Source organism: Argentina silus (assembly GCF_951799395.1).
Source record: "Argentina silus genome assembly, chromosome: 4".
Lineage (NCBI taxonomy): Eukaryota > Metazoa > Chordata > Actinopteri > Argentiniformes > Argentinidae > Argentina > Argentina silus.
Window position 1 is genome coordinate 1540970 of NC_139658.1, and position 72089 is coordinate 1613058.

General features: G+C 40.9%; 4 protein-coding genes across 4 annotated transcripts in view; 1 reads left to right on the plus strand and 3 right to left on the minus strand.

Annotated features, from left to right (window-relative positions):
- Nucleotides 1-31723: 31723 nt before the first annotated feature.
- On the minus strand, nt 31724-48059 carry mst1rb (macrophage stimulating 1 receptor b). The gene is made up of 21 exons (XM_083667514.1): nt 47896-48059; nt 44386-45694; nt 39855-40031; nt 39561-39683; nt 39135-39305; nt 38867-39027; nt 38421-38556; nt 38077-38213; nt 37370-37549; nt 37119-37218; nt 36739-36957; nt 36295-36441; nt 35888-36041; nt 35615-35704; nt 35169-35384; nt 34767-34847; nt 34298-34479; nt 34022-34131; nt 33597-33762; nt 33356-33492; nt 31724-32459 (listed from the first exon to the last, which is right to left on the minus strand). Exons 2-21 carry the CDS (start codon nt 45592-45594, stop codon nt 32228-32230), a joined length of 4128 nt encoding a protein of 1375 aa, XP_083523640.1. The 5' UTR covers nt 45595-45694; nt 47896-48059; the 3' UTR covers nt 31724-32227.
- A 545-nt stretch (nt 48060-48604) lies between these two features.
- mon1a (MON1 secretory trafficking family member A) lies at nt 48605-54963 on the minus strand. Its single transcript, XM_083669147.1, has 6 exons — nt 54827-54963; nt 54161-54318; nt 51799-52206; nt 50586-51351; nt 50347-50494; nt 48605-50080 (listed from the first exon to the last, which is right to left on the minus strand). Exons 2-6 carry the CDS (start codon nt 54312-54314, stop codon nt 49940-49942), a joined length of 1617 nt encoding a protein of 538 aa, XP_083525273.1. The 5' UTR covers nt 54315-54318; nt 54827-54963; the 3' UTR covers nt 48605-49939.
- A 393-nt stretch (nt 54964-55356) lies between these two features.
- Nucleotides 55357-60359, plus strand: traip (TRAF-interacting protein). The gene is made up of 16 exons (XM_083669196.1): nt 55357-55408; nt 55657-55769; nt 55911-55968; nt 56087-56173; nt 56353-56392; nt 56505-56632; nt 56818-56912; nt 57059-57172; nt 57744-57831; nt 58031-58120; nt 58210-58298; nt 58437-58592; nt 58699-58744; nt 58901-59008; nt 59374-59424; nt 59672-60359. The coding sequence occupies exons 2-16, from the start codon at nt 55672-55674 to the stop codon at nt 59780-59782; spliced, it is 1359 nt and encodes a 452-aa protein (XP_083525322.1). The 5' UTR covers nt 55357-55408; nt 55657-55671; the 3' UTR covers nt 59783-60359.
- A 2611-nt stretch (nt 60360-62970) lies between these two features.
- The window catches only part of grm6b (glutamate receptor, metabotropic 6b), a gene marked incomplete at both ends in the record, with an annotated part of 10764 nt that continues 1645 nt past the window's right edge, over nt 62971-72089 (minus strand). The window contains 9 exons of the mRNA XM_083667615.1: nt 62971-63189; nt 65441-65752; nt 65933-66556; nt 66838-66977; nt 67925-68125; nt 68249-68389; nt 68568-68722; nt 68920-69055; nt 69407-69623. Of these exons, the coding sequence (XP_083523741.1) occupies nt 62971-63189; nt 65441-65752; nt 65933-66556; nt 66838-66977; nt 67925-68125; nt 68249-68389; nt 68568-68722; nt 68920-69055; nt 69407-69623 (2145 nt within the window). The remainder of the gene's footprint in view (nt 63190-65440; nt 65753-65932; nt 66557-66837; nt 66978-67924; nt 68126-68248; nt 68390-68567; nt 68723-68919; nt 69056-69406; nt 69624-72089) is intronic.

A 72089-nucleotide genomic window follows, 5' to 3' on the forward strand; every position in this document is an offset into this window, starting at 1 on the left:
TGACACAAATGGTTAGAGATATTGTGCTGTATGACTTGTGTAGTGTGTTTGTCACAAAGCCAGTGACATCACAAGTGGCCTTGTAGCATCACAACGGTGCTCCAGCCTGGGTTACTATGGCAACGAGTGATCACAGGGTTATTTTTCTGCATTTGTGAACATTATTGGGAGATGACAGGGGAAAGCTATCATGATGATTATATAATCAGTTACCACCAAAAGTCATTGATCAAACATGCCTCCAACCTCAAGTTTTTTGTTTCAAACTAAATTGAATGAATTCCATCAAATCATTTTATGTTGACACAACTCTTCATAAACTGGAAAGAAAACCTCATTTTAAGAAAAAGGAGAAAGTACATTTGCTTTATTTCAATCACATACACATGTGCATGTATTTAAAAGCATGTCAGTGGATAGGATGAAATACAGCCTTATCCTGAGAAACCCCACTGGGGTGTCAAATGAGGGACACATTGCTGATCTGATATCCTTCATATTCGGGGTGTGCAGGTGACACTTTATTGCCTTTTAAAGGTCAGACCTGGAGGCACTTGCAGCAATATAAGCATCAGATTATATGCCGTCCTAGTAGAACAAAACCTGTTTGAATATAGTCACAATCATTAACTGTGTGATTTACAGTTAATGTACATACAAGAGAGAGGGGAGAATAGAGAGCAATGTGCAGGAAGAGACTGTACCTAATGGATGATTCTCTCTCTCTCTCTCTCTCTCTCTCTCTCTCTCTCTCTCTCTCTCTCTCTCTTCCAATTCTGTCTTTCTTTCAGACATTCTGTACCAAACATTTGTTTGTGATGGCGACAGCATTGTAAATATCTCTCAGGCTCACTCAATTCCTCAGCTTTGAAGGAGAAATTCTTTATCTCTTTGGTCGAGGCTCGGTAAACGATTTTTCCTTTGAGTGGCTTTTCCTTGGGGAAATAAAACCACATGAAATGATATGATTCCATGACATGGGCAGTCATTACCTAGCATTAGCCTCTTCACTTATATCTAGGAAGAAGATTAATGTTGCTATCCAAAGTCAGCATAGCACTGAGAGGCCTGTTAACCTTGAGGTGCGATGTTTTTGCATCCAGTACACATCATACCCTACAGCGCAATTGAAATAAGGCTGAACAAAAGACATTCCACGTATGAAGGAACTGGCCAGTTTGAATTTAAGATATACATGAGATTAACAGAGCAAGAGAGAGGTTTCAATGTTGGTAATTATTAAAAACAATGGTATTGTAGCAAATTTACTTATGAAACAATCTGACAGAGGTTGTTTCTTTATGCCGCAGCTCAGCATTAGGTTAACATGAAAGAAGAGGGCAAACTCCAAAGTCACTCCAATCTAATCACACACATACTGTACCTATAGCATCCTCACTCTGCTGGGTTAACCTACAAATGTCACCTATGGAGTCAAATGTCACCTATGGAGCCCCCCCATGGCTACTGTTATGAAATAGTATAATCAGAAGCTGTATGTTTCTGTCTCTTGGGCGAAGGTGATCTTGGCTAAAGGGGTCAACAGTTTACAGATGTAAGTCACTAGCCTTAGAGTGAGAGCAGGTATTCACCTCCTGTTACACGCATGGGAGAAGTAACAGGCTTGCATAATGTTGTGGCCATTAGAATTCAAACTAAAGTATAACAACACATGACTCATATTAATTTACCACATTACAATAGTTTACTAGAATTCAAGGTCAAGAAATAATTAACTCCCTGATGAGGACTGTCTGTCACTATGACACAGATGCCAGTCCACAATGCCTTATTTGAGAGTGGTTTAATCTTTTAAAGTGGGCACTCCATCTGCCCACTAAATTCAATAACAACAATGCAGTACTTTATATCATACAAATCTAATTTTACAGGCATTCATCAATGATTAAAGCAAAAAGAGATTGCAGCCAAACGCCCACTATCCATTTTTTGCTATTGTGTTTTACTGTTATGTACAATGTCATGTTTCTTCGTGTCATGTGGACCCCAGGAAGAGTGGACCCCAGGAATATATATATATATATATATATATATATATATGTGAATCAATAAATAAATAAATATGTCTGTTTTAAGTTTCTGTCTTTAGAGGAGCGGCTTTGGGTTTTGGTGGATGTTGCATCAAATAAGTTGAATCAAGGTGGACATGGCCATTCCTCTCTGCTCAGTAAAGTAAATTACTTTCTGCTAGATAAGCATGTTTGTATCGAACCTAAAAAATGATGGAGCTCCCAGGCCTGTACAATGACAGGCATACAGCCAAGTGGCAGAGCTTTCATACTATTCATTGAAATCTCTCCCAGTCTATTTACATATCGCAGGTATATTGATACTTGCCAGGATCCTCTGTGCTATTTTTGGCTCCTCAGATATACTGCAGTAAGCTCATTTTTGTCTGCAGCTTTGAGGGTTTTATACAGCATACTGTATGGGGGTGAATACAGTATCCATGTATGCATCCGTGTGTGCAATGAAGAGCTACTGGTTCTCTCTATGAAAATCATAGAAATGACGAGGATGTTGATTGTGATTCCATTGATGAAAACCACAACTACACAGACAACATAAAAACATAATGCATGTTCATATTTTATATTGTACATGTCAAAGGATATTTACTGTAGCAACGCTCCACCCATTGCTTTTAAGGCTAATTGACCAAGGTAATAGCTGGTAAATCCTAAAGCTATGCGCAATAACAGAGATTTAAAAGGACACTGTTATTGAGAGCCTCTAATTATATGGAATGATATCCTTGTAGTGCATAAAGCAATGTATATTTCCCGTCTTGCTAAGATTGGCTAATACCTCCAGTGAAATAGACATTTCTTTTAAAAATCTGTGAAGAACTTCCGAACATAACAATCACATTTCAAAGTTGGGCTTATTTATTTGAACTTAGCTGTGGTACTTTTCTGACACTTAGCCGGCAATAATCAGAAAACTATTAGATTAGATATGCACCTGCCAGAGGCCCTGTTGTGACATACGTCATTCAGGGTGGGCCCCAGACTGTGTCAGCTATGCTAATAGCCTGTCTCCTGGGGAGGCAAGCCAAAGAGCCAGCTGTGGTCAGGTCTGCATGGACAGGGAACCTGAAGCTGCCTTAATGTTTAACATTCACCTCCGACAGGTCTCAGGCCCCCTGTGTTTAACAGCCGTCAGTGTGTGGGTACTGACAGCCTGCATCAAGGGCACAGGGAACACGTCCCCTCTTAGCTACCTTACTGGAGATGACTGGGCCAGAGGGAGGAGGAGAAAGGAGAGATCCAGTGACAGATTGAAATCTGAAGAAAAAGAGTGCCTTTGTGTCGAAAACATCAGTTTATGTTTTTATTTTTATACTTGCCAGTGCAGGGGAACAAAAACTCCCATAAACATTTTTATTTGAATCTGAATATGTGGAGATGAAATGTGTGTGTATCAAATGATCCTTTTCCATACTGAAAAAAGGCTTTAAACAATGCATTCGCTGAGGAATGTGGCCTTTGAGCAGTGACCCATTATGGCAGTCAAAGTTGTGTTCCTGCCAGGGATGCTGCCCTAGAGGCCTCCACCTCCACACAGTGAACCAGAGGCTCGTCCCTTATGGGACGCCCATCCCAACATCAGCGTCTAGACTACCAAATGTGCCTGACAGTGAAATAAAGTAACCTGTGAGTGCCACTGACGAAACTGGGCCATGAAGTGCTGCCTGATGCTCGCTGGCGACCATCTGTAGTCTCCAGGGCGTGGGACAGATCAGCCATGCAGTAATGAGTGCACCGCCACCACACCGACACAGCTCTGGGCTGGCAAACACGTAAGAATCTCAATCATGCTCTGGCACCACAGACGAGAACCGAATGTGTTGTTGTTTACTGCAAAAGGTGAAGAGGGACTAACTACAATTGTGGATGACAGGTTTAACACTAGTCATCCCAACGGAGGTCCACTGGTGCGATGTGACATTTTATAATAAAATAACTCTGCCGTTGTGAAACCAATGTCTCCCTCCTTCCCTGACATTTCCTTAAAATCACACACAGAAAAAAATCAGGAAGCATTTTCATGACAACCACTTTTTTTTTTTTCTAAGTCACAGAGGCGCTATTAACACCTGCCCTCAAAACTCAACTGTAATGGTGATATCAGCATCATAGCAGACAGATAATAACAGTGATTACATCTGAATAGAAGCCCGCACAGCACACACCAAGCCTGCGAAGACCAGACACGTAGCCTTCATCACACCGTATGTCGAAACTTAGGCTTCTATGTTGTTTTACAACATAGTTTTGCTCTCAGTCTCTCCATCTGTGTGTATGTAGGCTACAGTAGAATATGTGTGTCTGATTGATAAAGGCACAAGATCCACACACAGGGAGACGGACGAATTGCCCCGATTACAGACATTTGGAACACTTTTTTGCTTAACTTGATTGCTTGTTAGAGGACAGGACGCAACATAAATATATATATATTTTTTTTTTCTGATTTGTGTTCTGTTTCACTTGTTATCAAGCATTGACACTTCACATTTGACCGCACGTTTTTTTTATAGTAGGCTATGTGAAGTTACACCAATTATGAGTGTCAATATGTTATATTCAATATGTACGCTCTTTAAAATACAAAATGAGGTATTCTAAGTACTCTTTAGTCTTGACTAAACACAACCAGTGCATTATGTTTTGCATGGTAGCCTATTGATCTAATTCAATGATTACACTGCAGCACTAACGTCAACAAATAGACATCTCCGGACCTCACTCTGGGTACTTTCGTTAGTAATGAGGGCCCAGGGGGTCTAATGTTAAAGGACTTGCATTGCAGTTGTTGTAAATACTTATGTCTCCTATATCGCAAATGGACCTCACCCTACATCCTATTCAGACGTTTCACTTGACTCACATGAATGTTCTTATGAATCAATTCCTATCTGTTTTAATACTGTATATGTGCTGTAAATCAGGTAGATGCAAGGTCATATTTAAATTGAACAATCATGAATAGTTGGATGAGATCTTTAACAAGTGTGAACAAGTTCCCATCACGACGGCACCTACAATAGAGGATGTTCAAGACAGATGGTTTCCTTGACAACGTATTTGATAAGTCCTCTCAAAGCATCACCATCAAAAGGATAGAAAAAGGCACATGTTTTATAAGTTATGGGCTGGTGAGAGCCGACCTTGTCAATTTTCTAAGCAATCCCAAAGTCAGTTTCACACAATGACAGAGTTACATTCAGAGAGAGGATGATGATGTCATTGTGTATTATGTACTCACAGGCTACAAACTCTACCATGAATAGCAAAGGATTTAAACAAGTGAATGCTGTCTGAGATGAATGTTGAATTGTCTAGCAGATACTGTAGCCATCTAATTGTCAACAAAAGAGAGGTTCATTGAGCTCTTCAGCCACAGGATAAAAAGAAAATGTGTTCACAATAATTTAAGAGTAGATAGATTCATAGCAAAACAAGCGGAAGGTGTACCCACATGCTCTAACACTTAAATATTTAGAGGTAATGTTTTGTCAGTTTCAATACATTTAAATGCCAAGGAGTTCATATGATTTATGGTGAACTTAACCATTGAGGGGTACACTAAATAAAAATCCATACAGTATTGCATAAGATAAAATGAGTAATTTATGACATTTTGCAAGGCTTGACATTTAACATTTTGTTTCAGTGGTGAAATGCCTTAGATGTTACTATTACATTATCAAAGATAATCTCTCTCTCTCTCTCTCTCTCTCTCTCTCTCTCTCTCTCTCTCTCTCTCTCTCTCTCTTGTGTCTCCTATTACTTACATAATGCCTTACAAGCATTCATTACAGATCAGTATTTATCTAGGGTTACGTTGTTTTTTCTGTACATAGTTCACACAGCTAACTATAAGTTAAACAACCTCTGTACTGTACAGACTTAAAGAGATTTAATCAGCTTTAAACTTTTGTAAATGATCTCCAGCTGACCCATCTGAGGAAAAGAGTTTAAATTTTTCTGGTCAAGGGCATTTGAATCCTGCTTTGAAACGGTGTGTCTGAACTCTTTATCACACTTCTAAACTCATCTCTCTACAGTATATCTCCAATCCGGCGTACTGGAAAAGGGAATAAGCTCAGGGAATAAGCCACATTGAGAGAGAGGGAAAGGGAGAGAGAGATAGTGAGGTTGAGCAAAGAGGAGAGGGAGGATGCAGAGAGAGAATGTATGTCACAGTGCTGTAAAATGCCATGCCTGTTCGCACATGACCGTTACTTCACCCCTCTGGAATCTGATTATCATTTCATTCTTAATTAGAAACACACCGTAACATCGGAAGAGCATGGCTTTTCATTACTGGATGTTACCAATTCTAATACTATGCTCCATTGGTCTTAGTATACCAATACCAATGTATTGTAGATGCAGGGATATGATTAGTCTGACGAAATACATACGTTTTGCAGGATTTTAGTGGTTAAGGATCATGCATAATTTATTCTAAGATAAGCGCATTAGAATTGCTATAGATGGGTAAGAATTTAACCACTCCAAATCCTATTTAGTGTGAGTTGAAGGTATTCCATTTAGCACCTGTCCTCTAACCCAATTTTGGATTATGGAACGTATGAATGCTAATCTGTCTACTCCTTCTCATGTTTAGTCACATGCACATCTTTACTCTCTTTGCTTCCTTTTTGTGATGATTTTGTTATCTGTGGAGCTGGAGTACTGCATATATGTTGAGGAGTTTTTTCAGTAGGATGCTATAATTGCTATCGCAATTAAGTCTTCAATCCCCAGGGTCTTTGACATCTTTTCCAACCCAGGCTGGTATAGTAGCTGGGGGCTGGAGCCTGGGGAGTGGAGAAGAGGTGGAGGGCAGAGTAACTGACCTCAGGAGAGGCTACTCTTTACTCTCTCCTGTTAATTACCAGTCGTCCCAGAGGGGAAGTGGTTCTGTACACCGCCGGCGCAGTGACTCTCTCTCTCTCTCTCTCTCTCTCTCTCTCTCTCTCTCTCTCTCTCTCTTCCCTCCCTCTTTCTCCCACTATCCCTCTCTCTTTGTCACCAGCTTTTTTAATGAAGCAGCAGTGGAAAACGGGAATGTTCAGCTTTTCTAACTTCAAGAGGGAGGCATGAATATTTTAGTATGGTGAGGTGATTACCGACAGGTAGGTATCTCCTGGGCTCAGCCGGCCCAGCGTAGTGTATGTAACGGTGACAGGAGCTGGGAGACAAGCAGCTGGATCAGCACTAGCATCATTCTCATCATCATCCACCACACACACACACCCCTAAGTGTTACAGTAGCACCCAGCCACTTCTCTCACTCATTCCACATGTCAACACATTCAATGATGAGTAGAGGTGAGGAATTTATTTCACTCACACATGCTGATAATAAGAGTGCTTGGCACAATTATCCAGCTGTTATTATGACATACAGTGGGCTTACATTGGTTTGGAGGAGTAACATCCTATATAGACTTGCAGGATCACACCTCAAAGGTATTAACAATTTGTCTTGTATGAAGCAACATATGTGTACTGCAATGCATGCCAAATATGAATTTCCATTAGAAATCAGAGAGGAAAAACATATGAATGTGTAAACTACTGTGGATTGTTAAACTGTGGTCATTAAATATGTATAAATACAGAGGTACAACTTCATCTGACCCCATAATATAACAGGGGATTGGTACATTTGGTCTTTGGTAACACTTTATAATAACTCTCATATATACAGTGCCTTCGGAAAGTATTCAGACCCCTTCACTTTTTCTACATTTTGTTATGTTATAGACAAATTCTTTTAATTTAATCCATTTTAAATTGAGTCTATAACACAACAAAATGTGGAAAAAGTGAAAGGCTAAAAAAAAAGTGAAAGGCTTTCCGAAGGCACTATATTGCAGCCTCTCAATACATCCATTATGTTACTCCTACCTTGACCTTGACTTCAATAAATTAATTTAAATTTAAGAAATCAGAAACCTTGGTAAACTGTTAAAAAGGCTGACTAAAATATCTTTGCAAAAGCTTTGCAAATATCTTTGGCATAAGCCTAATTAACATCAATATGCATACTTTGGATATTCTCAACTCCCAAGCACTTGATAATAATTGAACCCTTAGATACCTAGACCCAGTTTTCCTGACATGAAAATTAAGCAGTGATTATGACTGCCCAAGGAGACCCCAAATAATGTGAAAATTCATAATCGATAGTTATGCAATGTTGCATTTATTCATGTCTCTATAGCTTTTTTTTTTATGCAATAAAGCATGAAAGTGTGTATAGTTCTTAACTGTAACGGAATTGAAACTGACTACATATCTTTGCATAAGTGGTTAAAAGTAGTTTATTCTTTAATACGACAAACATTCTACATCGAGCATCCCTCCAGCATTATGTCATATACGATGGAATGAATGATGATCAAAATGTTTTTGCATGAATATAGTTATGTTGTTATGAATATAGTTACTAATAATTTACTAAGTATTTAGAACTACTTATAACTGTTAGAATTGTAACAGTGAGTTCATTATTTATTAATGGTTTATAAATGGCTTACGTATGTACCAAATTTGACTATAGCTCAAACAAGACAGGAGATATGCTTGCTCAAAGTCTTGAATGTCTTGAAAAATTGTTCAAAGTCTGGAATGTCAGTTGTAACTATAGCATCCCCTTGGGCCAATCAGTATACTTTCAGAATTTGAGTTGTTTACTACAGCAGCCATTTTACAAATGTTGTAAATGGCGGATCTCTATGGCAAGACGCATCATTCACCCATGTTTCGTCAAAATTGTCCCAGTGGTGTCTGAGATATTGCGTATGACATACAAACATACAAACATACAAACATACAAACATACGAACGGACGGAGAAAGATTCACATTCCCCTCCCCGATTTCATTGTGGGGATAACTATAATTTTGATCTCCTGGATGGTCAATACTTGCAACCATAGCTTAGTCTATACATTTGAGAGTGATTACATGTATCCAGCCTTATCCCTCAGCCCCACAAAAAGTGGCAGGGTGACCGCTTTGTTGTTGTTTGAATCCCAGATTCCCCCTTTAATATTTCAACAAATGCAATGGAAACGTAGATGAATCAATGTGTAACCAAATAGTATTGAAGATAATGTATCACATAACTGTCCAGATTAAATTTCACCGAATGCACACAGGCATACTGTGTCCACCTGGGGAAAGATAGCCAGGCTTCAGAGGCAACAAAAGCTTAAGGACACACACACACACACACACACACACACACACACACACACACACACACACACACACACACACATACACACACACACACACACACACACACAGACAGATAAATAAGGCAATGCTAGTAAACCTACATATCTAGGAAATTGAATTTAAAATGAACAGGCATCTTTCTGTTTGTCCATTATTCATGAGTGTACAGCTACACAGAGTGGATTTTGAATCTGTAATGTTATCTGCACATGCCAATCAAATGGGCCTACTATACTATGATACTGTATATCAATACACCTACGTTGGCTGGCTAATCCCAACCTCATGGTGGTGGGATGTTAGAGATTACATCCCACAGGTCTTCCAGGACAAGGTGCCAATCTGCTTTCACAAAAAGTAGATATACCTGTCCCAGAGAGACCCACTGACCCACTCATCTGAACTATAGCGGAGATACAGTATTATTGTGATATATAGCAATGGATCAGAGAAATTGCAACAGAGTTAGAGTCACACACACACACACACACACACACACACACACACACACACACACACAAAGGTAAATGAGGGTTATTATGCTGATTATACCTCTGCCCATAGCCAATAGAATGAGCTGTATAAGTTTCCACTAACCCCAGTGTAATTCTAAGCAGGCATACAGTCAATGTCTCCCTGACTGCCACTGATTTCTACAACTCCATATTCACAACAACACTCACCCATCTCTGCCTCTCTCTCTACAGCACTAGTTTACACTAGATACTGATGGATTGAAACTCCAGGCAGGACCCTGGCGGTGAGATCCACCCAAAAAGCCCTCAATCAAATACATTCACCCACCAGAGTATGTTCAAACTCTTTCCAGAGTTCTCTGGCCAGTCAAAACTGCTTCCAGCCAAATATCTGCATTTTTCCAGAAAAACAGCAGCTTCGCCAGGGGTATCTGAGGCTACGCCAAGGTGTGTATAGGGTTACAAGCAGTACGCTACCAAATCCATTGGGTAAGAAAGTGTAAAGTGCTTTTACCCTGGTACGAAAGATGACAGGAAAACTAATCAACTACAGTGTAAACTTGCACCTTTCTCTGGGATGATTCAGCATGCCTTTGAATAATGTGTCTATAGGGGTTTAATGAGAAAAAATAAATGTTTCTTCATTTGACAAGATTCAGACAAATTAAATGAATGGCGCTCCAGTGTGTAATCTCAACACTCTGACATAAAGCAGTCAGCATGACTTAATCACTCGTGATTACATAAGATCCAACTCTAGCTAACAGTTGCTCTGCATTCATGCAGGAGTGCCTGCCAAATCATTTTCATCTATATTTCAATAGCTTTGTGTCCCATTGATTGCGGGAGGCCTAATCCCATTTAGCCCAGCTGCTCAGACATTGTTCCTTTATATCCCACACTGTGGCTCCTTCCACCCCAGCATCTGTCCGTATTTGTTTGAATGATAAATCACTCAGAGCAGAGGCCCAAGGACTGTTAGCCTGAGGGGCTAAGGAACACTGTGGTTGAAGTAGAGCACATCCCTGGGGTAGCAGTGACAGTCACTAACACCCTGCAGGGACCTGCTGGACCTTAACACACTCCCCACAGGGAGCATTAGAGGGCCTTCTGGCTATACAAACACACTCTCTGCCTCTTGTCCTCCCCTCTGGTTAAGACACAGAGAAGAAAACAGGATGAAAGTTTGTCAGGGCTGTGTCTGAAATGGTTCCACCCACAATAGCGCTGTGGGGGAGATATCACTTTAAATCTGGTTTTGGCTTTGGGGATGCAAAAAGATCCTCACCCAGACTCATTTCAAATGCATAGGTGCATCTACATCCATTGTGAAAGTATATGATATTCCAAATGATGCATTAGAGATGTGGCAAAAAATATATGGAAACTATTCATTCTTGACTTATCAGAAGGTTAAAAAGCATATCGTGTTTCTGCTACACCAAAGTGCATCCATGAATGAAAGACTGCCTGTCTCAGAGGCTCTGGATTTGGTGCAGTTGGAGATTGCTCAGGATGTTCGGATGAAAGGGCTACGCCTGTGCTGAACAAAACCATTCATAATACAGGCTGTTTAGACCAGAGAGAGGATGTTATCTCACACGCTCCAGTGTAACATCATCCATCATTTTAGATATCTCTCTTACAAACTCTCCCCCCCCCGCTCTCTCTCTCCCTCTCGCTCTCCCTCACACACACACACACACACACACACTCATTAGTATGTCCTAAATCCACCACAAGGTTTTTGAAAGTCAGCACTAAGCACCACACTAGATTTCTCTGTCCAACAGCCATGGAATACTGTTTATCCCCCAGGCTGTCCAGCTGCTCAATGGCCAGTGATATGGGTAAATATCTCTACTGCCCTGTTTTTGCATTTAAAGTAGGCCTACATGTCGTTTCTTGTGTAGTGTTCATTGTTTGTAGCTATGAATGTGAACAAATGATGAATCCAGCATATTTTGTTACCTACAGAGGAGCATTATTGTGAATGGGGCTCCTTTTTCTCATTCCAGTGTTTAACATAACATAAGCACTGCAGCATACAAAAGACCATGGCACTGGTCGTCACAGACTGTATATAACATGGACTTTGAAACATATGACGTATGATTTATGCAACAACTGGTGGAATCAGGCCTGTCCTTATTTACTGAAGTTCAATTTGTGAGATAAGCCAGGGAAGCCTGGGAATGAGATGTTCTCCTTGTCACATTGTGCGCAGTAAAGAGGTTGGTAACGGTATGGTATATCATTACTGAAGACAGCTAGAAAACACTTTTTAATCAATCAGATTGTGCCAATCAAAGCTGCCGGATCTAACCGTTGTACAATCATAACAATGACTCCATCATTTTCCATCATTGTGTAACAATCATGCACATCATTATAATTAGCTTATTTTGTATTGATCACACTTTCAGGTGCTAAACATTTGCCTTGATCCCCAAAACTCCTTAAGGTAATTAGCTCTGTTATGATGCGGTTACGATATGTTTTACTATTGCGGTATATAACTTGTGTATCAATGTTTGTATTTACTGAAACAATAACAAGGACTGTATGTGCTACTGAGTCATGACCTGCCATACTATGCAGGTCATTTCTCACTCCCCATAATCTTTGACCTTTGAAAATAGGGATACATTTTATTCAATGCACTATGTCTTGTTTACCTTCCTTTCTTCTAAATGCTGCATCATCTCATCAGCCTATGCCATTAGAATGTCATCCTTGCCAGAGAAATGCCATTGACCTCCCATGACAAACAAAAATGCATGCTGGGAAAATGGCAACCATAAGGTCTACTTGCTTGGGGTGAATATTGGGGCGTAGAGAGAGCTCTTCCCGCTTGTCCCAGAGGATGTCTACAGGTTGATGGTATCATCAGGAAAATGTTGCCAGTCGCCAGAGGAGGAGCCTCATTGGATGTAGGGACCCCTGCTACCTGTGAGAGCTCAGATGTGCGTCAGTGGCTAAATGTTATGATGCCCCTAAACAATCACTAGGTGTAGCAGTGGGCTGAGCTGTCAGAGGCAAAGAAGAGAAGGGGAGAGAGACTGGTGGTTAGGGACACACCTGAAGGCCCACACCTCAGGAACACACCTCAGTGTGAAAGCTCAAGCCTTGTAGGTTAAAGCTCAAGGTAGGTGAAAGCTCAAGGTGTGGGTTCCTCTACTACGAGTTCACCACTGGTGAACTCCCACAGTTCTACTGCATGTTTGTGGTCCACTTACTGATGAAGAAATATATGTTGAAAAGCTTAAAGGGGCAATCTGGGATTGGTACATACATTTTAAGTTAATGATATATAGCCATTGATTCTTGAAGAATACAACCTATAAGCATCATGAGCTTAGTGCCTGTCTTACCCTATCAAAACCCTAAATATAAACCTGTTTTACTCCATTGTTTGTAAACAATGCAATTGTAAACTTCAAAAGCTTCAAAACATGATTAAAAATATAATTTTGATTTCATGGATGGCCAGTCCTTGCATCCACAGCTCCGTATATGAATTTGAGATTGGTTGGGTGACTGATTTGTTGTTGTTAAATCACAGATTGCCCCTTTAAAGCTTAAGACAACACTGGAGGAGTTGTGGGACGTAAACATGAATTGAGTAGCGAGAAAACAGACAGTGTAGGGAGATGAAATAGAAGAGCGAGTGGAAGCAAAGCTGAAATCTGAATTAAGCTTGCCGAGCTTCCATGCTTGCTGCACCCCACACACTGTCTGCATTACAAGCAGCTAGTAGGTGGTGAGATGCTGTTGACGTCTGCTCGTGGGTAGATTGTCTGTAGGTTTTTTCAAGGAGATGAGAGCCTCTCCATTGACTGGGAAGATGGACTGCCTTCATACAGTCAAAAGTCACATGTGAACATCTGCTGTAAGAAATATTGGATTCATTTTTCTCTCTCTTTCTCACGATAGACCCAGACTCTGCAAGACTCACTGTACTGGGTTGCCATAGTTATGGGAAGGCAGTGGAAAAACACAGCTGAATGAAAAAAATATTAATAAATGAACAAAACAAGTCTCCTGCATAGAGCTTGCCTGAGCACATGTACTGTCGAGTATGCTAATAACATCCTGCCTATATAAAGACAATAGACAATAGCCACAAAATTGTATGGCTCAATTTATTACATCGCTTGATTTGTTCTGGATGCAGTCCATTTTGTGCTTCATTAAAAGATCAGTGTATTTTTGGCTGCAGAGATGGTACATTAGCTGGAAGCAAGGTCTCCGATTCCCTCTTTTGACAGAAAATATTGTGACAACATTGTCTACTACATCCCAAATCCAAGATTACCAATTGCATGACTACTCAACCAGTGTCCAATGGGTCTTTTATTCCAAGTGTATGTTTAAAACTGATAACCATGCCTCATTGAAAACACATTGTTTTCCAGGCAAACTGACAGTGCGGCATTCAGCGACCCTCTCAAAAAAATATGATCTGCTGATCCTCTGGTTCACACTATCCTTGATAGGGAGAGGCAGCCATACAAATTCAAAATAATATACAATATGAATGCACATTTGCCCTGAGTCTCTGTTCATGATGTATTTAGTGAGTGGGCGGTGTATGTTCCTGTGAGAAATCAGGGTAAAAAATATGAGGAGTTGTTGACATTTTGGTCTGTCTGTATGTTCAATCATGGACAACGTAAAACCCAGACACTACATGGACGCAGGAAGTCACAGGACTTTCACATGTGACCTACAGTACTGCTAATTCTACCTGTGTAGCACTTCAAGGTATAATTAGCATGCAGGTCCTGCCAACACACACCATGAATACATCTCTTTCCATAGTGTGACTGGGCCTCTCAGAGAGAGCCCTGACATTGTGGGGCCTGACTTTTCTAGTAGTCAGCTTGAGCTTCAGCCTGAGCCTGAAGAATGACAGGGATGAGCTGATCTTTGTTGATTTAATGATGTTACATTTGACATTACAGTTACATTACAGCTGTATCATGTCGTTTCACTATCAACATGTCTCTACAGATGGCTGTACCCACCCAGAGAATATCTCACACAGACTATATGATCTTGTCAATGGTGTCAGGTGGGCGATTATCAAGTGTTTCAGTTGCTGCCATAGAACTTCCCCAAGTATCCATTTTCCATGATGACATCCTCAGTCCATGAGAGCCCTCACTACAATCCATATAATGAAGTGGCCACTAAAACACCACCACAGATGAGGCCCCTCTCAGAAAGACTACGGGGATGAGGATGAGGATGATTGTGGGGAACTTGACTACTGTCCTCCCTCCTCCCACCCCATTCTCACTACAGTACAACTAGGCAACTCATCACACACTGCCATGGCAACAGCTGACGTGTGTGAGGTCAAGAGTGCATGGAGGGGGTAGGTAGGCCCTGCGGTAGGTGGACCCAGTAGGTGGAGGAGATGGTGATTATGGTATTGTTGGTGGTGTTGATGGTGGCCAGGGTGGGGGAAGGGTGTGTGTAAGGGCTCTTCATCACTCTCCTGTGTCGGTTTAATGACTCTTCAGAGTTATTACATGTTCTCAGTTTAAACCTCACCGTTACATAACTCAGCACTCATGTAGAAAGATGCTTAGCCCAAATGTTATAGATGTTGCCTGAGTGGACCAACATTAATTGCTCAGTCAAACTTTATTGTTTTGGTTACATAGTCTGATTTGGGGTCTAAGGACAGGATTGTATTGTTCGATTTATAGAATCTGAAATGATCAAATAAGAGGTTTTAGATACAGGACTGCATCCATGCACTGTAGTGATGCATATTTTTCTCTCTCATAAAACCAACGATGAAGTGTGTTTGCAATTGTCAATCAATGTATACTGTGTCAATTTGCTGAAAATCAAGTTTTTATTGATAGGGGAATAGACTGTACTCTGATGTAATTGATATCAAAAACCTAAGAAAACCAATCTCAAGACATCTGCAAACAAACTATCTGCTACTATGAGTCTTATGATTAGACAGGGAGTTGTATACAGTATTCCTGTACTCCTTAAGGAAAACATTTTCTACAGTACTTACCTGCTCCTGTCTCATTGGAATATTTCATTGGTATAAATATTTTCCCTGTTTATGATTCCCGAACACAGTATGTTTCTGAGATGTTCTGCTGCAGGAGCGTTCAGATTTCCCCATGGAAATCATTTGTCAAGTGAAAATCCTTAATCTCCTAGACAAATGCATCTAGCTTGCATATAGAGTGCCCTCAGATCGGGTTTACCATATAGAAAATACACATTCTTTTAAACATACCCCCTATTTCAGGGCTCTAAAAGTATTGAAAAAATCATATAAAAGTCCAAATAAAGTACTCATGTTTAGTATTTGGTGGACAATCCTTTGCATTCAATAACTGTCTGAAGTCTTCCACCCAATGACCCCACCAGACGCTGGGTATATTGTCTGGTGATGCTCTACCAGACCTGTACTGCAGCCATTTTCAGTTGTTGTATACTGTGTTTTAGAATAAATTATTGCATTCTGAGGTGTTCCTTTAAGTGTTTTTGACTAAAATCTTATCATCAGGAAATGAAATGCATGTTCAATTGGATTTAAATCTGTAACCCTAACCCTAACCCTAACCCTAACCCTAACACACCTGACTAACTAGAAACACCTGTCAAGCCAATTTTCCAATACTTTTAAAACTAAGCTAAAAGAAGACAAAATACTTCATCTTTCCAATACTTATGGAGGGCACTGTAGAAGGACAATTATGTACAGTTTTTAACTGCACACCACAACTCATGGATCAGTCACAATTGATTGTCAACCAAATATTGATGTTTCTTCAGTTGCAAATAACCCAGATGTTTTACCTACAAATTATAGCTTTATTACTGTTCTTTGGCTGTTAATAAATTGTTGAAAGACATCAGCAGATTGACAGAGACAAACAGTAAACACCCTGGCGAATTGAGCCTTTGCTTTTCAATCATTAGAGTAAAATCTAAGAACAGCCTTGCAAACGTGCAGATGAGCAGTATTGTGGTCAGTAGCCTTTTTGAAATGTCCGTGTCCAGCTTTCCAATCAGTATACCTGGCCCAGATTGACATCCACACTGCTGATCTGCAGGAGAGCTCCACCAAGGTCTCTCGTCTCTCTTAAATTAAAGACTTCTGCTGGACAGGAGTTAGCTGTTAGACCGTCCCCTTTGCTGTGTCCATCCCTGGGGAGGTGCCGAGAGGTACTCCCACTTGCCCATTAATGTTTAAACTGGCCTGAATGAGCTGAATAATTCACTGAATCACTGCTTGGCTCTGGGTAAGGAGAACTTTGGTGTTAGTCTTGGCCTCAGGCCCTACTCTATGACTCCATTCTCAGCTTTTAATGGAGATGGAAGCTCTTGTGTGGTATTGGTCAAACACCACAGTCTGGGCTGAATGGTGTCCTCACAGCATGACAGACTACATTCATGGTAGATGAGATATTATGGTACTCACTTCGCATGAAACAATGAAAATTTCAGGAGCCACTAACAATCGTTTTGTTTATGAATCCATCCATAATGTATCATTGATATTCCATTATCATTTTTCTGATCCAATTTTTATGATAACCTTATAGGTAGATTCAATATGCCTTGGTAGAATCATGATAACATTCATACTATCTGCTATCTTTGTATCACAGCTGCTAGCCTTAGCAACAGTTGTGTTTGAACCATTGATGATCATGAAATGTTGCATGCTGTATCCTTGTACTGCATCCAACTATTTTGTTGTTTTTCTATTTGTTCTACTTGAAATATGTGCTTCATGATATGAACCAATAAAGCTTATGTAACATCAAAATTTGCAAAAAAAAAGTGCAATTTGGCCTGGAGTTGAGATTGTCCAAGCACACACAATATCTCCCTTCATGCTGATCCTAATCCATTATTCACAACATTTACTCCTCTCACTAGAGCAGTACTATTTTGATCTGGTTTTGGGGAGAAATTACTTCACAACTCAACCAAACAGCTTGTTCTTGGTAAAAGTAGAAAATCAACACATATTTCCATTTTTAACAAAACTATGTTGCAATGTACAAAAAAAAGACTGGTTTGTCTATATTGAACCAAATTCTGGCATCGCTTTTGGCAAACCTACACATCCTCATTGTGAAAACAGCAGTTACCTTGGCAACAAGCACACCACAATAAGGGCATGTTGGGAGACAAACAAATCGTGTTGCGCGTGGAGGCTGGATCCGTGTAATAGATTTACGTAATCAAGGACATTTACTGTACAGCCACTCATACTGTGATCTCGATAACATCTTCACAGCAACACCCCTGGAGACAATTCTGTCACATGGACACTGTCACATGGACACTGTCACATGGACACTTCTGTTGCATCCTCCTCTCCTTTACTTCAGTACTTATAAAATATATTGTAAAATGGGATTTTTTTAAAGGTGGCAGCCTTGAGTTGTTCCACAGTGTCTTTGTTTAGAAATAGAGAAATGATATGGCATGCTTCACAAACTCCAAACAAGTTTTAACCCCACAAAATGATGAGACCTCCTTCCCCCCTCATACAATATGCTTGGTGTGTTCTTGATGAGGGCAATTGAAGGGAGTTGCTGACTAGAAAATCAACAGATGTTGCAATCAAAATGATTTGCGCTATTAGGCATCTGGAGACAGAAATATCTAATTTCATCAACTACTAACATTTCACACACTCAAACTGCCTGGCTAACTGCAATTAGGCAGTGATCAGGGAATAAATCCCTAGGGTGTTTGCAGTCACTGCTTGGGCTTCTGTCTCTCTTGTTACTTGACTGGATATCTGTGGAGGATATATTCTGTATACTGTAGGTATGACTTTTTCTATGTGGGCCTTTTCCAGGCAGCAGCCAGGCAGGCAGCTCTGTTGCTGTCCCTTCACACGTACTGTAGCAACTGCAGCTCCTGGAAGAATGGAACATTGGAGCAGGGTGTGCTTCATTAGGAGCCTGTCATATGGCCCACCACTGTGTGTGCACTCATGCCCAAACACAGCCGCTAACAAGGGAGTCATGACAGCAGAATCGCACCACAGCGACAGCCTTGGACAATTGTCGACGACCTACATTCTGTTCGCCTGGAGGAACAGCACCCATACAAAATCTAATTACCGCCAACCTTGTTCCTTTCACACTGAGAATGTGGCAAACACAATTTCTTCTGCACACACTCCATCACTGATAAAGTTCATCTGAAAACCATTATCATTTCCCTGCCCTGAGCAAAGAGGCCATACTTTGATTGGTTGTTTTGATCATATGTGAATTAAAAGATAATTTATTTTGCAAAACAGAACTGTTGGACATTGTAACCATGTGTTCTCAAAAGTACAAAAGTACAAGGCCTTTTTTCTACTTGTGGCATCAACGTAATGTGTGTAATTGGGGAAAACCATAAGTTCAAAACATGTTTTTTCTGTCTAAGCTCCATAGTACACAGACATGACTAAATTGGTTTGCATGACAATGGCAACACATACAATTATCCTATCACACCTCAGTCATTCCAATCCAGCCTATACATGGTTATTGAATGAGTTCAGAGTACCATTGGCTGGGAGTGAAAAAGTGAACATGAGAAATAATTGTAACATAAAACATGATTGGTTTGGGTCTCCTTTAATAGTAGGAGACAGTTGGAAATGCTGAGGTGATGTATACCACAGTTTCAGATTTATAGTTACACATTTACATATGTGTTGCCTTGCCGTGGCCTTAGAACAATGATGAGCTTTCTGTGTTATTCCACCCTGTCACTAATTATTCCTGCGGATATCTTGGAAGACCCTAGTGAATGTGACTTCTCTGGGTGACTCAGTGCGGCTGTTGCTTCTCTCGCATATTAACTCATATTTAAAGTTGGAATAGTTTCAATAACCACAAATGTCACAGGATGTGACAACTACACAAGAGGATGTGTTCCATCATTTCCACAGTCTGGCCATTTCAGAAGCCACTGTCAGCCAGCTGAGGCTCATAAATGTTCCAGAGCGATATAAAAATTGTTTGCTCACTTTGATGTGTAATTAACAACAATAGTGGTGAGAAGAAAAGGTTATACATTAGGACACAGATTTCTATTTTTGGGGAGAGATGACAGGAGAGCCTCAATAAAAACACACTTAAATAGCCCTGGTATGTTTTTAAAAATGGAATATACAGATGAGATATTCTCTTAAAAGCACACAAAATGCGTCATCTATTCTGTTTCTTTCTACAAGGTCAACATGCGCCTGAATCCTGCCCCAAGCCTCATCATGTCTGCCTCGTGCTGTATAACGTGTGTGATGCTGTCAATACTGAAATGTCCGATTCTAAAGTGTGTTTCACCACAGTGCATAAATCCTTTTAATTTAGCCTCATAATTGAAGTTTTTGCACCTGATTATTCCAATATGATATATATTCATATCAGTTTGTGAAAAAGCATAGGCCTACAGCATAAATGCGAAGCATGCATAATCTAAATGTCTCTTTGACTTTAACGTGAATTTCATATTCCAATGACTACAGAAGCATGTTTTACGTCATGTCGTCCCGCTGGGACCAAATACAAAACATATATTCACTTACTATACTGTACAAAAATACCCTTAATAAGTGAATTTGATTTCAAATCCAAACTTTTGGAGTATAGAGAAGAAGAAAAAATGCTTCACTGTCCCACTACTTATGCAGGGCATTGTACCGTATACGTATTTCATTATTATCTTGCTGCATAGCATGAGTAGATGCAGTGTTGCTTTGACCTATGTGTTCTCTCTTCTCTGAAAAGCAATCTGAATGCAAACCTGAAAGGTGTCAACAGTATGAAGGGATGGTAACCTCATTCATCTGACTCTCATGAAGGATTCATAACTGAGTATAGTAGGAGAGAGACAAAGAAAGACTATGCCACTGAAGCCATTTGAATTTAATTGTATTGAGAGAGAGAGAGAGAGAGAGAGAGAGAGAGAGAGAGACAAAGAGACAGAGAGACAAAGAGACAGAGAGACAGAGTGACATCCATGCCCCAGTGTGAAGAGAGGCAGATGCACAGATGATGGGTTCCTCTTACAGACAGAGCCCTCCTCCAGGGACCCAGCCCTCATGGCATGGAGGCGCTTGTGTATCCAAAACCATTGAGGAGATCTCTCACAGTTATCTGTCCAGCTCACCCTCTCGAAAATCTGATCAGCCAATCCAGACTGCACTCTCCCATAGAGACAGTGATGATGTCTTTTGGATGGGATTGTGGATAGAAGATCAATGCTCATGGGTTTTCAACACAGATACATGTGATTGAGTTTAGCAGTCTCTCAACGGAATGCCATAGTGTATTCCGCAGGGCCTGAAGCCTCGTCAAATATTACGGCACACATGGTTGCTACTGATTTGATTTGGTCTGTCAAGAAGAGTTAGGAGAGGAAGCCTGACATCCTTACATCCACAACATTAATTATCATACATCTTTCGAGACAAGGAGTGAAGGAGATGGTGTATGGACATGACGTTGCGGCACACTACAATGTTGTATAATGGTATGTTGGACGCGCTACGTCAACTCTAACTCAATGGTATTGCATAGATGAGGCATTATTTAACATGACTGCTAGGCATTGCCTCAGGGATGAAATGCTTTCAATCCCACAGGTAATAATAGTCATGCAGTGTAGCAGCTCATCGAACAGCAACACGATTTTGTATGCTTCAGGTTGATATTATATTGTATATGATTTATTGAGAATATCGACTGGCAAACTCAAATGCTCATTCCTCTATACAGTTCTTCTCCTTGATTCTTAAATAGTTGTGTTATTGTTGGAAAGCTTAGATAATAAGTTAGAGACACATACTTCTATACAGTACATACATACCTTTTGAAGACAGCATTTTAAATAATTTCCCCCCCCTTAAAAAATGCATGTCTCTCAGTCCTTTGATTGTAAGTTGCTGACAGCAGGATCCTGAGGCCCCAGTAAAACAGGATTCTTCCTCTTAGAACTAGGGACCAGCAGCTACTGCAGCAGAGTGACAAACACCTGCTGTTTGAAGTGTGCTTCAAATGAACTAGTGTCCGGCAGAGCTAACCTCCTGACAGCTTGCCAATACCAAACATAACACTTTAGCACTCCAAAAAAATAAACTTTTTAGAGACAAGTTAAGACAAATAATGATAGCAGGTCTGAACTACAGTAAATCTATCAACGTGGCCAAATCACAAAAATCTTATCCTTGATTGAACAGTATTTGTATTTTCTCCCAAAGACCCAGAGCCCTAAATTATCGCCAAGTTTGTGCAATCATTGAATTCCAATGCAGTTCAGTGCAGTGATGCCCTGCAGCGGGTAACCTCCTCAGAACCTAGCTACAGTATATATCAATTTTCTCCATGGTTCCTTTCCTGCAGCTATAGAGACACATACAAACGATCTAGTGCTGGAGTGTTTGAAGTGTGAAGGGAGGACGAAGAGTCTTCAGTGAACTCAAAGTAAGAGAAGATGAGTCAAGCAGGTGAAGACAGAGAACCTTGTCCCAGATGCCTGGGGGACAGACAGCCTTGGCTCCAGTGGAGAGACAGTAGAGACAGATGTTTGGGTGGTCAGAGCTCCATGTGTTCTGATATGATAGGGCTCTCTGAAAGACTCACTGCCCAAACCCCTGCAATGAACACCATATCAGCCAGTGTTTTCCCATCTGTTCATTTTGGTCTTTGTTTGAAAGACAAACATATCCACCAGCATTCTCTCAAGTTTCACAGTTTTGACTTCTTCGTATAACAGCTGTAAGAAAGAAAAGTCAGTAACCAAAATGGAGATAACATGTTGTTGTTTTTTATCAGTGAATGTTATCATCTACAGTATTATATATGCACTGAAACCTGTTAAATGCAATATTTAGTGCATTTGTTTGGGGGTACCTGATGTGGCTGGTGGAAAATTATACATAATTTATATGCATTATTCATAGTCTTTCGAGTGACAGATGTTGAAATATCCAAATATTCTGAATAAAGAGAAACCATCCATATTCTCAGTGTAATCTGATGCAAATACTGTACACAATGCAGTAACCGATTTTATGTTTTACACAGGTTCTGGTTGCTCCTTAAATCAAAATGTTCTCCTCCTAGAATATTTTGCCACCAAAGCAACATACTGGCAACCACAACATTTGCATAAATTAGACTGTCTTATGGTTTCAAATATGTGCAGAAAATTGTGAAGCATTTTCAAGAAAAAAAGTACTGTATGGGGTTTGAGATGATTTAGGTCAAATCATTGTAATGCTTATTTGGTCAAGGCTCGCAATGGCATGTTTTTGTGTTAATAACAAAATACAAATGTTGTCATCTACGTCCTTCTCTAAAGAAAACAACATTGTGGTGGTGGTTTATGGAGGAATTAAAAGCAGGTCAGAAAATATTACCACACTCTATTTCCCCCTGTTCAGAAATTCATTCAGTAACAGCTGACCTGAGCTGCTTTCTGTGTTAATATTGATAAAAGCTTAATGACTAAATCTCATTAGCTGCTCCATTCCAAACTCCTCTTATAACACCTTGCAAAATTATACTAACAAACTAGGACATTGATTCGTTATGAAATAATGGATATGTAAGCAGGCCATGGTTTTGATAGCTTTGGCATTTAGTGGTTCAGCATCATTAAAATAAACAAGTTGCTCAAAACAGAAGTTCAGAGTAGACTTTACCCGCAATAACTTACAGTACTTCACTATTACTATATCTGAGTAGACTCTAGAGTTGTTATTGTATATATATTGCAACTCTTGGACCAACTGCAAACAAACAGTACAGTACTTCCATAGACTTAAAAGCTGTCAGAAACATTGCTATTTCCCTTGTAATCACTTGTCTTTTCTCATATAAAATAAGTCAGCATTTATAACACTTTAGGAATAAGTGAAAACAAGCAAAGGTAAACTCAAAAATTATTACCAACACAACTTCGCATTGCTCAGATCTGGGGCAGTTAAAAAAAAAAATACTCCATGAAGAGGAACAGGGATTGTAGTTGCTGACAGCAGCCTGAGCATCCTTCTCTCTATCTCTTCATCCTTTGTGTGATTGACAGGACATGAGAGGTGGGAGATGAGAGGTGAGAGCTTTTGGAGCGAGGTGTCATCGGAGCTGGGACATTTAGCTCCGACAAGGGGATAAATAGATAGGCTCATTACAGTGCAGAGACAGCACCCAGGGGAGAGACAGAATTACCGATACCTATGAAACCACAGCACCTGGTTTAAATATAGTAGTCGCATAATTCACAATGTTCTTCTGATAATATGGTATTGATTATAATTGTTTTGAACCTCACACCAACTTGCTACAAGCAGTATAAATTCTCGATCGAAGAACTATTAAGTGGTGTCAGAGCTGGAAAGTAATTTTAGGTTACCTGTGGCTGGTTGGAAAGAGACCCCATGGTCATTGTGAACGGTGTGCAGGAATACTTTAGTTAAACAAGCATATCAATCGTTAAAATGTTCCCAGGAAGGAGAGATACGCTTCAATACTGCAGGTTGTTACAGTATCACAGTAACCATGATTTAGCGTTTTTACACCTTCTTCACCCTCAGTACTGATTAAATTAGTGACACAATGACCTACTAGATAACCTCCACTCACAGCGCTGTCATTACCGTGAATGTTACAAGAGGTAGTCATGATATATTTGCCTTATCCTGCTGTTTTATTGACCAAAGCAATCAGCAAAGGGTTCATTTTGTGTTGTAGGTATGTGGAAAACTTAACTTGAAAATGTATTTTATAAAGAGCTGTGTCTGTGTAACACACTGTAGCTATACAGGACAAAAGGCACAACCCTAGTACACCATTAAGTATCCTTATTTATTCTTACTGTACGTTGCTGAATCACAGTGAACTTTGCTTTGCTGTCCTCCCCCACTGTCATTGCAATGTTATAATTAAGGATTATGTTAATTGCCATTGCTGGGATTGAGGAGCTGCAGGTTTTCATTAGCCGCCGAGATAAGTCATAATTTCTTAAGGGGCGGAAGCCATGGGTATCTTTCCACTTTAACACTGGATCCAACTGATACCCTGTGTTTACAGGGGTGTGGGAGGGTCAAGGTTGTGCTAAAAGTGAGCAAGAGTACATTCATATGTGTGGCAGATTATTTGACTTGTAGGTAAACCTTCAACTGTGGTTTCCATGGTCAGTGGCTAATCTTGTCACACTGATCACATTTTAGACACTTTAGGCAGCTTAGTAGCTAAAGGCAGTCATCACCCAGTCATGTACTGTAGATGGAAGTGAGCTTGCACCCGAGCCATTTATACTGTAATCAGAGACAAAATTACAAATAGGTCCTGGTTATTGGACCAAGAGGTTTCACATTACTAAAGCATGAAATTACAATGTAAGTTTCATGTTCATAATAGCAAAATGTAATTGCTAGTGGGACTCTATGGGCCTGGTGAGAGCTACTGGCCAGGGGTTACACACAGGGGCATGTGTGTATTCACTGGAGCGAGTGTGGCAGAGGCGGCATGGTAATTTGCCAGGGACAGCTCCCAGGCTGTTCACCTCTGGACATGACTGTAAGTGTACCCAGCATGGCCCTACCACACACTGAGCTCCTGGAGCCAAGGTTAACACAAAACCACTAGAATCTCCCACATGTTGTTGTCTTCTTCCCCTGTCATTAATCTTCCTTCCATCATATGTCATCCTTCTTGACATATATTTCCCTTTCATTCAAAGATTAAACCAGATTGGCAGTGGCACCCATAGTCTAAATACAACAGTTTTGATGCTCTGTTTTGTGAGGTCTTTCACTCTCTGTGGAATAGTTAAAGTATGTTTGCTTGAGGCTAAACGTTTTGAGGAGGCCATATTTAGCAGTTTGTTTGTTTAGATGATGTTGAATACTTAGTTGCATATTTTACATTTTCACCATCTCCTAAAACTTTCACACAATGGTGCAAGCATGTCAAAAACAGAAACGTGAAGAGAATAGCCTATATTAAACAAGGTCCCCAAGGTAAAATATATTTACATAATGTATGTACACCAAACACATACACAGATACACACACACACACACACACACACACACAAATCAAACATTAGCCCTGACTGACTCAGTTTCATCTCAACCGTAAACCAAATGATAATGCTACAATGACAATAAGGGACACATCACTGAGAGAATAACTGCAATTTAAGCGTGACCAAAATTGAAAATGAAAATGTTTTTAAGGTATTGAGATAAACACAAATTATGGGCCTGTTATCGCAGAGTGGAAGATGGGGACTGTTTTTGAAAGTATTATGTAATGGACACCCAGCTCTGACACTCCACAGATGGTCCAGGAGAGGTAGGCAGCTCCAATACATCTATTTCCACATAACAGCAGTGAGAGCTCTTATCCCTCTGTGCAAGCCTACACTCTGACAGGGGGCTGAGCCACTTGACGAGCAGCAGTGAGGCCAGATACCATGATTAAAAATGGATGTTGATGCAGAGGGAGAGAAAATGTCAGCATGATGTTGCTGTAACGCTGCAAAATAAGTTGCTGTAAGATTGCTGTCTCTCGTTGCAGGGTGGGTCATTGATTATGGTGAGTGAGTGGAGTGTGTTAAAGAGACCGTCCGGTCCCGAGGGAACATGCATGATTGATGTTGGTTTTACTACTTTTTATTTTTACTGGTTTTACTCATCCTCTGCTTGTCAACCGGCAATCTCAGCAGATAAAATGCATATAGTTGATAATAAATGTGCCTGCTTGAGATGTTCACAAAATGTAATGAAAATCCATCTCAGATATCAGTATTCAGTAGGTACTGTATGTATATTTTTGGTGGACTTATCTTAATGATAAAGTTGAGGGAAAAGGAACCTTCTGGCTTCCTCATCAAAAGGAATACAGGAGAGAAAGAGAAATACAGTAGATTATTTGCTGCTTCTCTCTGTCTTTCTCACTGAAATGCCGACAGATTGTGCGAGTTCTTCTGATTACAGAAAAAACATCTGATCCTTGAACAGTGCTGACTCAGTCAAGCTTTACATTTCCAGAGATATTTCAATAGGCTCTGGCCTCAAACAGGAGAAAAACCTCCAACAAAGACACACAATGCCTCCGAAACAATCAAGTCTACTGGCTGAATAAATTTTTAAATTATATTCTATCATATTCTCCCTGAGGTCATTTTGATTCAGTGTGGTGAGATGGAAGTTCATGCTAAGGCTGACTCCAGTAGAGCAGATGAGTAGGCTATGCTTCTCAACATAATCCATTAACAAATACATCCCCTCGACACTGATGTGATGTCATGATAATGTGCCTATTGAAGCAAATTGGGCTCTCTATTACTGCAGCAATTTCCTGAGAGATAAAGAGCGAAAAGAAAATCCCATCACTTATAGTGAAAAAGTAACATTGTTTGGAGATATTTCACACACTACCAATTATAGGGGTTTGTAATTCAAATCTGAATGTCTTAGCTGTCATTGTGTTCAACTCTCATCATACTTGTACTGTATCCATGTGGGTACAAATTAGAGGTATGAATGTGCAAAAAGATGAACTAATCATTATAAACCCTTTTAATATTGTGTAACTGTAAAACAAATACAGTATGATTGAGAGCCATTGGACAGGGATGATGCAATGAATGCAGCACAGGTACTACCTGTCCTTGAGTGTTCCATTTCCTATGGCTATAGTATTTGCATTATTAAACCTTTATTTTCCTACTTTTTTGTTGCTTACCAACATGAAACAGATCATAAAAGTACATTCAGAACTACAAACATAATAATATACAGTGTGAAGAACAAGGCACCAAGGTCTCAATGCATCATTTCAAGGGAAGTTGTTCTGGGGGATTCAGATGCTGTATTGTTGGCCCAACAAACACCATAGTGAGAGGGTGAATGACTTAGTGTTGCCATTATAAATAATTCAGGCCAACATGAACATGCTGAGCTTGGGAGCAGCAGATTTCGTGTACAGGCTTTTCTTCATTATTTATCTCAGTTGGACCTTGGTTTTCTCACAGCTTCTCTCTCTAGAATTACCAGTATTGCTGAAAGTTCACAGGGAATGATTATGCTACAAGAGAGGTGAAGTTTTATTAAGGTCTCTATTGTCACAATGAGCTGCCTCCCTCATATACAGTAGCCTCATAGTCAAGACAGCCCTCTCCCAATTCCCACCCTCACTTTGAAATAGGCTTTGTAAAGCCACACTATTTCTCCATTGGTTAAAGAAATAAGTATAATCTTACACAATCAACTTCTCCCTCCTACTTCTGTACACTGAAGCAGTTGTGACTTATTTAGACCATCTGACCATTATCAGAATACAAAGAGGAATCACCCCCTGAACAGTTGAGAACTAGGTCAAGAAATGTTTATTTTATTTTCCTTGTACAGGGGAAGTTAGAAAGTGTCTTTAAACAAAGCAAAGATGATCCAATTATGTTTTATTAAAAGCCCTTTACTTTTCCCCTTTCCTTGGGGCAGAACCATCTCTGACATTCCTTTTTTTGTGGAAGCAGAAGTTGAATCTAAACCCCTCGTTTCTTCTTTTGTTGACTCTAGTAGAATACTTCACGTTTGAGTGACCTTATTAAATCATTGGGATCGCTGACCGTCATAACAGGATTTTGATCTATCAAAATGTCCAGGGAGTATATTAAAATAAAATGCTGTGTCATTGTTACAGCAATTAAAAAAACTAAACATTTTATAATTAGGAGAAAACACAACCATAACAACAATGATATTTCTCTTTATGTGGGTCACTGTTGTGTCAAGAACTGACACATGCCCTGATCTACTCAATTTAGCAATAACCATTAGGCAAGTTTAACTGATCTTAGAAAATGGCACTGGGAGGTATTCATGTGTGTCCTCTAAGATGGACTTCTCTGATGGATCTCAGCGGGGGGGTTTTCCAAAGATTTTTCCAAACTTTCCCATAGCTATCTAGGAGCTCTTCTGAAGGACAGCTCTAATATTCATCTGAATATTACATGAAACCTTTAATGGAAGAGATGCTAATCACCAAGATCAATCTCAATGAATATTTCATTTGGAACATTTTTATTTAAGAAAAGGTCATTTTTCACTGAGTCCAGGCAGCACGTCGACATTTGGTCTTGACATTTCACTTCATTCTCCACCTTTCCTTACAGAAACATGAAGGTATGAGGTCAGTGGTGTGAATGGACATTCTCTTAATCACTTGTAGGGTTCACACTGAAATGGTGTATGGAATATACAGTCCCAATACTATATCAACTGGCTTTTCATAGGATTCATAGTAAGCCATGCAGTTATCATACAATAAAGTAAAATGACAAGAAGAAAATAGTATCTTCCCATTGTGTGGTTGAAGTGAAGACCCGTTTATGTGTGTATACAGGTCAATTAGTCCCAACCTTCAGTGAAGATATGCCAGGAAGACCCTTGGGCTCCCACACCTGAGTGATTTAACACACCCCATGCTCTTCAGAGGTGAGAATGAACCTAAATATCTCTCCACACTCTCCTGTTCACGATTTACTACTGTCCAGGGAGGGCTGGGCTGTCCCTCCATAGCTTGATAAAGACTTATGTCAGCAGGAAATCATTAACCTCCCTCCTCCATCTGCACTTCAGACATATGTAGCTAGCTTTAAGTCCCAGGCCAAGTCCATTGGAAAAAGCAGGAGAGAGGGAAAATTCATCATTTTTGACTATATTCTGGCCAGATTTGTGAGGTCAAATTTCGTTAGGTGTAACATAATGTTAAATTTTTCAAAGAAACTTGTGCCTACAGTTTATGTATTTGTACTCATTACTCAGTACTCATGCTAAATGTTTCTGGAAAGATTAATAGTGGGTTTTTGTAATAATAGTTTTTGTAACTAATATATATATATATATATATATATATATATATATATATATAATCAATTCATCCAATCAATCAACCAACCAACAAACCAAGCAACCATTCATTCATCCATCCACCCAACCCACCAATCAAACCATCTTGTTAACTGTATCCTCTACTAAAATAAGACTCTCTCACCTTCTTTCAACTACCCATCAAATATATCTATCATCCAAACCATCTTTAAACTCTGTTCTACTACCAAAATAAGACTTTGCAAGCCCACAAAGTTTCTTCTGGAACTTCTTTTTCTAGTTCAAACTTAATAGTTTTCCCCACTATCTACTGTATCTCAAGCCAAGTGTTTCCAAAAAAACAACCAACAATATTTCTTGACCTCACACCGCATGGGTGAAATAATTCAAGCATGTTTCTGTGAAATCAATAGCTTTTAACATCACCATATTTCAAGCCCGTTTTCCAGGACCCTGGACCAATATCGGCTTGTCAGAGCGAATCTCCTCTCTGCTGTCAACACTGTCTGGAGAGAAAAGGTTTGATTTTTCTGCTCCCCTTTCAAGAAAATGTGTAAATTATTCATGGCTTGTATTAAAGATGCAGTCTGGATCTCTCTGGGGAGTCAAGTTTTCCTCCAGATGAGGAACTGACATAGGCCTAACAACAGTGTGCATTCTTCTGATCTGCCCTGGCCCCAGTCAGAGCTGGGCAGACTCAGTCAGGAGCCTACAGTGCTGATGGATGGGTCAGATCAACACTGTCAGCACTGCAAGCCTGTTACATGACTACTGTCTGACACATTGGTTTTCTAACACCGATTTTTTTTTACAACAGTTCACACTCAATATCTGTGTCATTATATATTTTCAAACAGCCAGTCAAAGAAATGACAGTAAACGGACAAATGTTTCCTCATGAGAACTGACCGACAATACAAAGGGATTGCATTTCTTGATTCATCTAAGTTACAGACAACATACACAAAAGACTGTCAATACCACACCTGTATGAATGTGTATTGTAACTATAGCTTACATTGAAAGAACTACAGTAGGATACCAGACACAGCGTTAACCATCAGAGGTTCTTAGGTAAAGATGAAAAGGAGAGACATGCAGGTAGAGATGGGCGTGATGACGGCAGTCTTCACAGGGGTGCAGCAGCAGCATTAAAACCCAGGCAGGCAGGTGGTGGTGAGAGAAGGCTCTTCTCTCCCTCCCTCTGCTGTGAGAGCCTGGGTTGTGCCCTGCGGGATGTTCCCTGACGCTCAGACAGCTCTCTGACAATGTGAGCTTCTCTCTGTACGAATCAAAGGCCTTGCCATCTGGGAATTCACACTTGTTCTTGGCAGCTTGAAAAAAGGAGAAAACTTTATGATGTTTATTTCCCTCTGGTTTTATTTGTCTTGGATCCCTTTGTGTGAAAGCCGGGATTGTTGTGTGACTTCTGTTTCCTAGAAACATGAAGTTGTTTCTCAACTTTGTTGCTACTTTCTAAAAAAGGGCAGCAGCTTTATTTTGTCGCTCTTATCAATAATTATTTGAGGGAATCCACTCATTAGCTTCAAGAGAGGCACAGTGTGATTTCCTGTTATCTTAAGAATTTGAATGTGGCATCTACAGGGACAATCATTCTAGCTGGAATATAAACAATTGAAATAAATATACATATGTGGAGAATGGAACTGTTCTCATCCCTGTTGTATGATGATATGTACACCTGTGCCATATCATTTAAGTAGTAATACTGTAGGTAAATAGACATGTCTGAGTTACTGCATGGTGTTAAAAGACATTATCTCTATAGAATGTTGTTTTTCCTCCATATCCATATTGCCTTGAGATGTTGCACCAATGGCAATGCAAGGGAGAAATATAGAGACACTGACCTCTAGTGGAATGCTTACACCATTACAGAGATGGTTAACTCTGTGGCAGCATTAGGTTGAAGAAACTCTATCTAGGACTGAATCAACTAACAAGCATAAATGAAGTACATTACATACAGGACCAAAATTGACACAAATACCACAATAACAAGTCTATAAACAAATAAATATGTTAATTTATTACACTCTATCTGAAAGACATTGTGTGAGAAACATACATAACAGTATAATGTCAGATCTCTTAAAACATTTAGGTCCATTTCCTTTTTGGAAAAACTGTGATCCAAAATATACAGCACAATCACTACATCTCAACAATTAAGAGAAACATGGGGACAATAAATCCAATCTTATTTACAAAAGGCTTTGCCAGCAGTGGGCCTATGCTATGCTGTGAGGGGTGGAGGAACTTGAATTCCTTTTAGCTTAGTGCAGATGGCCTTAAACACCAAACTTCAAACTACTGAATAATGTGATGCTGTAGCTCACTGGCCACATGTTACTACAACCACAACCACAACCACTTCCAGCACCATGTCCCTCCAACACACACAAGCTCAACCTGACCGTCCTCCAGCTGCCTCTTAGAACCACACTACAGGTGGTCAAAGAACTTGGTTTAATCCTTCTAATTGAGCTCCATGTGATCCTATATTAGCACCGATCTATATCAACTGAGCAGGCATCAGGAGGAGACTGAATCTGTGTCTGAGGAGTCAGAGGAGTCACAGTCATCTGCAGACTCAGTGAGGGCAGGGTAGGGACGTGGTTGGTCCAGGTTGACATAGGTGACCTTTAGGCTGATATAGTGCTCCCCCTCCAGGCCAGACAGGATGGTCAGGACGGCTGACACCAACGTAGCGAAGCTGGGCCTCAGCTCTGGATCAGGGTCCCAGCACTGCAGCATGATGGCATACCTGAAGAGAGCATAATACAGCTCTTACTCTGGTACATCTAACAACAAATGATAAAATCACCTTACAAATACCTCAGTCACCGTAATATTTCAACAATATCCCCTAGACAGCTACTTCAAACACAGTCATTGATTCTCACAAACAACTAAACCAACTGGATCTGGAATATCATTGCAAGATTCACAGCATAAGCTTGACTGAGAGGAACTAATTGAAAGCTAAAGAAATTATGATGCCTTGGACATGAACTATCGCTATCAAACCGTTTTAGATTATGTGACTCATGTTTGTTCCCACATGAAAAAGTTGGCCATTATGTTCTGTTCCCCCTCTCTACTGTTGTTTTTTTCAATGGTTAATCTCTCACTTCCTGTTTGTCACTAGTAAGGGTCACAGACTGCAGGATTTATCATTGATATTGGCAGAAAGATTAAGGGAAAACCTGTTGACTTTCTGTTGTAGTCTCAACCCAGTACGTCTGTGTGTGTGTGTGTGTGTGTGTGTGTGTGTGTGTGTGTGTGTGTGTGTATGATTGAGCTGGTATCTTTGAAGTGAAGTGTGGTGATGATCATTAACTCCCACAGTGCATTTCTAAACCACATTCGGATATGAATGTGTGAACTTGGTAGACAATTTACACAGAGGATTGACCTTTCCAACATCCTGTAATAACGGTTCGGCGATCTTGTTTCTCTCTATTGTAGCTGTAACTTAAAATGGGAAATTTAAACTAAATAACTTAATCTTTAGACGCATCTCATCTCTAAAGTAAACCTACTGTATATCCACTGGTTTACTTAGACAGGGCTACTCTTTATCTTTTCAATTCTAAGATGAGGCACATACAGTAAGCTAACAAAATAAAGCATTGTTAGGCTGTCATTACCACTACTTACAATGAGTCAGGACAGTACTGGGGTTGGGGGAGCCTCCTGCCCTTCAGCAGGTAATGTGTGATGTCATAGGGGTCCACCTCTGGGTAGGGGCTCGCTCCTCTGGTAAGCATCTCCCATATCAAGACGCCATAGGACCACTGCAACGGGAAGGGGGAAAAGGGAAAGCTTGGTGAATGTTTTAGCCATACAACAGCACCCTGGTAGAGAATTTTATACTCGATTGATTGATTCCTTCACTCACCACATCTGACTTGGCAGTGAACTTTTGCGTCTGCAGGCTCTCGATGGCCATCCACTTGACTGGCAGTTTGGCCTTCCTGTGGTCCTGAACACTGTAGTATTCCTTATCGAATACATCCCTGGCCATGCCAAAGTCTGCCACCTTCACTGTGTATGACTCATCCAGCCTATGGAGACAAAAGTGGGTGTAGACAGACACCTGCTGAATGGAAGGCATTTTGACATGCCATAATGATACGACAATGTATCTTATGAAATATGATATTGGTGAACTGAGAAGACAAGCATGTAACAGAATGTGCACTAAAATTGAATCACTTTTTGTGTCAGCGATAGCACTGTATGATATCTACAATCTAAAGTGCCAACTTGCCCCAGTTTCAGAGATTGCTTTGTCTCCTCTAGTGAGTGACAACCATGACTTACATGCAGTTGCGTGCTGCAAGGTCCCTGTGCACAAACTTTTTCTGTGCCAAGTACTCCATCCCCTTGGCAACCTGCAGTCCAAAGCCAATCAGGTCCTTCACTGTGGGGTTCTAGAGGACAAATTATACAGGATTGATGCAGCATTATGTCACTAACAAAATAACTGTGCCACATAAGCCCTGAAATAAACTCAGGTTTTTTTTTTTTCAAAGCCCTACTATGCGGCTGAAGTCAACAGATGATACTAACATTATACTGTTCTGAGGTCTTCCTCACCCTTTTCTCACAGCGAATGAAGTGGCGCAGGTCCCCATGCTTCATATAGGGCAGAACCACTAGGGGGAGCCCTTCCTGAGGCAGCAGGATGCCCAGCAGAGACAGCACATTGCTGTGGTGGAAACCCTTCATCAGGATGCCCTCCTTCAGAAACTGCTCCACCTCCTCGACATCTGTTATCCCTGAGATGACACAAAAACACACACACACACACACACACACACACACACACACACACACACACACACACACACACACACACACACACACACACACACACACACACACACACACACACACACACACACACACACACACACAAAACAAAAGTATTTGAAACTTAAAAGTATGATGTACAATTTTCCTCCACATTTTTATGTTTATTCAGCTGGTCACATGTACTAATGTCTGAAGCTGAGTACACCTGGCTCTGCTCTAGAGCACTGTAAATCAGGAGGGATGTTCTCACTGTTCAATGACTTGACTGCACAGTGGATTTCTCTGTTGTTGTGGTCTGTGAAGTAGCCATGGTAAACTGTGCCAAAATGACCTGGGGGATTAAAAATGGAAAAGCATTCAAGTGAATTTGAATAAATGAAAGAATAAATCCCTTATGGGACCATTAGAAATATTAGTTCACATGTATTTCAAAATATATTACAACATACAACAATGTTGTACATAAAGGCAATGCTGTGTGATCCATGATCCAACTTTGAGTAAACTTTCAGACTGGAAATAAAAAAATGTCTGGGTAAAAATACACCCTCTAATCTGCCAGTTGAGCAGAAGAAAATGTGCAAACAGCTTTTCAGTTTCATAAAATATAAACACTCTTTCTAAAGTACTGTATACCCTGTATGAGACCCACCCTTCCCTATGATCCGATGGTGCTGGACGATGAGCATCTCTGCTGGGATCAGCACATCCTTCACTTCCTCCAGCAGCTCGGGTCTGAAGCTGGAGATGGAAATCTTCTCTGGGGGCATGAGGGGGGTGAGGGTGGGGTCCATGCTGCCTGTAGCGTAGGCCAGGCTGGGGAACCCCACAGGGCCTCCAAGTTGGGTGGAGGGGCCCAGAGGCAACACTAGAGAGGAAAAAGGCCATCGTTACTGTAACTTACTGTACTTTAAGGCTACATACACAGTACATGTTTAAACCACTGTTGTTGCATCCAAAGTATTACATGTTATACTTATAATAGGAACATTTAGCAAAACGTGTACGTTTTTCCACTGACTGAATGAGACAATATTTTTATTGATATTTTACAGTATGTTCTGAAATCTGCTATATATCAGCCAACTAGTTTCTCACCTCTTCTGTAGTCCCCTACAGGTGACAACTCCACACTGCCGTTACCAGACCTGCTATGGCTATGTGCCAAGCGTGTCTCCACCATGGAGGCTGTGGATTTCACAAGAGTTTTCAATCATAAACCACATCAAAAGTCAACAGCGTACCATTACCACTGTCACTGAGGATGTTCTAGTTAAAACAGTGGCGTAACACATCCTAATTCCCCGTCACTAAGGTTGTGTCAGCTGGTCTGATCAAAGTCCAGGCAGAGAGAGAGAGAGAGAAGCCCACCTTTCTTCTTCTTCCTCAGGTGTTTCATGACTACGAAGGCCAGCACGGCCCCAGCCACCAGGGCTCCCAGGATCCCCAGTACGATGCCCACCATGTAGTGGTTACTGATCAGGACCACAGACCCGACGTTATGAACCTGCCCGTTGATGGAGATCTGGAGGAGAGGAGTGTGTGGGTGTAAGACCCTGCTGCCAGGGTTTCTACTGTACTGTAATGATCTGAATTCATGCAACTTCATCAATGGGAAAACAACCAAAAAGAGCCCAATAGTATCATGCTTATGAAATCATGTACATCTGTTGATGAACTGTAAAGTTGCATAATAATAGTAGTAGTTACTATGAACTCTTAATTGGTGGCCATTGATGGTATAACTGGCCCCTGTCCAAACCTACAGACCTACTCACCTTGACAGGCAGTCCATCACTGGGGATGGTCATGTTTTTGGGAATCCTGCAGGTGATTTCATTGTCCAGGACTTTGGCGTCACAATCAACGCCTCCCACCATCATAGTGATAGTCATGCACGAACTCACAAGGTTTAGCTTTTGATGCTGCCGGGGAAAATACATGGTGTAACGAACAGCAGGGTTTGCTTTCCCTAAGCGGGGATCAAACTCAAGACCTTCCGCTTGCCTACCGGTCATGTTAGCTACTGCCCCAAGAGAGCTAAATCCCTCGCTAGAGATGCTAACGGCTCTTATACAGGGTTGTTACAATAGGGAGGTCTATTTTACTTGTAAATGGCCTAAACATTATGCAAGGAAAAAATCTGTACATTCTCTTTATTGTTTTCCTTCCTACGATATGTTGCAATAAAAAAGACATGTCATGTCACTGTTGAAACTTACATGTAGTGACACTTCATCTTGCCCAGGGTACAGCCTTAGAACATGGCCCTCTGTTTCAAAGGGGATGGGTTTTGCATAGGGATGATAGGAGAACTCTCCATTCCAGAGTTGAACAGCTCCGTCCATGTCGAAGGAGAGCTGTCCTTCCTCTGTCTCCTCCCTGGGGAAAGCAGGAGTGGTACACTCCATCCGTGTGGGCAGGGACTTGCCTGTACACTCCTGGAAGCAAAGGAGTGCAAATTGCAAATTGTGTGAATACATTTTATTCAGGTCTTACAGGAAACTGTAATACTGCAGTCTATGTGCTGACAAAATTCTGAGGCAACGTCCAGTATGGAGCTGTAGGGGAACAGGCAGCCTTATACAGTACAGTTGCTTACCCTGGTCACAGGCTTCAGGTGGCTCTCATTGGGTATGAAGCGGATGATGGTCCTGTAGACAGAGTCCAGGTTCCTTCCTTCAATGATTATCTTTGACCCCCTGGGGTTCACATAGAAAGCAATGGAAAGTGGAGAGACAATGACATTTTCACATGCTACAGGGTGGAGAGAGTGTCTCAACAGCAAAGTTAAACCCTGGTTGAGAAAGTCGTGCCAGACATGATAGAAATGACTCACTGGCCTATATGTACCTGTCAAAACTGCAGTCTGGCAGGACGGCTGTCACCTCTGGGTTCTCTTTGTAGTAGAAGACCTTTGTGGTGAGAATGGGGGACTTGTCTATGAACACACTGAGAGGAACGTCCCTAACCTCCGAGATGGGCTGGGACAAGCAGATGATGGAGGACACGTTCCCTCTGGGTGCTGTCACACTACAGAGACATGGAGGAGGGTGGAGGTGGAAGGTCACTTGTACAGTCAATGGCATGTACACAAAGGGTCTACATTTGGTTTTGTCCATAAATGGATAAAAAACAAAGCATGCTAATACCCCAGCAGCAAGTACTTTTTAGTTTGCTCAACTCAAGAGTTATACATCTCTTGTTATGATCTACTGTTAACAGATGTTCAAATAGAATATTGTTGAGCTATGAGTCAGTCATAAATACAGTCTGGAATGCACTCCTTGTTCTGTAATTTAAAGGTTACAGGACAGACAATTGTAGTTGCTACAGTCACAACTCAGTCTCCCATACTGTCATTAGTGTACACACATGCGGGGACACACATGGGGATCGTAAGATACAGAAAAGCCGTCCAACTGATTATCTGATCTTCTAATAACTAAACTTATAGTAAATTATGTCATCCAGACAGGTATTTTACAATCGTTTTAAAAAGATCAATGTTTCCAAGAAAAGACATAATACTAAAACCAGTCACTGCAACTGCTGTACACCTTTGTATTGGGCAGGGCTCTCCATTCAGGGTGACCCTCCTGGTCTTCCCTGCATCCAGATGAGGCCCAGTCACTGTGATGAGAGTTCCCCCAACACGAGGCCCATAGTTGGGCTGGATCTCTGTGATGTTGGGAATCTGACAAATGAAGTAAAATGTTGAGTAATTCATAAAGTGCCCTTAAGAGAGTTGTTAAGCCCATTTCACTTCCAACCCACTATTGTGATACTAGTACTAGCAAATTAACTAGAAAAAGAAGTTGCTGAAGCAAGCCCATTAATAAATATAGTCAAACAAGTCACTGAATACTGAAACAAAGCAGTACAACAAAGCGGTCCTAATTACCACAAAGGTAAATCCTGGCATCTCTGCTTTCCCGTCAATGGAGTAGCGTCCCTCCACCTTCCCCTCATGTACTTCCACAGAGATGTTAACTGGTTTAGACAGCTCAATAGCCCCAGAGCGGATCTTACACACCAGGCTGAGGAGCGGCACAACAAACAGCTAATCAACATGTCAGCTTCAAACTAACATTGATGCAGCGGAAACCACTGTGAGAATTCAACCCTAACCACAGCACCGGTATATCTGCTTTTGCTGAACAGACTGCTTCTTCTATCATAATAGTACCTTTAAGCTGAATTTCCTCATAACATTTGAATAAACTGCTCTTTAACTAAGCTCATTCTTGTTCAAGAAAAACAATTTGTCCATTGTTGATGAGCAATTGTATGTGTTAATGTGACTTATCTACAGTAGTATCTATCCCTCTCATTCAGTGAGGTACTCACTGTGTGTTGTTGCTCTTCAGTGGCAGCACGGCACAGGTTGTCTGTCCCAGTCTCACCTGGTGGGTTCTGGAGCTTATGGCAGGCCGCAGGGGTGACTGGAATTCCCAGCCACACAGAGTGAGCTCTGTCTGACCATCAGGAGGGGCTGTCTTTGGGAAGAACTACGCCAATCAGGCAAGAGACCAGAATTAGAAAATGACATACACCAAATATGAATAATCACAACACATTGTGCAGAAATACTGTACTGTGCAAATCCAGTTCTCACCCCAGTGATACCAGGGGGGCAGGACTCGTTACTCCAACGGCCACGGCACTCGCCCTCCCAGGAGCACTCTCCAGAGCACCAGCCACAGCCCATGAACTTGGGGGCTGTCAGGCACATGGCGCAGGTCAGAAAGTGCTGACAGCCAGGTCCTCTCTGAGGCACCTGGATCATCTGTCAGTCAGACACATCACTTTTACAGATATGTAACATAGGTTTCTTGGCATATTTATTCTAAATTTGTTCAAACATGTTCATGAGCACTTATTTTCATGTCATTTTAGTTGAGATGAGAATAGGAGTTTGTATGATTTGTTAATGCATCTAACCCAGATATGAAACTAGAAATTAATAAATGTACTGTAATAGATTCCCTTTGATCGCTGTTTCTTTACTAATGTTAAATCAATATGAACCAGCTTTCCGTACCTTGTCTCCAACCACAAAGAGTAGAGATTCTGAGGAGTACATAGCAGCAATGGAAGAAACCCTCTGGTTCTCTACCAAGGAGTAATTGGCAAAGATGATGGGGCTTGATCTTCTCAACACAAGCTGCCAAACAGACAGAGAGGATTATTATTACTGATAACACCTTCAGCAGCCAAGTTTAGAGTATCTGTTGATCTGAAACATGTACTATGTTCAGTTTAAATCTTTGAATCAAAAGGATCACTTCACTAGTGAGCTCTCTGACCCCCTACTATGAGTTCTTCTGTACTGTACCTGCAGCAGCCGCCCACTGGATGTGCCGATGTGGGCCACAGTCTTGTTCTCTATGGCTGTGACCAGCAGGGAGGTGAGCAGGACGTCCCTCATCCGCCTGTTGAAGAGGTCCACCCTGTAGTGGGGCTTAGACACCATGGTGGGCTGGTCCCTGCAGGTGGCATTGTTCTCCATGCTCTAGACAGAGGGAGATAGGGTTTATTGAACAGGGGGGTGATGTCAAGTACTAGTGAAATTCTGTTTGAAGTTATAATAATGACAATAAATGATATACAAAGTTAGAATTCTTGATTGCTTACAAATGAGACTGTAATGACTGGGTCATTAAACAAATTATAAACAGGCCAATGATAAATTATAGGTGTGCTCTTAAAAATATCAAACACATCTGTTGTTATTGCTCACTCTGCACATCAATTTGGGAAAGCATGTTACTTGATCTGTGTACTGTACACATGACAGTATGACAAAGCCCTCTAACTACAACTCACATGGTTAAAATATTCAGTGTTAGTTATTACGGGATGGCACAAGATATCACGCCTTGGGGTGCACAGCTACTAATGTTGTTTCTCAGAAAAATGTGGCTCCGGTTTTCTAAGAACAAGAAACTGGGTGAACAGCTGTTCTGATGCCAGGTGAATGGAGAAAACACAAACACATCAAAACTTGTAATGTACAAGCCAGACAGACATTTCACACACCCTCTCCATGGGACCAGAAAACCTTGGTACTGCCTCAGTTTCCTGACCTCAGAGGCCAAAGACCGTGATTCTGATTCATTAATCAAACTAGGATTTGGTTTACCATTCTGCAGTGGTATAACATAAATTTTTGTACATAATATACAGTATCTCTCTTCTTTTCTGGAGTGGTACCCATAACATGGCAATGAGCCATGCATAAAAAGATTCATAACAAACCCTGATTTATTTTGTATTCTTTTAAATCCATTGTCATGTAAATGCATATGCCCACAAGAGAAGCTGGGAGTAAATCAGCAGATGCAATTGAATCTCAGATCAGAAATAAACAACACATTTTGAAAAAATAACAAGGGAATAGCCAAGGAACAGTGTGTGCTCATTTAATTCAAGTCCAAAAGAACTGTTTGAGCTATTTTGGGAATTTAAATATGTGCTACTGACACAGAAGTGAAAAGAACTGAAATACCTAAGCAATATTTGGTTCCTTTCCCAGAGGAGCTGTACCGCACGTTTGTTATAATGTGAAAGAAAAGTGCAAGATGGGTAGGCAAGATAAAAGTGAATCACTATGTACTTATAATACAAAATAATAACACTGGGGTCCCATGAGTAACATTGTAAGAGATGTAAGAGATTACTGGAACATCACTGAAACAAAAAAATATAGTAGTAATGGTGTCTCAATCGCATACCTTGTTGTTCACATAAACCTGATTATAATGAGGATTTGTTCCTGTGGATTATAGCCTTGTAGTTCTTGGTCAGACTAAAGTTATTTTCTAACCGTCTCTGGGACCCCATGCAAATCTTTATTTTTCTTCCACAACACTAAGAAAAGGCTCGCTCATGTGGGTTTGCTTCCATGGTTTCTCAACATCTGGATGGGCAGGAGGAAGAGAGGGAAACTTAACACGGACAATGTGGCAAAGACCAGACACCAACTAGCACCCTAGGGGCCACGAAATACACAAATATAATTCTTATTCAGTATTATGAAATATATACCCACTCCACAAATGGTTAAACAAGAGACAATAGAAAGTCCCACAGTAAAGGAAGAAATTAGCTGCATGTGTGTCGTGAGCTACTTTTAGAGAAGGAAGGACCAGGATTTCAGATTCCTGGAGATTCCAGTTGGTAGGTCACTCCTACCCTAAATTGTGAAAACACCCAGGAACCCAGCCAAGTAAAACTTAACACAAGAGGCCTCATGCCACCAAAAGAACACTATTCCATGTGGGAGCATTTTCTCGCCATTTGATCATCTGAGAGTGTTACTATGCTTTCTTCTTTTGATTGATTGATCTATGAGATAACAACTTATTGTTATATTGATCTTTTGATTGATCTATGAGATAACAACTTTTGTATTTTTATAGCCAGTGCACTATTGTTTTTCCTCATTGTCACCTTTCATCTACTATCATGTATGAACTCCAGCTATTTCAACCATTAGAAATGAACATATTTTGGTGGTCATCTAGAGAGGCCTTGTGTTACAGTACATCTAGCCATGTAATCCAAAGTGTGACCAACAGTGGGGAAAACTACAAAATGACCCATCTTGAGTTTCTATCACTGTTCACCTAACAACAATTCATAATAATCCATCTCTAGGTAAATTCTGCCACAAAACCACATCCATTTCTACCCACAAGTGACACAACATCAATAATTTATGTTAGTACATTCCTTGCCCAATAAAATATTAATGTTCATTAGCACAAACATTTTGGATAATACTGGTACATGGTATCAATCAGGCAAAAAGCCGTCAATCATAAATCTTCAAATCTTAAACACAGACCCAGGCAACTGTTTTTTTCTGATGCATACACTTTAGCCAAAAGTCCAAACTCTCCAACTGATGATATTACAGTTACTGCATTCCAGGTTCATGGAAAATATGCATGGGACTTAATTACACATTGCAGTTTACCCAAGAGAACATTGTTTCTCAGACTCCAATATAGAAGACATGACATTAAATTGTACAGAAGTCTGGGAAAGATTGTGTATACTAAAATGTGTACTTCATTATTCAACTGTGCACCCCTGAGGAAAAAGTGAGCAGCCGTAAAACTATGCAGTGCAAATAGCTTTGCCAATAGACATCTTGGCCAATCAGGTATTCTTTTCAGCAATTTGCAGATATGTTTACTAATGAAAATACATACTACAATAATTAAAATGTCAAATAGTGCAAATGGCATTGAGGCAGACATGTAGTTTAATAAGACAGTGATTAAATGATTCGTATTCCCAGACTAATGAGGCATACTTCATTTGCCTGACAACAGAACATTGGAAAGTCACAACTGAAGTGCATCTGCCATGAGAGATTTATTCAAAGACGCATTTCCGGAAACAAGTTAGAAAGCTAACTAACTCCCAAATAAGTTGGCCACTGTCCTAAATCCTTTCAGTTGTTTTCCTCTGCATAATGGCAAGTGCGTACTTTTTCCATACGGTAGTTTTCCATTCTCAAAGAACATGAAAAAGTATTTGTCGCTAACCAACAAAGACCTGCTAATCAACAACCTTAAAATAGTACATACAAAAAACATAAAGGGAATGTGAAAAAAGATGCCAAATAAAGCGATTGGTCCATCATATTCTGTTTAGTTCTTTAAACAGATTTCTGCCTTCTTTTTAGAACTTGAAAAAAGCTTTGGTTACTGTGAGCATTCAGGATGATGTTATCACTGTGTTATAATTATTGTAAGTACAGTGTAATAAGAATCATAATACTATAAAACAGCATTAACCCTCCTGCTAACCCTAACCCTAAACCCAGCTTTTACCATAACGCTAGGACAGTACATGCAATTAAGTACTGCTTAGAAGAACAACCTTGTACTTACAAGAGTAAACGCACAGTAATAACTAATAAGAGGCCGTAAAGTTAAGTGTGACAGTTTTCTAGAGAAATCATGTTCCATTGTTGCCTTTCCTGAATCTGCTCAGAGGAACAGCAACCTTAACACATTTTAAAGAGATATTTTTGGCTTACTAGAGCCAAAGAAAAGTGAGTACGGAAGTGAGGAATCTTGAAGAACTCTAAATCACAATTTCCCTTTTATGAATATGTCATCTAGTTGAGATCAAGTGAGATATACGATAATTGATGGGCTTTAAGTGAATCAACTACCCCAGGCAAAAAGGCAGACGAACTGCAACCTGCCATATGTCTCTGCTTTGAACTGTGGGTAGCATCTGTCTGGTAAATATACAGGCAAGATAAGTAGACAGATTTGTTCAGCGATTGTATGTTGAGTCTTATGGACATATCATGCCACAGTAAACCACACCCATGACATTGGCTCTAACGATATCTCCAGTACTCTGAGTCAGCTTATTACCCAACTGAATGGAAACTGTTCCATTTAGGGAATAGGGAATATATCATGAAATAGACCATCTGAAAATAAAAACATTAAAATGTAGCATAAATAACATCTTATCTTTATCTCTACTGACATCAAAAGTCATGAAAGTGATCTGGACAATTGCCAAAAGACTAGAGCAGATGTTACACTGGAGTCCTTTAGCTCATGGTAAACCTTCCCCACCTGTCTCTGACACAGCCATTATCTTTCATTTTGTATCTACAAATCATTGTTAGATCTTCCACTCCCACTGACTGCACACACACATCCCAGCTTTCATCTAATCATCTGCCGAAGCCAGACAAGTCCCTGGGCTCTCCCTCTGTGCTGTTCTTGCAACCTTATTGACCCTTATTATTCATGTTATAATAAAGCATGTGACCATCTAGGTGACCGTGATGAGTGATGGATAGGTAAGATGACAGTTTAGTTTACCTCATGGGGACAGCTCTCACAGTACTGGAAGTGGCACAGCCCCCGTGAGAGCTGCTCTGGACCAGACTCACAGCAGTCATCCACCCCAACTTCGATGGCCTGGTTGACGTTGTCCATGGGGAAGGCACACAGAGCCGAGTCATGTTCTGTCACCCCATTGTCATCGGTGACGGCAAACACTCCATACAGAATGTCATCCTCCTCCTCTGCCCCCAGCTCGTCCGCCAGCTCTCTGCCAGCCTTGCCGAAGTGGGCCGCCTGCACCACGTTGTACACCACATCCTTAAAGGCCTCGCTCCCAGTGTTCCTCCTCCTCCTTCGCTTGGGCTCGAAGCGACATTCCAGAACCACCTCGCGGTACCTCCTCATCTCCCACTCGTTCCTGGGCAGCCGGCCCAGCCGTGTCTGCAACGGCGAGGACTCCTGGTCCGGGCTCTCTCTCTGGACGGACAGGAAGTAGACAAACTCCTGGGTGAAGAAACTGTAGACATACTCAATGCTGTAGGTCCGGCGCAGGCCGGGTAGAACGGTCAGTCCCCGCACATCGCTGTAGAACCCATCCTCTGTGGCCAGCGGTCGACGCACAGATATGGACTTCCTGCCATACCTCTGTGTCACACTGTCATTAACGGTGGCAGCCACAAAGAAGTACACTGTCTGGCCCTCCTCTACCATGGTGACTTTGGTGCCAAGGGGACTGGCCAAGCAGTCAGGGCAATAAGCTGCAGAATTTGATTCTTTTCTGAATAAACATTTAGAGGGTGAAGGTGGTTTTCCATCTGCGTTGAGTTGGTGGAAATGGCACACACCATATTGAGAACTCCCACAGGAGTACAAATACATGAAGAATGTATCCAACAACAAGACCTCGTTGTCCGTGTTCTCTAAAAAGTTGGGATCCTTGTCAATGTCACACAATTCACAGATCTTACACTCAGGGCTGCCCACTGGTCCTGTGTGAAGCTCCCACACCTTCTCCAAACTCCTGTTCACAGCTTCTATCACATTCTGAGAGGCCACATACACCTCCTGGTACAGTGAATTGGTGACTATGTTTTGAATGGGGCTGTGTGTTTGGAAGTAGGGCATGGTGTAGACTACAGAGAAGTTGACAGGGCTGGGGGCTGTGGAGGGACAGGTGTCCAATGCAGAGGCAAGGAGGGTCTGGAGCCAGACACATGTCACCCACTGTGCGGCCCAGTGGACCATCTCCACTCAGGGACGCAGAGAGACAGCAGCACAGACTTCTTTGGGTTACCTCCAGGTCAGATGGTGGGGCAATTGCATCCTTAGGAGCAGCTGCAGACCTCTGCAGAGAAAGGAATGACACAATGTTAAAAGTCGTAAGTCCAGCATATAATCAAGAGCACTTATATATTTATTAAAATCATGGGATGGAAACCCTATCAACCAAAAACATCTAGTCTCACTTTAGGTACAATACAACCTTTGTTCTCTTGAAAGTGTAATGCTAAGAGGCATTGTCTAGGTCTGAGAGTGTCTCGCTGGTGCACACAAGACCGCAATCAATATTATTTCTGTTAATTATGTTTTTGGCTGGAAACATAATGGGGTTTTATCTAAAATGACAACAGCCTAATGCTTTCTGTTCAAGCCAAATATGAGAGTAATGGTGATGAAGAGACATGAGATCATAAAAAGCCCCATCTTAAAAGCTTCCGCTTACTCAATGCGAACAGGAGGAGGTTGTTTACATAGCCATAGAGATCCGTGTTGATATTAGGCAGGATGCGTCTGTGAAAGTTCTTTCTTAGTGACATACAAGACAATTTGTTACAATTAATCTGAAATCATTCATCAGGTTTCTGGCAATGTGCGTTCTATCAGAGATGTTTGTCATAGAGCTTTTGTCATAGAGCCTCTTCCCCCAATTCACATGTACAGGCAAGTGATAGAAATAATGTCTGGCAAGACCTTAGTTTACCTTCAAATTAATACATTCTCATCACAAATTCATACTGAACAATTTCAGTCCATACAACTTGAGTCGACCACTATGTCTCTAAATTGAAGCACTGCACATCCCCTTCTCTTTCGGCCAGAGCCCCTGGGTGGATTATTAACTGGACTCATCACAGTTAGGTAGCACTCAAGGACCTGGGCCTCTCTACTTGGCATTCCTGTCACAACCACTACGTGCCTTTCTGGGGAAAAGATGTGCACGGACTGATGGTCAAACAATATGTCCCTCTTTAAGTTACACATGAACAGGGGGCTATTCAGAAATGTGTCTGAGAGTCACAGCAATTTGCACATTAGGCCTATGAATTTGGGAAGACTACATATGAATCTTAATGAAAATATAAAAAGGCCTGAAGAACTAAGTGAGAAATGATACAGTGTTGGGATTCAAATATCTGAGTGTCTACTGTATATACAACATCAATAATTAATAGAATTGCACTGGTGTGTTACATTTTAACATTTGCAGCTTCATGTCAAACCAGCTCAGGCTTAGTGTTTAAAAGCAGCCGAGACATGTGTATACATATTAATAGGACTGATTGACTTTTTTCATGTTCATGGTTAATAAAGCTAAGGTTTGAAATTGAGTTTCCACTCATTGCTATTTAAAGGTAGGCATGTGTAATCTGGTCTTGATAATTGAAGAGTCACAAATGGAACTATCACCTTTTTAGGTGAAACACCTGCCATTTCAATGTATGTATAGATGAATAAAGTAGAATTCAGAAAATGACAACCTTAACCCTGTCTCTATGCAGTTTTTTCCATGACTGCCTTACCTAGTGTAGTATCTACACTTAACCGAGGGCAGAGTCTGCCAGGACTTCTAGGGAACAGGGCCAATGACAACTGCATTTATCTACAATCCGACACTGAATCACGGTTGAGAGGGTAATTCCCACAGCCGCCCTGATAAACCTGGAGATAGAGGGTAGCAGTGGTTCATCTGGTTTACAGGAAACACATGTCTGATGGAATAGTTCGTGAAGCAGTATGCAAGCAATTCATTTATAAATCAAAGACACACATATTCACAATGCAGAATCGTTTCAAATTATCCAGCAATCCATCTCCCACATTAATTGTAATTAACTTTTCATTTGGTTTTATGCATTTACCACCCAAGATCAATGACTGTCACTGTCGCTACCTCCATCCAATATAATCCTATTGTAAACAGTAGTAGGATTATGAAGCCTAACCTGTAAATTCAATATGAGCTAATTTCTATTCAGAAAAAAATACTTCACTTAGGGGGAGTTTCTGTGGATATCCTGCGAAAATATAGGTGCTGCTGAGATACACTTGGAGTTGGAACACGCTTATTGCATATGCTGTATGGATATGAGTTTAGTATGACACACACCTCAGAATACTTTTCACTTTCCTCGAAGTTCATGCATGTTCGATTTATATATCACCACAGTAGGCCTACTACTAGACGACAGGGAATGAAAATGAACCGTCTCTCATAAACGTCCAATAGGACAAGCCTACCTATTACACTATTATCCCATCGCTTACCTGTATGGATCAATGAAAGGAAGCCACACATCTCTTGATTGTCCTCTGACAGCATTGACAGTTCCTTGGTCGAAGAAATGCGCAAACTCACTTTTCCTAATGAAAATTATTTCAAATGCTGAATTTGTTAGTTTGAAGTTTTCAACTAAAATACGCCATTTATGTCCCTCACACATGTAAACAGCTTCAGGTCCAGGTAAAACTTTGTTGACCCACTGATTACTACTCTTCTCGTTGTGCGTCCGGCACGCATGCTCCTCCCCTTGGCTCTATTGAACCAAAGACAGTTGAGTCAGATTCCACTGAACATTTTGGTGTCCACCCTTAAATTTGCCCTGCCTCCACATTTTCGACCTTCTGCTGCTTTACATATAGCCCCAACAACTCGTTCAAGCATAGACTGATTATTCATCATATATTTAAGATAATAGCAACGTGTCGACTGCAGCCATGAAGTTGATAATGTATAGCCTGCTGCCTGATAAAAATGATCATTTTGTATTCATAATCTTCTCCGAAAAAGATGTTAAATTCATGAGTCATTCTTGCCAAGGCTTGCAGAGTAAATGTTGAAGACAACAAATAAAGTCTGATCTGATCTTGTATGTGCATGTACTTGTATGTGCAAGGCAGAGGACGAATAGTGAAAAGTTAAAGAGCCCCCCTAGCTTCATTCTGAGAAAAACACTATTCCAACAAAACGTTAAATGAAGACAATTTCATTAGTCGTTTATTATAATTTCATGATATTAGATCTTAACAATCTCTAGGCTATGACAATCAACATTTTAACAAGCTCCAGCAGTCACACCCCATTAGCTTAGCAGAGTTCTAAAGGCAATTAGGTAAGGCATGACAAGTAAGGGAAGGCATTAGCATCACCTTGAAGGTGAATGTGAAAATTCCACTATTTGTCTCAATGATCCCTGTGAAACACACCTGTATGATTTGTAAGTAAGCAACAAATACATCTGACACGCCAGAGACTCTCATCTACACTTGTAGTAGTATTGAAGAAATACCTACTCATGTTCATTATTATAACCCCTGAAAATACCCCGAAAACATTTAAAGGCAAACTACACAAAAACAGAAACCATTTTCACAGCAACAGTAATCAAGGTAGGCTACAGTAGAATTTTCACATTCCTCTTGGAGTGTACTGATAAACCCAAAAGAGTGGAATTAATAGGAACTTATTATTGAAAGTTCAGTACGTGCATATTAGCAGAGTAGGACTAACTGGACACAATTAGATGGTCAAAGTGAGACGAATCCTTCTTGGTTTCATACATTCAGCAAACTATTAATGCAAAGAGACATAGGAATGTGCTTTAACGAACATGTCTTGCCCTTGACATGCATCCCCTTCAGTATCTGGATTTTTGTAAAAATGGCCGCTATAGTAACTAGGTTATATGCAGAAGTGCAATGCATGTTCTTTTGAGTTGAATTTTCCAGTTACAGTATACTCTATTTTCACAACTCTATCTGCCTGTCTCTATTTGCTGTTATGGTTACTACCAACGCAACAACAACAGCATTAGATCCAGGCAGTGATTCCATACAGAGACAGGTCTATTACAATCAAATAATACATATAATAATCTTACAGCAACTGGAATAGCATAACAAATGTAATCATGGTTATTGTTATTTGTGGGAAAGCTAACCCTAACTTGCTACAGATATTTTACTTGATAGGGGAGTCACTGTATCGCTAACAAATCATTAAAATCATAAAATCTGGCAAGATAAAACATTTCAAGCTTTACCCTCATTGTGTTAACCCTGATGCCCAAAGATTGAGGAATTGTTATCACCAATCCTAAACAACAAATCACTGGATCCCAGTCTGCACATCAGACTAGTGAAATCCAAGAGCAGACACAGACTGCATATGCACAACTGTCCATGAGCTGTGGTTTGTTGTCTCAAAATCTATGGCCTCCAATAGTGCCCATCAGTCTTCAACATCAAAAGGCAGGTTAATGGCTATTCTAAAGGGCCAAGGCATATCCTGTTGGGTCAGCTGGTTGATAGCTCAGTATGTCAGGGGACTGAGGATGAAGAGACGGTCCTCCTCCTTCCTGATCCACTTCAGCAGCTTAGTAACAGCAGACACGGCCAGGGCCTTGGTTCCCAGGGGACTGAAACAGAGGTAGAGCTCAAAGCCACTTGTTACCTGAGGGAGAGGTAGGACAGGGGTTGTAGAGGGTTAGGGTTAGGATTAGAGAGGAGATAATAAAAGTGGTAGAGAATCCCCTAAAGAGCAAAGATCACTGTCAGGATTTGTTCTGCTCTGCACTGCACTGCACTACAATACTAATCCCTATCATTACAGATCAAGATAATGACAATAAGATGATATGATAATGCATGCTAACTTACTAAAAGGTCTGAAACCATATTTAATACAAAATGATACAAAATGTTCAACTAATCTCTTACCCAGGCCAGCAGATTCTCTGTTTCTCCACAGCGGTAGATGGAGCGGAGTGGGCGTGTCGGATGGTGCAAGCGGCTGTGCAGGTATTGGTATAGTCCCATCAGCCTCTCCTGCTCCTCCTCTGATTGGTATGGCATGGGCAGCTCAGGGCTGATGGTGAAGAGAGACAGGGTATTGTTAGTGGCACAACTACCAGAAGTAGTTATGTGTTTGAGTGTATATGTGAATAATCCATGCGCACCTGGTGTAGAGCCCAGAGCTCTTGGACTTGTACACAAAGTGCCTGAGCTCTGGGATGCCAACCTGGGCCACAGAGTAGCTTGGGAACTTCAATGCCTCCTTCAGGGCCTGGTAGGCACTGCGCTTGCTCAGGCGCTCCAGGAAGCGGCGCTTGCAGTCAGACAGGTTAAAGAAGTCCTCCCGGTCAGTGGAGACCAGAATGAGGCAGAGGTCCGAGGCCGGCTCCAGGTAGGAGATGTGGGCATGGAAGAACCCTGCTGTGTTGAACTTGGGAAGGCAAATAGGCGTCCAGCCTTCACCCTCACGGAAGGCTGAGGAGGAGCCCACCAGGTTGAAGAGCAGATGCAGGTCCATGTGGTGCAGGTACTGGTCCTTCTTACGCACCAGTGTAACCAGGCGGTCCCCCGCCAGTAGAATGGAGAAGACCAAGCTCTTGGCCTTGGCTGCCTGCAGGCTGGAAGAGACCACGTCACGGCTGGTGCTGGGCAAGGGGAGACAGGTGACGGCACTGAGGAGCAGGCCTGGGTCGCGGTCCAGCAGACGGAGCAGGTTGTCAGTGAGGTGCTCAGAGCCGGCCAGCAGGCGGCGCAGATCATAGTTCTGCTTGTGCTGGAAGATGTGATTGAGCTGGGTCAGGGTGAGCAGGCTGACGATCTGGTAGTAGATGTACAGCAGCTCACGCGTTAGCTCCCTGTCTGACTGACAGGTCCGGGATACGCCCACAAGGACCAGAGGACTCTTGTAAAGGAACACCACTTTGCAGCCATCTGGAAGCACATTTAGTAATAATAATAATAATGCATTTATTTTATATAGCACTTTTCTTAGTACTCAAAGACACTACATTCCATGGAGAACAAGAATGGATAAATAAAAAGTAAAACAAAAGCAAAACAAAAGTAAAAACAAAAATAAAAATAGTTAGATTAAAATCATTTGAATTTATTTGAATGAGAGGTCATTAAAACATCTACATAATTCACTTTTTGGAGAGATGGTCCTTATTAGTGACTGACTGAGCCTTCAATGCTTTTACTTTTAGATACTTCAACAGCTTATGTATTTGCATTTGTTGTTGGGCTGACACATTTCCCATACAGTAGATACCTATCAGGGATTTTTTTTTTTTTAAATAATGCTGTGGAAATTTTTTTTTGCCAGGGTTACTCTATCTATAATAGAGCACAAAGCTACCCCCCACACCTTGTCCTGACCTGCTTGGATGGAGCGGATGATGTTCTTCTCCGCCTCTACGAAGGAGACGAGTGCCATCATGACCCCAATGGTGCTGGAGAGGGCCTCCTCTGTGCCATAGCGGGAGTAGATGGGCTTGCCTGCCTCACTCAGCACAAACACATGTTTCCTATGGCTTCGCCATGCCTCACTGGACACATCCTCCTCTTTAGTCTTGCTCTCTGGGCGTGCCTCCTCCTGCTGCTTCTCCTTCTGCTGCTGCTGCTCCTCCTCTTGGGCCTCCTCCTCACCCACCAGCCCCTGAACCTCCTCTGCCGACTCTCCTGACTCCCCCAGCTCAGAGTCTGTCTCAGTCTGCTCTGTGCTGTCAACTGTCAGGTCCTCGAAGGACTGGGCATGGACAAACATAGCACTCTCCTGGCCAGCACCTATTGATACAGAGGAAACATGTATGGCCAACTAAGAGTAGGTAAACTCTGGGTTAATACTATTTTTTGTTTAAAATCATTTACAAAAGTCAAGCCAATTAATTTATGAAAAACTACAAGCACAAAGAAACAATGCAAATAAATACTGTAGCCGAATTACATGTTACTACAGTATATGTAGTCATAGGCTAGATATAGAAACATGTTTTTGAAAGGTGTATCATCTTCCCTAACACACTGAGGGAGAGATGTTTTGAATATCCACATCCAATTCATCAGGTGCATGACAGAAGAACACATCAAAGAAAAAAGGAATGTCCGGTATGCTCCCATGGTGATTTAATTCAGATGCACAAACAGACAATGTTTCGATCTAAGTTGGATCTTTCATCTGACGTTTATTTCCTGGAGAGCAAGTCACATCCTGTTATTAATCTAGATGACACTGCCATCTGCTGTAGAGTTTCCAAAGGGAGATTGTTGTCTTCTTTGAGCCACTGGAGAATAACATTTCTCCCATGACAATGCAAAAAAGGACCACAGTCAAAAGTAACAAAGTGTTGAATGGCCCTAAAAACTAAAGCACAAACCGAAAGACAGAGCCAACACTTATCCACATCACTACACTGAGCCATGAGTCTCTCTCATTACTCTGCATTACCTCAGCAATGATTCAACTTTATTGTCATTGCGCAGAGTACAAGTACAGAGACAACGAAATGCAGTTAGCGTCTAACCAGAAGTGCAAAATAGCAGAAAGTGCAATGAACAGTATTTACAGGTAGTGCAATATATGATCAGTAGTAGTGCAGTGTAATATAGAATAATATAAGCAGTATAATATAGCAGTGCAGTATAGCAGTATGTGAGTAACAGTAGCATTATAGTAGAATAAATAGTTACAGTATGAGCAGTGTAGCAGCATATGAGCTGTATGGGTAATGCAGTCTGCATTACCCATACTGTGTTGATGTTCCTATCAACACAGCCATCATGAGCCATTCCTGAAGATTGGCTTACCTCATATTCCAGAGACACTAAACAAATCTGTCATAGCAGTGACCTTCAGCCGAATAATAATAATAATGAATAATAAACAAAAGTGTCATATCATTCAACATCTGCATTGCAGACGGTCTGATCCAACATCACACTGTCACAGTCTAGGGCTGACCACATAAAATAAAGGCTACCACCACATACCACTTATTCAAGATCCAGAGAGTGAAATCTGTGGACGATAAAGGATGCATTTAGCTTGTGTGCACAGACATTCCCTATTCCCTTTTAGCCAACCAGAACACACTGGTGGTTTGTTCACCACGAGTCATATTCACAGAGGCTGCATGGTCCAAACCATGTCAGAGTGGTTTAAAGATGTCACATGATAGAATTGAGTTCATGATAATATATGTATATATATATATATATATATTTTTTTTTTTTTTTTATTATTATTTTTTTTTAATTCCTGTGTCATTCTATGCTGTCTTTCTTGAAACATTGTGGCATGGCAAGAGCTGTTAATCAAGAAGGAATGTGGCTTATGTTAACCATTTCCAGTTGGGATATCCAATACACAGGCCTAGGCCTAGTCATCATCATTCTTATCAAACTTGTGACATTTATTGGGCCTAAAACCACTGGAGCCAACACTGAAACATCAGCACAGCAAAGCCCTGAGATAGTGGCAAGTGAAACAACTGGTCTGGAAACAACCCCTGGCCTCGTCTGCATGCAGATGCAAATGAACCAGATACAAGTGTAAATGAGTCATGGCAATTTTGCCTCCACGTATATGAATCCTTCAGTTCTACAAACACAGAAATGGTGGAGGACAGGGGATGACTATGCTAGTCAACTAGGCCAGGGTTTGTTTCTGGGCCAGACCTGAGTCTCTAGTAGTGGACATTGCTCTGAGGTCATGTTACAGTTGCCATCATGTCATGCTCACCTGGTTCTGTCCCCTCCACCAGGCCTGGAGTGGGGCTGTCCGACCTGTCATTGCGAAGAAGGTCCACTGGTGCCAGGGTGCAACTCCCGGTCTCCCATGCCACACTCCTATTGTGGACGTCTCCAGCCATCATTGCAACCCACAGCAGGGACATACACCTGGAACATAAGATACATTGCTATAGTTGCTAGCTGATGTTGTTGTTGTTGTTCCAACATTAAAACGATACAAACACGGGCATGGTTGGTGTTGCGAGTATGATGAAAGCCCTTTTCTGGTGGGATCAAATCAGGCGTGCTGGCATGCTATGAAAGCCGCCGATACCAAAAGTATCGCACTGCAACATTTTGTATTACTTGACAGGAGGACTCTGGTCAACTGAGAAAACAATGCATCACGTTGACGTTTAATGAACAAACTTCACTCAAAAGACAAATACCTAATTAAAACTATCGAGAAGCAAACAACTTGCTAACGACGATGTATAGGGCCTCAAATACACAATATTGGCTCCATAATTGGATTTGTCATTCATCAATCTCTGCCAACACTTTTGAGGAAGTCCGAGATTTGCAAGGCAGGAGGAGCTTGCTGAGACAGCACTGTTTCGCTTGGTGTCTTGCATGACGTTCAAAACACGGAGTCTAAATAAATGATTTGCCAAACCTTTCATTTCTTCGACTGAAGATTCATTCGATATTATTTTATAGTATATTGCCAAGGGTCTCCCATCCTCTGAAGTACATAGAAGTTCGAACTATGCTAGTCAAGTAGCTTGTCTCCAGCCCAGAGGTCACGGAACAAGTACAGGCAGCGCTTCTGGATTGTGGGAAATCAGATCATCAGATGATGGTCTGGTACGTTCGTGAACGCGATATCTGATTTCTGTGCTGTTCATACAACTTGATATTGAGGGACACTATAATGTATGCATGTTATATAATAAGAATATATTACTAGTTTTATTAGTTTGTTATTTGCATGTCTTACGTTATTCTTTGAATGAATATAAGCGATTTGTTTTAAGCAAAAGAATCAGATGAACACTAACTATTTATTTTCTTGAACGCTTCCCTAGTTTGACATCGATGACGTGAACACAAGAGGGGCGGGGAATTTTACGTTCGAACTAAGCGCGGAAACAACATTCATGCACGCACTGCAGTCTAATTTGTGGCTTCAAATTTGAGATGAATTTACTGTTTGTGTAATTTAATTACACATTTCATATATACACAATATCTTTAGGTAAGAGTTATGTTTTAAAACGATCTATTGTCTAATGTGTACGGCTCCTAGTGGTTTAAATAGCGGACCTAGTTGCTAGCTAAGGATAGCTGGCTAGTTTATAAAACGCGTATAGTCGGAGAGTAATCCAACCAGCTAGTAATAACATCCGTGCACAGTGCACTTGCCCAGAGTGTTCTATACTGCATATGCCTATGCAACACAATAATAATGTAGCTATAGCTGTTATTCTGTTATTTTTTTTACAGAGTGGTCCTTGAAAAATGCCTATTCGAGCCTATTGCACCATCTGTTCCGATTTCTTTGATCACTCAAGAGATGTGGCTGCCATTCACTGTGGGCACACATTTCACTACCAATGGTGAGTACACAATAAGGCAGTGGAAGCAGTCGGTCCATTTCGAAAACATTATAGTCAGTTTGTATAAAACTTGAGGTTCTGTATAACATTTTATTTAAATATAATTTGTGTGCATCTTCTAAACCTCTCCCCTGGTTACAGTCTTCTTCAGTGGTTTCAGACAGCTCCCAACAAGACCTGCCCACAATGTAGAAAACAGGTACAGTAGCTGTTTCTTATTGCTATCTCTTGCTGTAGACTGGTCCCATACATTTAAGCATTTCATTCTGGATGGGTTACACCCATTCTGCTCTTTGTGTCTTGTTTCCCATTCTCAGGTCAGCACCAGACATATTATCAGCAAGCTGTTCTTTGATATTGGTGGAGAGGAAGAGGGATACGCTACAGATCCGGAAAGTTTGCAGGTAAACTGGTATAACTTAATCAGAGCTTAGTTGGAAGCTTATTGCCATAAATAAATATTACATTTTGAACATGTAGTTAGCCTGCATTCTATGACATTTAATCATGAAAATATTGATTCATAAATGTTGTGTGAGTTAAGGACAGTGTTACCATTGGTAATTATTGTTTTCTTCCTCAGAATGAGCTTGGTAGAATAAAAGCCATTCTAAGTGAAAAGGGTAAGTTGATGGAGGACACAACAGATGCTGTCTGTCACTTTGATGTTTTACCTATTTCTCATGTTGTATACTGAAACATTGAGTGTATATTGACTGCTCTTTTTATTTCCAGAGAGAGAGTGGAAGGACCGACAGAAGATGGTAGAGAGCTTGAAGGAGAATGTAGACAGGCAGAAGAAAGACCTGGACAGTTTGCGTAAGGAGATTGGAGAGAAAGAGATGCTTTGCTCTACTCTCAGGGTAAGATGTCACGATGCACCTGTTGTGTAAACTAAACTCACAGACTAATATTTAGTTCTATACCACCCATTCCCTTTTACCTACCATCAGTTCTGCTGAATTCACTATATTTTTTGTATGTATGTACAAAACCTTTATTCATGTTTTTTTTCAACTGTCAATGCTGTGTGTTTTGCACCTTTCAGAAACAGATGAAGTATCTGGAGACCCAGCAGAATGAAACCGAGGCTGCCAAGGGGGAGGCTAGACGACTTAGAACCAAAATGAAAACATATGAGAGGTACAGGTATACACTCACCCTGACACACTCACACATAGGCTGCTTTAACTTCGCATTACAGGCACATTGTAGACCGACCAAATCAGGGTATAAATATGTTTGTGTGTCTCTGTCTGTCTGTCTGTCTGTCTGACTGCCCTCCCCAGTCTTGATGTGGTCTTACAGGGTCAGAGGGCTGAGGTGGAGTCCATGATCACCGACATGGGTGTGGGCCAGGCTGCCGTGGAGCAGCTCTCCATCTACTGCATCTCTCTCAAGAAGTAAGGAGCCCCATCTCTCTCTCCCAGTTGATGTGTTTTGCAGTTACACTACACATGGGACAGCCCTATCCCAAGTGGACCTCACAATTGTACATATGTGGGGTCCGAGGCTCCCCTATTTTGGCTGCAGAGGGGATTCACTCCTACGGAATAAAGTCATCCTAAGGGCTGTCTTAACATTACCCGATTCCCGATTGCGATACCTCATTGTGAACCTAAAGTACTCTACTTCCATACTACCCAGAAAGAATTTTCTGGTCGCAACATATACAATTTAAGACGACTACCTACCCAGGGGAGGTACACAGGAGGTGGGCGGAGGTACACAGGAAATGATTTCGGTCAGAGAATTATTTCTGGGTAGTTTGGAAGGAGAGGACTTTAGGTTCACAATGGTCGCAATCGGGAATTGGACAACGTTAAGACCGCCCATAGGACGACTTTATCCTGTAGGAGTGAATCCCCCAGCCGCCAACATCGGGGAGCCTCGCACCCCACATACAGTTGATATGATTACTCACTCACCCTTTATTTCTAATGGCCCACTACCTCTGTCTTTCTTACTGTCCAGAGAGTATGACAATCTGAAAGGGAGCCTCAGATCCTCTAACGAGATGTGTGAAAAGCTCAAAAGAGAGACGTTTGTCTCAAGCAACAAGGTAATGGCTTGTAAACATAACCATTGATATATAGTAATTTATAGTGAAACCATTATTGCATTCTTTTGATGACTCATAACAGAAAGTGTATTACATAGATATGTCTATCATACTACTGTTCACTGGAATATATCAGGTGAGAAAGATGTGTGTGTCCTATTTCCAGTCTTTGACTTAACAGTATTTCATGTCTCTGTAGTTACAGAAAGCCACACTGGATATGAACAGGACCAGGGAGGACATGAAGGCTGTCCAGAAGGACCTGACCAATGCAGACAAAGAGATCACTGTAAGGAGCCAAAACTAATTTAGAAAATGATTTGTAAAATACACTACAGTCTACACTCATTTTACCCTCATGTATTTTCCTCTTAACAGAGTCTGAAGAAGAAAGTTGAGATCCTTCAGAAGACCTTGAGCACACCAACACGCACAAACGAAGCCCTGAGCCGCCTAGTATTTGAGAGGTCTGTTACCTCATCACTGGAATCTCTAAACTCAAGATGTATTGAATATAGATAACCTCGTCTTAGTCACTGATGAGGTTGTAGATCGTAATAGATCTCGTATTAGTCACTGCTAAGGTTTTTGCCCTCGTCTTTCAGCCCTGCCCCAGTAGATCTAAAACAGCCCCGTCTCCACCAGCCCGCCAACAGTGAGGACATTGACCTCAACCTGACCTTTGACATCACCACCCCCGACCCAGTGAAGAAGAGGCCGGTGCAGGTCCCATCCAAGAAGATGCGTCTGGACCCTCCCGTGTGAGTCTCTCTCAACAGTGTAGCATTGAGAAGGGCCATGTGCTGCTGATTTTTATTTGGTTCGAAATGAAGTATTCATTATCAATTAATGTGCATTGTTTTCTAGGCCGTCGTCATCCAAACACAGTGATAATGGCTCATCAGGAAGCAAGGTAGTTTTTATATATCAGTTAAAGCATGCTCCACTTGTACTGCCTATGTGAGTTGCTGGATAGGAAGTCTGTCAGATGACTGTATTGTAATCTAAGATTTTGAGAGCTGTGTTTATATGAGTGTTAGTAAGCATCTGTATTTGTGCTTTCTCTCAGGCTAGAGAAGAGGACGGCTCCATGGATCCCTTCTTCCGTAACTCCATCCTTTTCAGGAAGAAGACTTTTGGCAGCATGCTGGACCCACAGAGGAGTAGACTAGGAGCTGTACGTATTATACAACATCCTCATATTTCTTTCTTTTTTCCGACACTTCAGTCATATCTTTCAAACATTAGGGACTTCCTCTTTTTTTTATTTTCTTCTTTTTTTTTCAACACCCATATAAATAGTTATGCAATGTGGCCTATATGCATGTCTCTGGCGCTTTTAATGCAAAGAATAAATGAATAAATAAATACTTTTTTACAAGTATAGGCAGTTAGCACTCATACATGTGTAATAAAGAGATCCAGACTCTGAATGTAACATTTCGTTCAGCCATTTGAGCCACAAATTCTTATTTTACATGATTACTTGACTCTTTTCAGGTATGCTTTGCTACACAGTACTCACTCACTCTTCAATTCCAGGTGAAAACTGGCTATGATGGACTTGGAGGACGGACAAAATTCTTCCAACCTGTATCCTTTTTTCAAGCCATGAAATTGTTATTTTCTAGAATGTTTTTTCTTGATGTATTGTGTATTAAGTATGTATCTTACACCTCTAGTTACTGTACACTGTACTGTATAGTATATCTATACCAACTGACAAATATAGTTACTATAAATTGATGTATATCTCAAGGGAAACAATTGGAAAGGAATATGAGACCATGTTGTCATTTGTATGAGTTCCATTTTTCCTTAATACTTACCTCCATGCCAGTCTCCTTTGTCAGAGATTCGCCCACTGTTGAAGGCAAAAAGAAAGAATGTGTCTCGGCCGCCTCCTCCGAAGATCCCCAGCTGCTTTACGTTGGACAGTTTTCTAGAGTGAATTTTGACCCTTTCATCCCCGACTGTCAAGTCAAGGACTGCGATACACTGTGTGTGTGAACTGCACATCTAAGACAAATGACCACCTGCACCTGGTTTATTTGGTTCGCCTGTCAAGTGAAGGCCATGGCATTCAAGCCATGGCCTTCTTTAGTTGGTACCCCACCTGGTTCAAAGCTTTGTGGAGATCAGCTAATTTGCTGTAGTATATTTATTTTGGTGTCTTCAATAGGCTGATCATGACATTTTCAATCAGTATGTAACAAGCTAGCAATCTTGTTTGTTTTGGTCATAATGTTGAGTGTGACCAAATTAGCTGCTAACTAAAACAATGGGACATTAGTTTTCGGCTTTGTATCTTTGAGAGATTCTTTTTCAATGTCATTTTTGGTGTCTTGTCAGATATCAGCTTTGACTCAGTTGTACATTATATAAAAAGCTATCTTTTGTAATTGTGCATTTTCACAAGCAGTTTTTGAATATTTAATGGGTCTAAATTGTTTGCCATTCCTCCAAACATTTGTCCCTTGTTTTGTAATTTATATTCTAGTTAGATGGATACTTTTACTTGTGATTGGTCGGTAAAATTTCATATGTTTGTGAAATAATAAACTATAGTTTTCTTATTTCTCTTGTTTGAGGGGGACATACAGTATTAATTTCTCTGGTGTACACTAGTCAGAGTGTGGCCCATCAGAATGCCTCACAGCATAACAGCGAAGTGCTATCCCAACCATCAATGTGCCTCAAAACTGATCTCACATCAGAAATATAACAATAATTCTCATAGATAGATTTTTCTCCTGTTCTAAACAGGCATATACACTCACTAAACACTTTATTAGGAACACTATACTAATACTGGTTAGGGCCTCCCTTTGCTCTCAAAACAGCCTCAATTCTTCGTGGCATTGATTCTACAAGATGTTGGAAATATTCCTTTGAGATTCTGGTCCATGATGACATGGTTGCAACACACAATTCCTGCAGATTTTTCAGCTGCACTTTCAAGCTGTGAATCTCCTGTTCAACCACATCCCAAAGGTGTTCTATTGGATTCAGATCTAGTGACAGGGAAGGCCACTGAAGAACACTGAACTCATTGTCATGTTCATGAAACCGGTTTGAGACGACTTTTACTTTGTGACATGGTGCATTATCATGCTGGATGTAGCCATTAGAACATAGGTAAATGTGGCCGTGAAGGGATGCACATGGTCAGCAACAATACTCAAATAGGCTGTGGCATTCAAGCGATGATTGATTGGTATTAATGGGCCCAAAGTGTGCCAAGAAAACATTCCCCACACCATTACACCACCTCCACCGTGAGAAGGTGTGCAGGAGTTCCTAATAAAATGTTCGGTGAGTGTATATGTTTGTTATTACATGATTTAAACAAAAGTATGTTTACTCATAGTATTTAATTGTATGCTGCATGTTTTTTTCCTCCTGCAGAGGGCAATGTCATTAATGTCTCATGATTGAAGGAAACAGCTGCTCAAGCTAAACTTTGTATATAAGTTGAAGCAAACCATACTTATAATAATAATTAATTACTGTATAATTACTGTACATTGATTGACTTTCAACACGATTTTCTTCTGAAAACCTGATTTACATATTGTGGCCAAGTAACAAAAAAAGACAAACATCTTATAACATCATGTTGGCAAATGAGCCGCCCCCTCCACAGTAGGCTATAAATTATAGAAGTCAATACCCTCTAATCATTTAAAAGAGTGAACACAACACACATGCGTTCTGTGATCTAGGAGTGTGACCTGGGCTGGGCTTTCATGATTTTGTTAATTTTGCCCCAATCTCTGTAAGATTACGATTTTGTGGACTATTATTGTTTTACAGTCTTGAATAAGAATACTAAAATTCAAATAACTTTCCAATATAATTAATATCAATGGAAGCGTGATAATATGTTCATAATACAAAACTGATTATATAGCACAACATTTAAGAGCAGGAGTCATACTCTGATGTCTAGATCTTTAATGATACCGCATTGGTCATGATTGGAGGCAGCGAAACATACAGTAGTGTTGCCAAATAAACTAGTCTCACACACTAGCAGGTTAAATATATTTCTATGGAACAATATGGGGAAATGCCATCCATTGTTGTCCACAATGCTTCATTGTGACTAGCTACAGTACTTACATTTCTCAGGTGCTTGAGCATACATATCCTGTTCAAAACAAGTTGTACTGTATCCTGTTTAGAGAGTAGCAGCCTATCATTACTGTTAAACCATTCAATACCAATCTGTACCAGTATTTTCTGTAGAATTTATTATGATATGAAACATTGTAGTCCGATTCATCTTAACACTGTTACAGTACATGATATAAAGTGTTTGGCCCTATAGTGCTAATGTGAATATCAGTATTCCATACAGTTGGTCCACACCTAAACTATGTCCTTCAAGAATTCCATAGTAATTATCCCAGGAGGACAAAGTGGTGCATAGAAAATCTAGTTCCTTCCAGTGTAATCAGTATAAAATAACAATGTGTCAAATGTTGCCATATAAACAATACTGTAGAGACATTCCTATACTGTACAAACAGACACACAACCCATGCAGGGCTGATGGACCAAGCAAACAACAAAGTGTCATCATTGCTCACTAGAGACCCTACTTCCAGGAGGGGAAAGGTTGCCATTTCAACAACTATATCATGAACTAATTGGCTTTAGGAGAAAGAGGCTAATGTTCATGGTCACTTTGAAATGTGCTGTTTAAGGAAACGTCAGGGAGGGGGGGGAGGTTGTGTAACTACTCCTAGAAGTTGTACATTTAGTCAGGTCAAGTCATCCTTTTAGCAGTATTTCTCAAATGACAGAAAAGGTAGCATCTCCATGTTCTTTTCACCTATTCGACAACATAGTTATGATGACTATTGATCAAATGCTGGTCTTTTCTCTCCATGTAAGGAAAATTACCATCCAAGAAACGATTTTGATTTCTGAACCATCTGTTAGGTGCCAGGTCTTGTTCATCCTTGGTTTATTGTCAGGTTATCTAAACTGATTGAAGAAGAAGACGATCAGTGGGGAGTACTATACAAAACACTGCTATCATTTCTGTAGTGCCTATTATTTTGAATGCATAATTCTGTGAGTGATGAAAGCAGATTGGGAATAAACTGACACACCCTCTGTCTGCTTCATTCACTGTGATCTATCAGGCACCATCTTGGGCTTTCCGTTCTGATTGTCGTTGGACTTCTGGGACACGGTGGCAGCCTGCGCTTTCTGGGCGTTGCGTTTCTGGACGTTCTGCTCCGGGTGGAAGAGGATGACATAGACTTTGGGGATGTAGAGCATGCCCAGGGACACAGTGGCACTCAGGCTCATGGACACCGTGAGTGTGGTGGTCTGGATGAACATCTGGATCAGAACAGGAAAGAACAGGATGGAGGTCAACGAAATAGCCTTGAATGTAAACATGAATGTTGTACTGTCTATGTACTGTGAATCATCAATACTGCATTGACAACTTTTCTTCAACTTACTTATACTGTAACTCTCTATTCGTAGTATGATTTTAAGAATAACCACTGTCAATTCAATAAACAATGGATGGTTGTGGTATTATGTAATATGTCCCATAGCATCTCCGTGACATGTCTTTAAACATAATGATGCACTTAAAACAAAATAAAGATTGTGAAATATCACAGGAATACAGTATACACACTTTCATTTTCTTAATGATTTAATCTAATGATGAAGTATAAGCACTGATGCTTGCAGGTCTATTTATGGCCATTCACAATGTCTATTTCACGTTGTTGTTCCTGATCTGTCAGACAACAATAATGAGAACACATTCAAGGGTTGTGTCCGATGCAATATTAACTCATAAGCTGTCCTGTATAAGTCATGAATAAATCAAGAAATACTTTCAAAAATTAACTATGAATTAGAAAAATATATCCTGAGGGTGATAGTGTCTATTTATTTCCATCTTCTCCCTCTTCATCTATGTCATGGTTCTCAATGACCTGTCAACCTCTAAAGGAGATGTGGTAATGAATGGATGAGCAGGGAGCATGTTTACAGTAGTGCACATTAAAGATAGGCTAGGTGCAGTCTGTATGGTTCAGCTACACTAAACTGGCATTGAGATACAGCCAAAGGCTCTTCAGTGAGGGATCTTTTCTTGTCATATGTATCAGCAAGCAAGACAAGTCAACCATCTCAACCAAACAGTGAACACACATAGTACTGCACAAGACTGTGTAGTACATAGTGCAAGTAATGCACAAGACTTCGTATCACTCAGCAAGTCTGCAGTGCCTTACCACTCTATATGAATATAAGCTTCTTATTCACACTTCCCCAATGATCAGCCTGAAATTGCTGACATTTTTGAATACCTCTAAAACTAAATTTATCATCATACCAATCACTAATTTGATTTGATCTGACAATAATTATTTATGCTATATACGCTATATGCTAGCTGTATGAAATCAAATAGTATTCGTTTTTCCCCTCTCTCTAACCCACAGACCTCTTTTGTCCCTGAGCTCTTCTGACCTCTTTTCAGTTCTCCCCACTTTGATTCATTTAATTTCCATTTGTAGAGGTGAAAAGATTTTAAAGCACCTGGGGGTTGAATCATTTCAGCCTGACTGACTTCGAATTCAACTCTCTCTTAGTCAGAGCATACTTCCATCTTTCAAATCCTCACCATTGTTCCATTGCTTTTTGAGCAAAGAAATAGGCCACAAGCTGAATTGACCTCTGCAATTCAATTAAGAAGATATTGAACGTGCTGTGTACATTAGAAAAGGCTGGTACTGTATGTCAAGTAGTCAGCAGCATTTCACAAGAGAGTGGCAGTAACAAAGTTATCCAATATTATATCCTATATCTGAATGGATGGCTTCCTTTTCCTCTTTCAAAACCAGTATGTAAACATGAATTAACATGTTAACCAAAGAAAGCCATTTGTGAACTGCAAATCATACAGAAGGCAGCAGCACGAGTCCTGACAATGACCAAACGGAGAGCACACATTACACTAGTTTTAAAGTCTCTGCATTGGTTGCCTGTTAGTTTTAGAATTGAACAATTTAAAATGTAAAATTATTTTATTGTTTTATAAATCAATTCATGGTCACGCACCCCAATGACAAACATGCTTTTAAGGTATGCACCCATTAGATCCCTCAGGGCCTCTAGGACTGGCCTTTTAACTGTTCCGAAGACAAGGACCAAGAGGCATGGAAAGGCAGCTTTTAGTTTTTAAGCCCCCAGCCTGCCAGAGCACTTGGGGGGGGGCTGAAACTGTGGACATTTTTAAAATACATCTCAAAGATATCTTTTTAGCCTTGCTTTTACTTGAAGGGTGCTTTTAGTCTTTTAGTCATTCGGTTATTTTAGCTCATTATTTTTTATTACATTTAGCTTTTATTATCTAGCCAGCATTAGTCTACAGTCCTCACTTGCTTTAACTGTTTGAACTCTAATGGCTGTTATACTTTTTATCCTCTTATGTTCTGTCTTGTTGTCTTTTTATTTTCTCTATCTGTTTTTCCTGTGAAGTGCATTGTATTGCATCCATGTATGAAATGTGCTATAAAAAATAATGTTTGATTTAATTTGAACAATAAAACGTTGAATTTCAAACCTTCTCAGTTGACTGTGCTGTGCCAAAGAAGATGGGCACGAAGGCCAGCCAGATGATACAAGTGGTGTACATAGTGAAGCCAATGGGTTTGGCCTCATTGAAGGTCTCAGGGACCCCTCTGCTCTTGATGGCGTACACAGTGCAGGTGACCATCAGCACAATACTGTAGCTCAAGCAGAAGATCAGGGACAGGTCAGACATGTCACATTTCAGGACCCCTCTTGCCAGCTCCGGGTTGGGTGGTCTCTGCTCCTCATAGTCTATGATGGTGTGTGGGGGCACCACAATGAACCAGATGAACACTCCAAGACACTGTGGAAATAAAGAGAGTAAGCAAATGTATTAAGCCCCATGGTTACAGCATGATCAAGCTAATATCCATTCAACATCACCTATGCCTTTTGACGAGTCTTCATGATGACTGAATTGATTGAATTGACATGGTGCAAAACGCTACTGTTCTCTTTAAGAGAGAGGCAGAAACCCACTAACCTGCACTGAAATGAGTATAAAGGTGATGATCAGCTGTGAGCCAGGGCTGATGAACTTGGGTGGCGAGACTGACTTCTTGCCTTGCTCAAAGATCCGGTAGATCCGGTTGGTCTTGGTGAGCATGGCCGAGTAACTGATGCTCATGCCTAGTCCCAGCAGTAGCCTGCGAATCGCACACACCCCTACGCTGGGCTCAGCAATCATGAGGAAGGTGATGAGGTAGATAAGGAAGATGCCCGTCAGCAGCACGTAGCTGAGCTCCCTGCCGGAGGCGCGGACAATGGGCGTGTTGTTGAAGCGAATGAAGGTGATGATGGATCCGGAGGTGGCCAGGATGCCCAGGATGGCCAGGAAGACGGGAATGATGGCCCAGGGGGAACTCCACTCTAGCTTAATGATGGGCGTGGGTCGGCAGCCTGTGCGGTTCTTGAAGGGCCTCATGTCGATAGAGCATTTGTCACAGGTGAACTCGTCCAGCTGGTACTGGTAGCCATCACACAGCTCGCAGTGCCAACAGCAGGGCACGCCCTTCACCATCTTCTTCCTCTCTCCAGACTCACAGGGGAAACTGCACACAGAGTCAGGGACCTGACGGTCTCCTCCTGACCACTGCATCTCCTCAGCCTGGGACAGAAACAGAAAAACTGATGAAGAACATGAGCTTAATCCAGCAGGAAGACTAGTAGTCCAGCAGTAAACTAGAAGTTTTTCTGGTAAACTTTGTATGAGATTGTTTGACTATAAGCTAAAAAAAAGCTAAATAATATGTTACCATTGTTTGGTTTGGTTCATAAGAGAGTAGTTAATTCTTCACTCAAGTGCATCCATTTGTTAGTGCAGTAACAATCCATATTAAGTGCAAATTAACATTGAAATAATATCAGTAGATCAAAAGGAATGTTTACAGTGAGTCGCAGGTGGTTTGTCCACTGGCCAATGTGCCGATAGCCAGGGTTGGTGGTGTTGGAGAGTTGGTACTGGAAGATGTCATAGCGTCCAGGAGCATCTCCATTCTCATTGAACATGACCCCAGTCCCTGCACTGCCTGTTTGGTAAAACAGCAAGGATTTAGCAAGGATTTTTACCAGTTTATGGGTAATATACACTTTCTTTCTGCATAGAAAAATTAAACAAGAAGGTGATGAGGATGCACTGCTGAAAAACCTCTATTACTGGTGGAGAAAACACTCAAAGACTGTCTATCCTGAGATTCTTTCTTCTGGTGTCTTATGTAACCCAAAGATCGATATAGGATGTTTCCTCCATACTGTACATGAGGAGGACAGTCTTTCTATGCTCTCTAGGTCTGTTTCTATAACATGATTGTGTGTTTCTGTCAGATCCCTTCAGGCTTTCAATCAGAAAGGGCTTTAATACAAGAGCATCCACCAAGAGAGAAAAGTAAATAGCAATGCTTTTCATAAAAAGCTTTTCGGACTCAAAACAGTAAAAGAGAAAAGGTTTTTTGATGAAAGATTGAGTTAAAAGGAAGAGTGGGTCTTGTCTATGGAGAAATCAGAGAGGCAGCCCTGGGGAGAGAGAATGCATTGAAGAGATGTGCTGTGTACTGTGGTACATTAGCAGAGATCTCAAGGCTAATGCTGAGTGCTGTCTTTAGACTGACCTTCCTCACTTCAATTTCTAAACCATGGAACATTGTGGATATCAGTAGTGGAGGAGGCCAAAGGTTTTTTAACTGTGCGTTTCTGTTTGTCACCCATGGCATCCTTCTTTCTCTCTTTCTTTCTTTCTTTCTTTCTTTCTTTCTTTCTTTCTTTCCTTTCTTTATTCCTTCCCTTCTTCCTTTCTTCAGTACTAATTAATCAAACACAAGTGTAATTTGACCCCCCTAATCCTAACCCTAACCTGGGTCACTTGGCATCACAACTAGGTTCATGAAGATAAAAAGCAAATACTGTAGACATAGAAAACCAGACTAGAGGGTAAAGCTCCCTGTTCAAAGTTCCTCAACTGTCTTTATTCCCAACTTACCATTAAAGCTGACTGAGCGAATGTACTGGAGCAGCATTCTGCCTTCCACTGGGTCCATCTTCTCACAGACACCCATGGAGCCAGGGCAGAGGTCTATGTGCATGCTGTGTAAGGCATGGGCCATGGCATACACAGCGTCAATCACAAACTGCACCTTCCCCTCCTGCTCGTACTGGGAGTCTTGACTGATTCTCTCCTCACCTGAGGGAGGGACAGATGTTGGTCAACAGTATACAGTGGTCTAAATACATGAACATACCAGCTCGTTAGATAATCTACTTAACTTAAGTATGAAAAAATAGAATGCATGACCACTGCTCTTACCTGTACATTTTCTTCTCCCGATGTCATACTTGATACCTGGTCGAGTCAGTTTACATTTGAAGTCATCCTCCCAGAACTCAGCAAACCAGATGTTCCTTCTGTTGTTCTCCAGAGATCTTGTACTAAAGTACTGGTCAAACCCTACACCGAGGGGACAGACAGAGCATGACTATCAACATTTGACTTTCCTGCCACCCAGCAGTGTACAAATCACCTTTATAACTGAAATATCATTCTTCTCAGCAACATCAATACATTCCTAGCCCATTTTTCTGGTATGATATTCATTCTTGACATCATTTTACAATGACTCCATTACCATCGATGGAGGCTCTTTTGGGGAGGATGGTGACAGCCCCCTCAGCTACGTCTTCCTGGTCCAGGATAGGGGAGCTCTTCGCCCCCCAGCTGTCAGAGCCCACAAACAGGAAGTGACCCGTCAGGTTGGCCTTCTTCGCTGCCTCCAAGACTCGTCTATAAGAGGAGAGGAAGTGTTAGTGACCCATCATTAGCTCACTAACAGGGCAATGTAATCATACTGTGTCAATGTAATAAAGTCCACCAGTGAAGTTAAATAACATGCACAAAAATAAATAAGAAATAGTGTCTGTCAGCATTTTGTTGATCACCCCTTCTAACATTGACAGTTGGAACTCCAGGTTACCACTCACTTGATGTCATCCTCATTGGCGAAGATGATGACACCCCTAGCATTAGAGGTCTCCATGAGTCTCTTGATGATCTTATCAAACTCCCCAAATCTGGGTTCTCTGGGGATCTTAATGGATTGGCCAATACATAGTCCTCCTGAACCAGAGAAAAATACAAATACAAGATGTAAACCATTTTAATAGGTTATATTCCTAACATACAAAACATTTTTACGCCACTAACCACTGCTATTATACCTCATGTCTAGTAGGCTAACAGGAGATTACAGTGTTGATGCCAGGACAGTTGCATAAAATTACAGTTACATAAAAGACTATTTGTTTTCAGAGACAAATTGTCTTTCTAAATAGCATGGGTTGCACTTGCCATGCTCTCTGTGCATTATTAACATTTTGTTCTTCCAAGCTATTAGAGAAGTGACTGAAGCTGAACAAGTCGAGAACAAAAAAAAAAAAAAGTACATTTACAACTTAAGTCAGTACAAACCTGCCTCTCGAGATATCTGGAGGAAGGCATCGACACCACTCTCTCCGTAGTTTCCCTCTGATGCTATTGTAGACACATAGTTCCAGCCCATGGCCTTGACGATGTCAACCATGGCCTGGGCCTGGTAGGAGTCAGGTGGAACCACGCGGGAGAAGAAGTCATAACGACTCTTGTCACTCAGCTCTGGTGCTGTGGAGGCATAACTGATCTGGGGGATCTGAAAGATACAGACATTATCAAGTATGAGAGAAAACTGGCAAAGGTTCTAAGATTAATTAAGATTAAGATTAAAAAGAAGGGAATGTATGTGGGAGAGCTGGGTTTATCTGACTGGCACCAGACACCATGAGCCATTTGTCAAATCAACTATCGTCTGGATAGAATTGGTAAACATACAATATAATACCTTACGCTGACAAGTTGCCAAGCATTCTGTATCAAAAATTACACTATCATGGAGAGTGCTGAATTGTCATCACTTGCCCAGCCAATGCACTAATCCACTGAGATAGAACATTCATACAGTGAAATATTCCTAGGGCTTTAACTATTGGTCTGTGTTGGCCGTGGAGCAAACGTTGAAGTGAAATACAGATGGTGCAAGCCACTGCTGTAAAAGCATTTGTTTAAAAAAAAAAATGGATGAGAAGATTAATTTACTGGTGTGCTACTTCCTTAATGACACAGTTTATGTCAGTGGACTGGGCTCTGACCTCACTAATGCCCGCCCATGGCTTAATGAAGGTTTTTATAGAGGAATGAGGAGAGAAAGGTAGACACAAGGGGTTGTGAAGGGAGAAGGAGAGAAGAGGGAGAGAACCATTTCACAGATTATCTGGAAGGATTATAGGGGTTTTAGTCAAATTACGTTAAGCACAGAGGGAGAGAGACAGAGATCAAGAGACAAGGTTACCATTTCTCAGCTGTAAGCCATACAATATATTTAATTCTGATGGCCACATGCAGCTTAAATTTGCCGCTTTACTTTAACCCTCTCCTCTCTGGTTGGAATAGTCATAGATTACTACTATATACTGTGTACTGTATATGGCATCTATACGTTTTATCATCTTCTGGGGGAGAGATCGAATTCAGTACTTACAAGAACTATGTGATAAATGATAACATCAATGATACTAGTCATTTCAAATGTTTACATACAAATGTTCTAATTCATAAAACAAAATAACAACTAAATCTCATTTAATGCTAAGACAAGGGTGCTTAATTAAGTTTAGGATTAACAGTAATCCTTCAGTCTCTTATAACACTAATTCAATATCCTCCATACCCTGCCCTGAGAAGTGCACTCTATTGTTTACATAGAGTGGATATAGGTTACATAATTACACACATTTATTGGCAATTATTTCTCTGTTTTAGGTGTCATTCTTAGTATTGTATTTATCAAGTTCAAAATGAAAACAAATAGATGAGCACACTGGTAGAGTATGCTAGGTTTTGGCCCTGACTGGTTCTTTATTAGGACCAAGAACATATTCCAGGTGCCATACATTGGGTCCAATGATGTTTCCCTGACAGGGATCTACTATATAACTCTAACCCTAACCTTATCTCCAGCCAACCTAATTGACGAGGGGGATATTTTACACCATAGTTAATATTTTATGTTGTGTAGACTTACAGTTTTGGAACTGTACTCCATATTAACTGAGGTACTGTGTACAATTCTGCAAGTGAATTGGCACATGGTAGTAAAGAACAGTAGTACAGTGCAGTGGGCTACATTCTTCTGTGGTAGCTATTTTTAGGCTACAGTGCACGGAAATATTGGATGGCTAAGTATTGAGGCAGTATTGTTATGTGTGTACACTTAACGGTCCTCTCCATTCACAAGGGATTTTCTTAATTGAACCCAGTAAGTGACCCTGCCCTATCCTACTTGCAGCCCCTTCCCTGTGTGGAATTTACTTCTATGATCAAAGGAATTCTAATGTTTGTGCTAAACTTCAATACAATACCTCCTTGATCCACAGAAAATTATGTTCAGATGTTATGACAAATGTTGTCATGTCTTATGCAATGTGATTATACACCATATTTTATGAAATAACAGAACAAACATTATTTCATGAAAATTACGTTTTGAGAATTACGTTTTTACACTGTGCTATACGTCAGGCAGTGAACATCAGGCTGGAGAGGCCGGACTCCAGAGCAGCACATATGGGCAGTGGAAGTCCACCATTTAGTTAAATCTGCTGCACACCGGTTACAAGTTACTGATATCCTAGAACCGATGTCATCCCTGTGGCCTGATGCTCTATTTTCAGCCCCGGGTCCTGAGCTGCTGAGAGGGGCTTAATGAAGGATGGGATCTATAATTCTGTAGTTAACATCTGCCCCATACGCAAGCTGACTCCTTGGCTTCCAACTAATAGCACCTCCATAAAGAATGCTCCAACAAGTGACAGCTAGGGAACTATAATATGGGAGATAGCTTCACCAACCTGAGGATGACAGATTTGACCCAGTTAAAACAACTGTACCTATTTATACCAGCTACATTTCTAGATTACCAGTGGGCCATGTCACTAAGTCACCACTGAGAACATGACATAATGTGGGTTTTAGGCAGGCTCCCATTACAGCAATGAGCAGTGCAATTAATTATCAATCATCTCTCCTCAACTCCACAATACATTAAACAAATACACTCACC

Bases quoted from the DNA above. Each gene is read 5' to 3' on its own strand.
- mst1rb (XM_083667514.1), bottom strand. From the start codon at position 45,594: ATGGTCCACTGGGCCGCACAGTGGGTGACATGTGTCTGGCTCCAGACC. The intron at 37,550-38,076 runs GTGTACAGCAGT...ATGTCTCTGTAG, and splicing joins GAGCCCTGCCCAATACAAAG to TGTGACAGCACCCAGAGGGA. The intron at 34,480-34,766 runs GTGAGAACATCC...GTGTCATCTCAG, and splicing joins TGCAGTCAAGTCATTGAACA to GGATAACAGATGTCGAGGAG.
- traip (XM_083669196.1), top strand. From the start codon at position 55,672: ATGCCTATTCGAGCCTATTGCACCATCTGTTCCGATTTCTTTGATCAC. The intron at 56,913-57,058 runs GTACAGGTATAC...TGCCCTCCCCAG, and splicing joins AAAATGAAAACATATGAGAG to TCTTGATGTGGTCTTACAGG. The intron at 58,593-58,698 runs GTGAGTCTCTCT...ATTGTTTTCTAG, and splicing joins ATGCGTCTGGACCCTCCCGT to GCCGTCGTCATCCAAACACA.
- mon1a (XM_083669147.1), bottom strand. From the start codon at position 54,314: ATGTCCCTGCTGTGGGTTGCAATGATGGCTGGAGACGTCCACAATAGG. The intron at 52,207-54,160 runs GTGAGCATGACA...CTGTATCAATAG, and splicing joins GGTGGAGGGGACAGAACCAG to GTGCTGGCCAGGAGAGTGCT. The intron at 50,081-50,346 runs GTAAGAGATTAG...CCTCTCCCTCAG, and splicing joins CAGAGAATCTGCTGGCCTGG to GTAACAAGTGGCTTTGAGCT.